The following is a 72089-nucleotide window of genomic DNA, read 5'->3' as shown; positions in this document are numbered from 1 at the left end:
TGGCAACCTCAGATATGCAGATGATACCGCTCTAATGGCAGAAAGCAAAGAGGAACTAAAGAGTCCTCTTGATGAGGATCAAAGAGGAGAGTGAAAAAGCTGGCTTAAAACTCAACATTCAAAAAATGAAGATCATGGCATCCAGTTCCATCACTTCATGGCAAATAGATGGGAAAAAATGGAAATAGTGAGAGACTATTTTCTTGGGCTCCAAAATCACTGCAGACTGTGAATGTAGCCATGAAATTAAAAGACACTTGCTCCTTGGATAAAAAGCTATAACCAACATAGACAGAATTAAAAAGCAGAGATATCACTTTGTTGATAAAGGTCCATCTAGTCAAAGCTATGGTTTTTCCAGTAGTCATGTATCAATGTGAGAGTTGGACCATAAAGAAGGCTGAGTGCTGAAAAACTGATGCTTTTGAACTGTGGTGTTGGAGAAGACTCTTGGGAGTCCCTTGGACAGCAAGGAGATCAAACCAGTTAATCCTAAATCAACCCTGAATCTTCATTGGAAGGACTGATGCTGAAGCTAAAGCTCCAATACTTTGGCCACCTGATTTGAAGAACTGACTCTTTGGAAGAAAACCCTGATGCTGGGAAAGATTGAGGGCAGGAGGAGAGAGAGGTGACAGAGGATGAGATGGTTGGACAACATTATCGACTCAATAGACATGAGTTTGAGTCAACTCCAGGAGATGGTTAAAGACAGGGAAGCCTGACGTGCTGCAGTTCATGGGGTTGCAAAGAGTCTGACATGACTTAGTGACTGAACAACAATAAGATGCAAAAATTCCAACGCAGCAGTTAGACAAAACTAAGGACCAGTGAGTGCCCAAGTCAGGTGTAGAATTCATCTTCCAGACTCCAGATATGGAATACTTTCTTAGATAGTCTACACCTTCTTGGCCTCGACTCTGACAAACCAGAGGTATCTTCTGAAGTCTCCCAGGTGGGTAATTAACCTCATGCAAAGAGTTGACTCATTGGAAAAGACTCTGATGCTGGGAGAGATTGGGGGCAGGAGGAGAAGGGGACGACAGAGGATGAGATGGCTGGATGGCATCACTGACTCGATGGATGTGAGTCTGAGTGAACTCCTGGAGCTGGTGATGGACAGGGAGGCCTGGCGTGCTGCGATTCATGGGGTCCCAAAAAGTCGGACATGACTGAGCAACTGAACTGAACTGAACTGAACAGGTAGCATAGTAGCATCTTTTACAAATGATCCTCTTCTTTCTCCTCCTCTTTCTTCTTTTTTCATTTTCTCTTCTTCCTTCTCTTCCTTTTCCTTTGATTCAAAAATCTTATTATTATTTTCTTTTTAGAGAAAGATAAACACCAGTGAAAGTTTTTTAAATGTTGATGAGCAAATAAAAGAATTTAATATCTGGCAAGGACATTTTGAACCAGATGTAATATAGTGAAGGGATATCTCCATGAACCTTGATATTATAGTGGCCTGCAGTAAATGGAGCAGAGATAGTGGAATTGCCTTGGAAGCACATTGAGAAAATGGTCAGAGGATTTAGGGATGTGGCACAAGACTATAAGGTCAGCTCTCTGTGTCCTCTGGAAGAATCCAGAGAATGGATGGTTGATGGTTTTGTCGCTCAGTTGTGTCTGACTCTTGAGACCCCATGGACTGTAGCCCGCCAGGCTCCTCTGTCCATGGGATTTCCCAGGCAAGAACACTGGAATGGGTTGCCATTTTCTTCTCCAAGGAATCTTCCCAACACAGGGCTCAAACTTGGGTCTCCTGCATTGCAGGCAGATTCTTTTCTGACTGAGCTACAAGAGATACCCTATCCAGAGAATACTCCCTTCACTAAAGTAAGAAGGAATGAGCTAGTGAGGAGTATATAGCATCAGTGAGGATCTCAGTGGTGGTTATCTTCCAAAGGTGAAGGTTAATGGGAAGACATACCAGCCATGCAACTGGGCTCCCTGATGACAATGGGGATGATAGTATTTTGGAATAGCAGAAGCCACATGTCAGCAGAGGAAAGGTGGATTTGTTTATCACAAGCAGCAAAGCTGCTAGGGGCTTTGACCCTAAAGGATCTGTGCTGATAGCTTAATAGACCATCTTCCCACAGGCTAGACATTAGTATATGGGCAGCCAACAAGTGTATCACTTGACTTATGTAACAGAAAGAAAAAAAGACAAAGATCAAGAGCAGGTGAACAAAAGGCTTATGGAAGCCTTCCCAATAGAAACTCATGAATCTTTTCCCATTTTTTTAGATCTGAGTCATTGTTCAGAATTCACTGATGGAAGGAGAGGCTAATGACCTTTGAGAAAACTCCCTGCAAATCACTTCGAGTGTGTATAATAAACATTTCCCCACTCTTCCTCTAAAGAGACCTACAGCTACTTATCAGAATAGCATTGGGGGAAAGGAAAAACATAAGCTCTTTTGAGGGCCACTTGACTTAAAGCCTGAGTTGAGAACCCAAAGGCCGCAATGGCAACCATATTAGAGTTTTGTTGTTGTTGTTTTTTCACTAAGTCACCTCCGCCTCTTTTTTTGCGACCCCATGGACTGTAGCCTGCCAGGCTCCTCTGTCCATGGGATTTCCCAGGCAAGAATACTGGAGTGGGTTGCCATTTCCTTCTCCAGGGATCTTCTTGACCCAGGGACCAAACTTGCATCTCTTACATTGCAGGAAGGTTCTTTACCACACTGACCACCTGGGAAACCCATGTTGGAGTTTGTTGTGGTTGTTCAGTTGCTCAGTCACGCCCGACTATTTGTGGCCCCATAAACTGCAGCACTCCAGGTTTCTCTGTCCTTTACCATTTCCCAGAGCTTGCTCAGACTCATGTTCATTGAGTCAGTGATGCCATCCAACCATCTCATTCTACGTCCTCCCATTCTCTTCCTGCCTTCAGTCTTTCCCAGCATCAGGGTCTTTTCTAATAAGTTGGCTCTTTGCATCAGGTGGCCAAAGTCTTGGAGCTTCAGCTTCACCATCAGTCCTTCCAATGAATATTCAGGACTGATTTCCCTTAGGATTGACTGGTTTGATCTTGCAGTCCAAGGGACTCTCAAGAATCTTCTCCAACACCACAGTTCAAAAGCATCAGTTATTTGGTTCTCAGCCTTCTTTATGGCCCAACTCTCACATCCATACATGCCTACTGGAAAAATCGTAGCTTTGACTAGACAGACCTTTGTTGGCAAAGTAATGTCTCTGCTTTTTGATATGCTGTCTATGTTGGACATAGCTTTTTTTCTGAGGAGCAAGTGTCTTTTAATTTCATGGCTTCATGATCAGTAGTCACATGGCTTCAGTCACAGTCTGCAGTGATTTTGGAGCCCAAGAAAATAAAGTCTCTTACTGTTTCCACTTTTTCCCCATCTATTTGCCATGAAGTGATGGAACTGGCTGTTGTGATCTTAGTTTTTTGAATATTGAGTTTTAAGCCAGGTTTTTCACTCTCCTCTTTCACTTTCATCAAGAGGCTCTTTTGTTCCTCTTTTCTTTCTTCCATAAAGTAGGTATCGCCTGTATATCTGAGGTTGTTGATATTTCTCCTGGCAATCTTGATTTCAGCTTGTGCTTCATCTAGCCTGGCATGTCCCATGATGTGCTCTGCATAAAAGTTAAATAAGCAGGCTGACAATATACAGCCTTGACATACTCTAATTTGGAACCAGTCCGTTGTTCCATGTCCGGTTCTAACTGTTGCTTCTTGACCTGTATACAGGTTTCTTAGGAGGCAGGTAAGGTGGTTTGATATTCCCATCTCTTGAAGAATTTTCCACAGTTTGTTGTGATCCACACAGTCAAAGGATTTAGCATAGTCAATGAAGCAGAAGTCGATGTTTTTCTGGAATTCTCTTGCTTTTTCTATTATCCAAAGGATGTTGGCAATTTGACCTCTGGTTTCTCTGCCTTTCCTATTAGAGTTAGAGCATACAAAGTTGCTTTTTGTTCATTTTCCTAGTTTCTGAATGTAAGTTTAATGTAAAATAAATTTATATTATAGTGTATATTTCTGAACATGGCCCAAGTGGAGGCTTTTAAAAGTGCTTTCCATGATGGGAGGTGGGGAAGGAGAGGGTGAGACAAACAGAGAGAGAGCACGGAAGCATATACACCACCGTATGTAAAACAGCCAAACGAAAGTTGCTCTATGACTTGGGGAACTCAAACTGGTGCTCTGTAACAACCTAGAGAGGGTGAGAAAGAGTGGGAGATGAGAGGGAGATTCACAAAGGAGGGGACATATATACACCTATGGCTTATTCATGTTGATGTATGGCAGAAATGAAATCAGTATTGTAAAGCAATTATCCTTCAATTAAAAATAAATTTTAAAAAAGTATCCTCCAACTCCTTGGCCAAGATGCTAAATTTTAAACAATACCAAATCTTTGGTGGCATTATCGAAATTAGTGCTGCTATCAAAGATGTAAAGATTCAAGGTTGATTTTCCCCATCAGATTCCCATTCAGTTCATTGATATGGCCCCTGAAAAGTCCAGACTAGTCGTGGATGGTGACAATGGGAGCCCCAGTTGTAGCTGCTGTGCTAGAAATGCTATCTTTCCTAGAACAAATCAATGTAGCCTCCAGCATTTATGACGTGGCATTTGATCTTTTCAATTCACATCAGGAAAAAGGATTAGAAGCAGTTTGTATTCACATGGGAAGGACAGAAAAATATATATTCGTTGTCTTGCCTCAAGGCTATGTTAATTTTCTCACTTTTCTGTCACAATATCGGCTAAAAGGACCTTGATTTTCTTGACGTTTCAAAAGCGTCATGCTCATCCACCGCGCTGGTGGCATCATTCTCATCAAACCCAATTAACAGGAGGGGCAAGTACTCTAGGTGCCTTAGTAAGAGAAAAGCATGTCAGGAGATGGGAGGTAAGCCCTGCAAAGACACACTGGTGAAGCTTTTAGAGGTGTTGTTCCTTGAATCTCCCACCACTGAGAAAGACGTACAGTGCTCAGTGGGCCTCTTTGGAATTTTGAGGAAATGTCTACCACACTTGGAAATAATGTTCTACCCCATCTATTGAGGGGCTCAGAAGGTTGCCAGTTTTGAGTGGGTCCTAGATCAGAAGAGGGTTCAAGTTTGAGCTACAGTGTAACCTTCCCTACTGTGTGGGTCATGTAACCTGATAATTACAATGTGGTTGGAGGGATTCATGGTAGAGTCTGGGCAGCCCTATTAGAAGAATTATGGAGGAAGGCGTCATCTTCTATAGCAGAAACTACTCGGTGCTTGAAAACCAGCTCTTGGAATGTTACTGGGCCCTAGGAGAGATAGAGAACCTGACCGTGGACCATCAAGGGACCCTATGGTCAGAGCTGCCCATCATGAGCTAGATATTATAAGAACTGAGTCATAAAGAAGGGTAGCTGCATCAGCAATCCATTGTATGGTGGAAATGGTACATCTGAGCCAGATTTGAACAGGTCAAGTGTGCACCAGTAAGTACAGAGGTGCATTATCCTCCCATGTCGTCTGTCTTTGCTGAGCCAACACCTTCCCCTTGGCTTATATCTGCCACCTTGTGAAGAGATCCTATGACAAACTCATGGAGATGGAAAAATTCTGAGTTGTTTCCCAGATGGATCAGCTGAATATGTTGGTGGTCCTAAAGGGCAGGGTTGAGAGAAAATCTTTCACTAGGTAGAGCTTCAAACTGTCTAGTTTGGTTGTCAACTTTTTATGAACAGTGATGTGGTCTGAGGTGAGCATATACAAGGCTATTGGGTAGTAATGAATTACTTGGATAATTGACTGAGGGTCCGAAAGAAGCAAGGTTGAATGATTAGAGATGAGAAGTCTGGGAACGTTTTCAGAATTTTGTGTCTCACATGAATGCTCACCAAAGAGCATCTGTTGTATAAAAGGCATTAAACAACTAGGGGACAAAAGACCCCTAAAGCGACTGGTACTTCCTTGTAATGTTTTTGGCATGATGAGCTCATAGCTCTGGTCAGTGTGGTGTGGAGGCAGTTGCTACCAGCAGGCAGGTTGAATTGCTGTAAACCCAGGGGGTAGCAGAGAGAGGCTTCTACCTAGATGGCCACTCTCAGGATCCCATGCTCACTCTACCTAGAGCACACTAGTGTATTTATAGCAGGTTTCCCATTGGTGCTTCTCATTTGTGTGCTAGTTCCCAAATTTTTGCCCTAGTTCAGTTCCGTTCAGTCACTCAGTCGTGTCCGACTCTTTGTGACCCCATGAACCGCAGCACGCCAGGCCTCCCTGTCCATCACCAACTCCCAGTGTCCACCCAAACCCATGTCCATTGTGTCGGTGATGCCATCCAACCATCTCATCCTCTGTCGTCCCCTTCTCCTCCTGCCCTCAATCTTTCCCAGCATCAGGGTCTTTTCAAATGAATCAGCTCTCTGCATCAGGTGGCCAAAGTATTGGAGTTTCAGCTTCAACATCAGTCCCTCCAATGAACACCCAGGACTGATCTCCAAGGTCTCTGTAAATGAAAGAAACTTTAATTTATTTTTTGGAAAAAAAAACTTCCAGATATTGAATGTTTTTGACATCCAACCTCTGTCCTCAGCCATCCCACACATGTACAAAGGGGCCATGTACAGAGTAGCATGTAGCAGGGATGCATAGGTCTAACCACATAGACTACCTCTCACCAAGGTTGATCTAGCTAATGCGGCTGCTAAGTGTAATGACCTGTCAGCAGAAGAAACCAGCACCTTCAGAACCCTCAGTATAATACTGGTCCTTGCAGTGAATGACTCGCCACTTGTTGATAATTTCGCCTGCAAGGGGCAGCAAATTGTCCTTAATGAGAATGACAAATACTCTGGATATGAGTTTGTCGTCCTTGCCTGTAGTTCCTATTCCAGTATCACTGTCCAAAGGCTTACAGAGTACTTGATTTACTGACATGGGATTCCATACAACCTCATCTCAGACCAGGGACCCACTGTGTAGCAAAAGAGGTATGACAATGGATACTTGACATTGGGATTCATTGGCCCTATTGTATATCATATCACCTGGAAGATTCTGGCTGATAGAATGTTGTAATAGCCCCTTAAAAACTCAGCAACGTGGCAGCTTGAAAAATAGCACCCTGCAAGGTTAAGATTCTGTTTTCCAGGATGCAGTATATATATTACATTAATGGCCATTAAGTGATGTGTTGCAAAAGCTAGAAGACATGGGCTTGGGAACCAAGGGGTAAGAGTGGGATTGGGCTCTGTCACTGCCTCTTTCAGGGACCAACTTGAGGAAACTTGTGCTTCCTGTCTAGAATCTAAAGGCTCTATGGGACTAGAGGTCTTCTGATCCAAAAGAGGAAACAGGAAGGATTCCAGTGAACCTAAAACAAAGATTTGCAGCTAGTCATTTTGGGTTCCTCATGCTAGTATACCAGCATACAAAGAAAGGAGCTAGGTTGCTGCTACCTAATGAGGGCAACAGGAAATAAGTCTAGAATTTTTCTATTTCTTGTGAATTTCCCCCATACTCTACTTTACTTTTGTTCCTTGAGATTATCTCCTGCACCCAAGCCCATGTCTCAGGGTCTGTTTTAGGGGAAATAAAATAAGACAGTAGGGTTTTATTTAATTTTTCAATGTGATTTTATTTCAAATTCAACAGAGTGAGTTTGTTGAATAATAAACTTCAATAATAAACTTTGTTGAATAATAAACTTCAATTGCATATCGGTTATATATTAATAGATATTTCCAAAGGGCTTTAAGGTCTTTGAAAATAATTTCTTTCAAAATTTTTTTTATTGGAGTAAGACAGTAGGATTTTAAATTTTGTCCTAAGTGCAATGAAATCCCCTGAAGCATTTCATGCAAATGTAGTGCACGATCAGATTTGATTTTAAAGAGGTGACTCTGGTGGTTGATGGAGAACAGATTGGAAGAGCCAGAGTGGACTAGGTCATCTAGTTTGGAGACAATTCCACAAGTCCAAACAAGAGATGGTGGGTGGTCTGGATTCATATGATAGTGGTGGTAGAGATGGAGAGAGGAGTAAATGGATATTTAGGGAACAGAATCAGTAAGACAAGAGTTCCATTGATCAATTTCAGATCAATTTGTTCGGCACTTACCCTCAGTGCATGCATGCATGTTTTTCGGTGCATTCCTTGTTCTCTCTGAGGCTGGATAGTGGCTCTAGGACAAGCCCAGCTTGGATATCTTTCTAACAGCTATCTTCTGGAAGGAAAGGATATAACTGTGAATCAAAGACCTTATCATTGAATAGTGAGGCGATGTGATGCTCAAGAACTCTGTGACCTTTCTAGTTTAGCCTAACACAAAGACTGCTCTCTTCAGCAAAGCCAAGACTCTGAGCTCCAATTCTGTTCCAGTCACTCAAAAGGTCATTCCTGCAAAACTCTTGAGTCCCAAGACTGTGGTGTGTATTTGATTATCACTGCAGTATGCAGGAGTCAGAACTGATTTATGGAATGTGGTGGCAGCCCTTAAGATTCCCAGAAATACTTGGTAGGGGAGATAACAAGGAAGTAGAGTGGAAGATAACTCTTTAAAGACTGAATTTCTTGCCATCAGTCAGCTGGGAGGCTTCAAGTGATCAAAATAGTGGGACCATATATGGATTCAGGGGCAGTCACTGTGTGCCTGGCCAGGTGAGCAGCAGAGAATCTGATGATTACCAGGTTTCTGGCTTGATGAGATACTGAATTTAGATTTAGATATGCTGAGCAACACCAAAGGAGTAATGTTCAGCAGTCTGTTGAATATATTTGTATGTCTAGTGTCTAAAATAATACCTGACGTGTTAGGAATTTGATAAATATTTGTTCAAACACATTAGCTAAATTCTTCTCCCCAAACTTCCCTAACAATACCCAACCTCAGTGATAGGGCAGTTGTTGCTTTCTGTTTGGGATAATTTAGTCTAGGTGAGGGACTAGTTAGCTAAAGTCCCAGACCTCTCACTAAAGGAGCATGGCTTTGGACAGTCTCCTCAAAACACTTGACTCACTGACATTTTATTTGGATATTCAGGTCTGTGAAGACCTAGGGATGAGAAATAAAGACTCACAGGTATCTGGATCCAGCTTTCCTGAATGAGGTGGGGATTATGGGATGAGGGTGGGGTAGGGTAGGCAACTTTTCCCTTCTGGTTCAGGATCTACTCTAATTCTGATGGTAGAAGTTATAAGTACAGGCTTGGGAGTTGGATAACTTGAGTTCAAGTCTTCAGTCCATCATTCCAAGGTTTGTGACCTTGAGCAAGTTATTTAACCTCCAAACCTTGTTTTCCATACTTGTAACATGGAGATGGGGCTTCTCAGGTGGTTCAGTGGTAAAGAATCTGCCTGCAATGTAGGAGACACAGGTTCGATCCCTGGGCCAAGAAGAGCCTGTGGAGAAGGAAATGGTAACCCATTCCAGTGTGCTTGCCTGGGAAATCCCATGGACAGAGGAGTCTGGCGGGTTAAGGTCCATGGAGTCACAAAAGGGTCAGACATGACTTAGCAACTAAAGAACAACAAACATGGAGATATTAATGTCATCTTCCTTATGGGGTTGCTGTGAAAATTAAATGAGATAAAACCTATATACCACATACACATACCTGTATGTGGTATACAGAAAGCATTCGATTATTAATAATAATTTAACATTAGGATGTCCCTGCTTGTCCAGTGGTTAAGACTCTGGACTCCCAATGCAGAGGGCCTGGGTTTGCTCCCTGGTCGGGCAACTAGGTCCTGCATGCAGCGACTAAGGTCCAGTGTAGCCAAATAAATTAAAAAAAAAAAAAGAAAACAAGTCCCAGAATAAAAAAAAATTCAGTGATTTATAAAAAATAATTTAACACCAATAATACTACTGATCATCTTATCTGTCTAACAGTATCATGCATTCCTTGTACTCTTTACTGTGTAAGTAAGATGTCATCATTACCATCCCCATGTTATGCGTGGGGAAGGGAAATTTGGAGAGGCCAAATGACTTTGTCCAGTCAAGAGTATGGTGAAGCTGAGTCAGCTCATCAAGTCTTCTGACCTCAGAATCCAGGACTCATATTATGGAAAGCCCAGGTAGAGCTGAATGAGCCCATCCAGTCCAATCCAGCAGCAATGCCAAAAGGTGAGTCTCAAGTTCTAGGAGACAGACCTACTGGACAACTCAGCCAGGGATGCATATATGTGTGTGCATGTGTGTGTGCTGGAGGGTGAGGGGAAAATGGTGAGACAGCTCCCCTACATGTCCAGGTCTCTAGGAATCCCCAATTCATAGAAGGCATGTTTCTACTCTGGTCATTCAACACCCTTCTGAGACCCCCACCTTCCTCTGTCTTTTGGAAAGCCCTATTCGATAAAGCTGAATTCAAATAGAAGAAAAATACTGCCTTTTCCCCATTGATCTTTCTATTCGGCTGTTCAGCGCAGGGCCTGGGAGAAATCCAAGATCAGCATGGTCAGATTGCTATTCCAACTGTGGTACTCTAGGACTCTGAACAATTCCTGTTCTCCTTTTGGCCTCCGTTTCCCTGTCAGCACCGGATGGGACACGCCATGATTCAATGTTGCACCCACACCTCCTATTTCTGGGGGGAGGAGAAAAGGATGGGGCAGTGGCATTAATCTCCTTCCTGGGATGGCTCCTCTGAGCTCTATATTTCTTGCCTGTAGTGACCAGGGAATTTTCCCCTATTGATTGCTTTCTGTAATCGAGCTTAACAAATAGAACTTCCCTCAAATGATTCTTCCAACTAAACTGATAGAAAGCTAACCTTGTTATATTTATTGACAGAACATTGAAATAAATATTATAGGTCTAGAGGGAATGTTTCAGCCCATTGATTTTTTTAAGGAAATAATAAATGGAGCCTATTCCCTTTGGCATATTATGCTGGGAATAATCTGAAAAAATGCTTAGCTTGTTCAACACAGAGCTTAGAAACCCTCCTTTCACTCCCTACGGAGCCAGGGCCCTTTGCATAAATCTGCTCTGGCCCAGACAATCAATTTTCAATTTTAATTATTTTCAAAACTCGTTTATTATTTGCTCGTTCTGTGAGTTGGAAGCTTTACTTTCTTGGTGAGTTTATAGCCGTGAGTGGTCAGACTTCTGATCTGGGTCTGCAGGCATGAAATTTCTTAGTTCTGAAGGGCTTCTATGGTGGCTCAGTGGTAAGAACTTGCTTGCTAGTGCAGAAGACCCATGGGTCAGGAAGTTCCTTTGGAGAAGGAAACGGCAACCCACTCCAGTATTCTTGCCTGGGAAATCCCATGGACAGAGAAGCCTGGCAGGCTACAGTCCATGGGGTTGCAAAATAGTCAGACATGACGTAGAGACTAAACAGCAACAATCCACTGGAGAGGAAAGCTCACCATCCCTTTTCCCAGGGTCCCTTGTTTGAGAATAGGGGTCTGTGAATGGGGCCCACTGCCTATTTTTGTAAATAAAGTTTTATTGAAAGATAGTCACGCTCACTAGTTCGCATGTTGTCTGGAGCTGTTTTCTATCACAGTGGTAGAGTTAAGTAGTTTCAACAGAGATTAGATTGCCCACAGAATCTAGATTATTTGTTTATTTATTTGACTACATCGGGTCTTCATTGTGGCATGCAGGATCATTTTTTTTAAAGTTGCACACATGTGGGCTCTTGCTTCCCTGGTGGCTCAGTGGTAAAGAATCTACCTGCCAATGCAGGAGACACAGGTTTGATCCCTGGGTTGAGAAGATCCTCTGAAGAAGGAAATGGCAACCTACTCTAGTATTCTTGCCTGAGAAATCCCATGGAGAGAGGAGCCTAATGGGCTACAGTCCATGGGATCACAAAAGGGTGACTTAGTGGCTAAACAGCAACGACGTTGTGGGCTCTTAATTGTGGCATGTGGGATCTAGTGACTTGATCAGGGCCCTCTGCATTGGGAGCACAAAGTCTTAGACACTGGACTGCCAGGGAAGTCCCTCTAGATCATTTAATATCTGGTTTTTTACCAGAAAAGGTGGCCCATCCCTGTTCTAGATTCCCCTCTTTCCTGCTGTTCTGGATGGGCCCAGCATGCTTCGTCCACTCACTTGGGGATCTGTCCTGGACCAGTGGCTAACATAGTGATGACATTAGCCAAAGCAATATAGTGCTTTCCAGGTCCCCAACACTCTCCTAAGGACATTTTATGTATTATTCTTCATTTCATCTTCACAACAACCCTGGGACATAGGACAATTATTAACCCTGCTTTAAAAATTGAGGAAACAAGACACAGGAAAGTTTAGTAATTCACCCAAGGTCAAATAGGTAGAAAATAGCAGAGCTGGAATTTAAATCCAGGCACACTGGCTTCAGACAGAGTGTCAGAGGTGGTGGGTTCTCAGGGAAGGCCTATGTTAATGTCCTTAAAGTACAGATGGGGAAACTGAGCCCTGAAGAGAGGACACACAGTCAGTAATAGAGCTAAAGGTAAAATCCAGATAATGGTTCCCGTGTCTTTTTGTAGTTATTATTGCTCAGTTTCTGTTCATCAAAGTCAGGCAGGGGAATTCAAAGGCCATTAAAGAAGACATCACCCTTCTCCCCTCTAAGACTTTGAGAAGTATATTATCCATGACATGAGTTTCTGTGGTGGTCCAGTGGTTAAGAATCCACCTTGCAATGTAAGGGACACAAGTTCAATACCTGGTCTGGGAAGATTACACAAGATGCAGAGCAACTAAGCCCACACGTCCCAACGACTGAGCCTGCACCCTAGAGCCCGAGAGCCGTAGCTACTGAAACCTGCATGTCCCAGAGCCTGTGCTCGGCAACAAGAGAAGCTACCACAATAAGACTGCACACTGAAGCTGGAGAGTAGCCCCTGCTCGCTGCCACTAGAGAAGGCCGTGGGCAGCAACGAAGACTTGCTACTGCTGCTGCTAAGACTCTGTATGACCCCATAGATGGCAGCCCACCAGGCTCCCCCGTCCCTGGGATTCTCCAGGCAAGAACACTGGAGTGGGTTGCCATTTTCTTCTCCAATGCGTGAAAGTGAAAAGTGAAAGGGAAGTCGCTCGGTAGTGTCCGACTCTTAGCGACCCCACGGACTGCAGCCTTCCAGGCTCCTCCGCTCATGGGATTTTCCAGGTAAGAGTACTGGAGTGGGGTGCCATTGCCTTCTCCAAATGAAGACTTAGCACAACCAATAAATAAATAAATCATATAAATAAGGTTATGTTATCCATGACATCACTCCTTCCTGCTTTCTCACAGTCATCTGCTCTTTTTCCTCTCCCATGCTGGGGGAGGAACTTGGTACTGGGCTCAAGGGCTTCTTTTTTTGGGCAGTTTCTACTCATTAATATTACAAATATCTTCGGGTACCTAGAACACACTGCATTCAGCGATTTTGCAGGGCCATTAGCAGCTCTTTGGGAAAGAACTCAAACCATGTTATAGACTCACATATAATCACAGGTTTGGGCTACATATAGGTCAGTCATCTCCAGTGAAAAATCGTTCCTTTACCCTTTGTCCTTCCCTGGCTATTACCACATCTTCGACTTTCTACTCAAAGCCAGATTGATTGGAGAAATTTCTACTCCATCATTTTCTCATGAACGTCTTTCTCATTCACTCCTCAACTCACTCCAATCTGGTGTGCATCAAGAACACCACTGAAACTGCTCTAAGGAAGCCTCTGAAAGTGAAAGTGAAAGTCACTCAGTCGTGTCCAACTCTTTGTAATCCCATGGACTATCTGGAGTGGGTAGTCTTTCCCTTCTCCAGGGGATCTTCCCAACCCAGGGATTGAACCCAGGTCTCCCACATTGCAGGCAGATTCTTTACCAACTGAGCTATGAGGGAAGCCCAAGGAGGCCTCTCAGTTCAGTTCAGTCGCTCAGTCGTGTCCGACTCTTTGCGACCCCATGAATCGCAGCACGCCAGGCCTCCCTGTCCACCACCAACTCCCGGAGTTCACTCAGACTCACGTCCATCGAGTCGGTGATGCCATCCAGCCATCTCATCCTCTGTCGTCCCCTTCTCCTCCTGCCCCCAATCCCTCCCAGCATCAGAGTCTTTTCCAATGAGTCAACTCTTCACATGAGGTGGCCAAAGTACTGGAGTTTCAGCTTTAGCATCATTCCTTCCAAAGAACACCGAGGGCTGATCTCCTTTAGAATGGACTGGTTGGATCTCCTTGCAGTCCAAAGGACTCTCAAGAGTCTTCTCCAACACCACAGTTCAAAAGCATCAATTCTTCAGCACTCGGCTTTCTTCACAGTCCAACTCTCACATCCATACATGACCACTGGGAAAACCATAGCCTTGACTAGACGGACCTTTGTTGGCAAAGTAATGTCTCTGCTTTTCAATATGCTATGTAGGTTGGTCATAACTTTCCTTCCAAGGAGTAAGCATCTTTTAATTTCATGGCTGCAGTCACCATCTGCAGTGACCCCTAAATTGCAAGGGCAATACCTTCCAGTCTGTATCTTCAGGATCCCTCTTGCCTTTGAAACTGTTGGCTGCTCTCTTCTCCTTGAAGTATTTCTCCCTAATAATACTCTCCTGATTCTTCTCCTATCTCTCCAGACAATCCTCAGGGTCCTTTTCTGCTTCTGCTTTGTCTGTCCTGTTACATTTTGAATGACCCAGGGCTGCATCCTAGGTCCTCTTCTTATTGGACCCAGGGCAGATCACAGCTCTAACTACCTACCACTTACCTGCCACCCATTTCCCCAAATCTCAACCAGCTGCCAAAATCTCGTTTTAATTCTCCAAAATTTATGTACACCTGGACATCATCTGGAAGTCCTGCAGGTACCTTGATATCAACTTCTCATTGTTGAACTCATTATGGTCTTCTCTAAACATGCTCCTTCCCATAAATTACTGATATTGATGAATTATTTTACCACCCACCAGGCTGTTAGAGCCAGAGGCTTCTGCTGTCTCTTCTCTTATTTAAAATTGGCCCTGTTGATTCTGGTTCTTAAATACCTCTCACATTTTTTCTCTCCATTTCACTCTCGATGCAACCGCCTTAGTTTATGTCCCTATCATCTCTCACCTGGATAATTAACTAGTTAATTAATTCAACAACAATTTATTGCATATTACTATGTGCTGCTCACTGGGGGAAATAGTATCAAACAAGGCAGGCATTTAGTTCTCCTGGACAAAGATTCTTAGTAGGAGGAGACCCTAAATATATAGACAGGAAAGCACACAATAAAAAAGATAATTTCAAATATTAGATCTGTAAGGAAAATGAAATTGGATGATGTACAGGAAAGTGACCACAGGTGAATTCCTTTAGATGGGGGCGGGGGGGGTGGGGGTCAAGAAGGGCTTCCTGAGCGGGTGACTTTTGGGCTGAGATCTGTGAGTGTTCCAAGCAGAGGGACACTGGGCTAGGGATAAGCCTGGCTGGGTTCAAGGAACAAAAACGTGTAATGAATTTAGGGAAGACCAATAGAAAATGCTTCCCTAGTAGCTCAGACGGTAAAACTTCTGCCTGCAATGCAGGAGACCTGGGTTCAATGCCTGGGTCAGGAAGATGCCCTGGAGAAGGAAATGGCAACCCACTCCAGGATTCTTGCCTGGAGAATTCCACAGACAGAGGAGCCTGGCGGGCTATGGTCTATGGAGTCGCATAGAATCGGACACGACTGAGTGGCTAACACACACACACAATAGAAAATGCATCTCAAGAGGTAGGTGAAGGCCACAGCAAACTGGGCCTTGCAGGGCATGGCAGAGAATTTATTCTAAGGGTTATGAGAAGCCTTGGGAAGGGTTTTAAGCAAATGGGATCTGATTTACAGTCTAGATAGCTCACTGCGGCTGCTGGGTTGAGAATGAGTGGTGTGAGGTGCAGTGTGGAGACTAGTGGGTGGTTAGGAGACCGTTGCAATAGTGTGTCTGGGGTGAACATGGTAGAAATGGATAGGAAGAGATGTGGTCAGTATTTGACTTGGAGCAGAGACAACAGGGCTTGCTGATGGATTGGGTATAGGGGGCGGTGAGAGAAAGAGGAAGCAAGCCTGTCTCTTTAAGACCCTCCAACAAATATCATGTATTAACACATATATTGATGTGTGGAATCTAGAAAAATGGTATAGATGAATTTATTTGCAAATCAAAAATAGAGACACAGATGTAGAGAACAAACATATGGACACCAAGAGGGGAAATGGGGGTGGGATAGATTGGGATGGCATATATACACTACTATGCATAAAATGGGCTTCCTTGGTGTCTCAGTGGTAAAGAATTCTCCAGGCAGTGCAGGAGATGTGGGCTCGATCCCTGGGTCAGGAAGATCTGGAGAAGGAAATGGCAACCCACTCCAGTATTTTTGCCTCGGAAATCCCATGGATAGAGGAACCTGGTGGGCTACAGTCCATGGAGTCACAGAATTAGACACAACTTAGCGACTAAAACAACACCAATGTATAAAATAGATAACTAATATGGACCTACCATATTGGAGAAGGCAATGGCAACCCACTCCAGTGTTCTTGCCTGGAAAATCCCACGGACGGAGAAGCCTGGTGGGCTGCCATCTATGGGGTCACACAGAGTCGGACACTACTGACGCGACTTAGCAGCAGTAGCAGCAGCATGGACCTACTGTATGGCACAGGGAACTCGACTCAGTATTCTGTAACAGCTGATAGGGGAAAAGAATCTAAGAAAAGCGTCGTTATGTGTAAAGTGTACTGATTCACTTTGATGTGCATCTGAAACTAACACAACATTGTAAATCAACTATGCTCCAATGAACTCCCCCCAAAGAAACAATAACAACAACAAAAAACCCTCACTGCCTGCCACCCTGTGCCTCTGTCAGAGAAAAAAAGAGGCCATGGACAAGAATTCCATCTCCTTCCAATCTCCCTGCTCTGACAAGGCTGGCTCAGAAAGGGGCAGGGGATCAAACTTGTCTTGTATGGAGGTAGCCTGACCTGGAGTTGAATCTTGATACTGAGCTGAGCAGGAGGTTGAACCCAGCCAGGTGTAGTCTCCCACCTCCAACTGTGCTTTGTCCAGAGAGCAGTCAGGCCAGAGAGCCATTGGCCCTCATCTCTGTTGCCCCAACTTAGCCAGGCAGGTGGTGGGAAATGCTCCTTACACAGCCTTGAAGACTGAGGAGGCCTGTGGTACCCAGGGGGCTGTGGTTTACATCCCAATGTGGCCAAATGGGAGGCTGGCCTGAAATGGCTCCTTTTTGAACTTTGGAGACCCTGGGTATCAGAATTGCCCTCTTGGGCCTGTCGGAGAAGGCAATGGCACCCCACTCCAGTACCCTTGCCTGGAAAATCCCATGGGCAGAGAAGCCTGGTAGGCTGCAGTCCATGGGTCGCTAAGAGTAGGACACGACTGAGCAACTTCACTTTCACTTTTCACTTTCACGCATTGGAGAAGGAAATGGCAACCCACTCCAGTGTTCTTGTCTGGAGAATCCCAGGGACGGGGGAGCCTTGTGGGCTGCCATCTATGGGGTCGCACAGAGTCGGACACGACTGAAGTGACTTAGCAGCAGCAGCAGCAGCCTGTGGGAAGGGTGGACTCTGGAGACTAAAGAAGGAAAGAGGAGCTTGGTTTTAGTTTCACAGAAGCAGATGAGTCCTCCAAGGAGAAAGTTGGGGATAGAAAGGGGGAGGATAGTTTTCTAGAATCTTCTAAAGATGACTTTTTCTGACTATGACTGACTATGATACCCTAGAAACTCTGATTCGAATAGGAGGACATCCACTTTCGGTAAACCTCTCATCCAGCCATTTTTCCACCTCTAATAACCAGTCTCTTGAACAGAGACTGAGAGTATTGATGTCTTCAGGGACCAGGCCCATACTAAGAGAAGTGGGCTTTGTGGGGACTCTGACGAGTCTGTGTTCTATACAAAGGGTGAGAGTAAGGGGCGGACAGGTGGGGAAGCCACTGCTTGCCACCAACAGAGTGTTGAAGTGTAGGAAGAGGAAACTTGTGTTGCTGCATCCTCTGAGTATTCAAGAAAAGTCAAATTCTGAAATTTTATGTGTCATTTGAATTTTCAATGTTGGTAACTAATCAGTTTGTGAGCCAAACAAGGCTGCAGGAGGCACTTGGCCATCAGGCAGTCAGTTTGTGATGACTGGTACAGAATCACAGAGGGACCAGAGGCACAACTTGGGCTTAACAATAGCCAGGTGCTAATGTCTGATGCAAGTGAAAAGCACTAGCAAACACCTACAGTTCAATATTCATGTGTCCCCAGCTGGTCAGGACTCTCTCACTATTTACATCACAAAAGATGGAAATGCTTGTGACTTTGGATTCAAACTAAATACGAACAACACTCAGGGTCTCTGTTAACATCTCTGTTAACCATCCACTGATGACTGAACGCAAAATATGTTGGTCTTAGTTTCACAGATATACATGTTTATTGTCCATTTATTAATTCATTCAACAAGCTCCGATGATTATGGTGTGAGACACAACCTAGGCTTTGTGTCATGTTAAAAATTGCCTTTTGTATCAGGAAGGATAGAATAAGTGCTGTAAGAGTTATGAGAAAAGGGCTCTGGAAGAACTCAGAAATAGTGACTACCCTTTAGGGCAGCTGGTGAAGTCTTCAACTGAGGAGGTGACATTTGACCTGAGCCTTGAAGGATGAGTGAGTGGAGTGGGGATGAAGTAGATTTCAGTTAGCATTTTTATATGTGAGCATTAGAATTAATTCAGAAGCTGAAGCTCCAATACTTTGGCCACCTGTTGCAAAGAGCTGATTCATTGGAAAAGATCCTGATACTGGGAAAGATTGAAGGCAGGAGGAGAAGGGGGTGACAGAGGATGAGATGGTTGGATGGCATCACCGATTTGATGGATATGAATTTGAGCAAGCTCCAGGAGATAGTGAAGGACAAGGAGGCCTGGTGTGCTGCAGTCCATGGGGTCACAAAGAGTCTGACATGACTGAGTGACTCAATAACAACAACTAATTAATAGGAGGTTGGGGGACCAGGCCTGGAAAAGGCAGGAACTGAGGAGGCTCTGGAAGCCTGGGATTTAGGAAGCAGGAAGCTGAGAAACTGGTCCTCAGCAAGAGCAGATGGGAGGGGTGTGGTTGGAGGTGCCATGGCTGTTTCTGCCGCTGTTGAAATTAACCTCCAATGGCTCTGTGATCCTTGTGATACTTGCTCAAGATTTGGCATCCTGGGAGTCAGTGACTGGCTGACTTTAGGTCACCTTTTCCTCCCAGCCCTCCAAACAGATGAGGAGGTGGGGAATTAGTTCCTGCCATGACTCTGTTCAACATTGACTATTTTTAACTTATCCTCACTGGGAGAGAGCACCCCCAAATTCTCCAGACTGAGCAGTTCTGAGATGGGGCAGTACAAGGCCTCCAGAGCACTCCCAGTTCGGCCAGGCAGGGAGATATGTGGCCGAGACTGATGGGGGAGGCCTTCTGGCCTCTGTCCCCTGGGGCCGGTCGCCGCCTGCTTCTGCTCCATGTTGCAAGCAGGAGTTCAGTGACTTCCTGTGTTCTACCAGAACTGTGCTCCCATCTCAGCCTTCGTTCCTCATAACTGGAAAAATAAAGGCTTATTTCCTCAAGATAAGCACCTTTTAGTCCTACTTACAAAATGAATGAACAAAACTGAAAAGTAATTGAATTAGCATTGAAAACAATCTAAATATATAGCAATAAGGGATTGAGTAAATAAATTTTAATACATACAATAGAATGTAATCTGTCCAGATTGCAAAACAGCCTGGCTATTTCCAAGCCTATTAAAAATTTACACGCACGCACACACGCACACAGAGAAATGACTGGCAGGGTAGGTGCCAAAATGCCAGCAGTGATTATCTCTGGGGAGTAGGATGCTGGGTGGATTTTAGTTTCTTCTTTTTGCTTATCTTGCCTTTTCTATTGTTTCTTTAATAAACACAAAATACTTTTAAATCAGAAGAAAAGTTTTTTTTTTTTTTAAGAAAAATATATTTGGTGAATACAATTGTCATGATTGTGAGTAAGCTACACTTTCACCACCATTCATGAGAATCAGCTGAGTGTATCCCAAGTGATATGTAACAAGATCTGAATGAAGTCAAGAATGTGGCTGAGAGAGAGGCTGAACGACATTGCTGTTGTCCCCACGTTGCCTTTCCCTTACTTCTATCAGGGGCAGCCATCTGCCTGATAGTATCTTTTAGGGGGTGGGGAAATGGGGTCATGGCTCCATCAATCCAAGGCCCATGTCTCTGCCTTGCTCAGTGATTTTGCCCATGAGATTTAGGATACTTTTACCATAATATTTATTCAGTTTTATGGCTTTAAATATAACACTAACTCCTAATAATCAATATTGATTTAACTATAATATCTTATTTATAGACACAGCCCTCTGGTTTGCATATGGACTCAAACTGTCATGCAACAGAAATAAGCCACTCACTCCCCTGGCCCTGGGCCAGCAACGAAGGGAATGTCAGCCTCTGATGAATGACTCTGAGGCCGGGGCAGAAGGTGGGGTTTTTCTGATGCCCACTTCTCCCCAGTCCTTCCAAAATGGCTGCTAAGGATGCTAAGGCAATTGTCAGTCCTAAGGAGTGGAGCATTCCAACTGACGTCACTGGAGGGCAGTTAACAACCTGCTCCGGATGGAAAAAGAACCCTGAGGGAAAGAGAAATAGCCGGAAGTACAAAGAATAAGGTAGGGACTTCCTTGTGGTCTGGTGGTTAAGAATCCACCTTACAGTGCACGGGGTGCAGGTTCAATTTCTTGTTGGGGAACTAAGTTCCCGCGTGCCATGAAGTAACTAAGCTGGCCCATGTGGCACAACTAGAGAGACTGAGTTGCTGCTGACAGTCACTAAGTTGTGTCTGACTCTTTGTGATCCCACGGATGCATCACAACATAAGATCCCGAGTGATGCAGTGAAAATCCTGCTTGCCACAACCAAGACCCAATGCAGCCAAATAAATACATATAATTTTAAAAAAGTAGGTACGTGCCTCTCCCCACTCCCTCACCCCACCGCCCTATCCCAGGAGACCCTGACAGGATCACGTGGATTTCTGGAGAAGATATTACGGTGGCTATAGTCAGTGCTGAAGAGGTGTCCAGGCAGCACAGCTAGCACCTGCCACTTGTGGAGACACAACGCTGGCCTGGCAACCGTGGCCCAGCGTGACTGAGGTCTGTGTGCAAGGACAGAAGCAGCGAGAATTTACAGCCTGTGGAAAAGAAGACTCAGACTGGTGAAGTGTTTCTAAGAGGTGAAGGAGGTCATCTCTCGTTTATAAAGCAGCGGTGCCTGCCAGCAACTGGATCAAAATGTCCATTACTCAGAACACTCCCTTCTCCCTCTTGAAGTTCCTGGGTATCTCCACTGATATTTGATGTGTATGATGGAGATTAATTATTTATCCCCTTCAGCCTCCAAACACACACACACACACACACACACACACACACACAAGCATTCATTCACTCTTTCTTCTGAAGAAGCTCTAGGCTTCACAAGTGGAGTCTATGGCCCAGGCCTGTCCAATCAAAGCATCTCTTGCCCTTGATTGCAAATTGATTCAGGACTTTTGGAGGAGTTACCAGAAGGGTCTGGTTCTCTTTCACTGCACTTGAATCCAAGAAGATGCAGTGGCTGGAGCTGTTGCAGCCACCTTGCCATCATGTGGAACTTGTGGAACTTTTGGCAGCCATTATTTTCTCCATTCAATTCAGTTCAGTCACTCAGTCTTGTCTGACTCTTTGCAACCCCATGAACCGCAGCACGCCAGGCCTCCCTGCCCATCACCAGCTCCCGGAGTTCACCCAAACTCATGTCCATTGAGCCATCCAACCATCTCATCCTCTGTTGTCCCCTTCTCCTCCTGCCCTCAATCTTTCCCAGCATCAGGGTCTTTTCAAATGAGTCAGCTCTTTGCATGAGGTGGTCAAAGTATTGGAGTTTCAGCTTCAACATCAGTGCTACCAATGAACACCCAGGACTGATCTCCTTCAGAATGGACTGGTTGGATCTCCTTGCAGTCCAAGGGACTCTCAAGAGTCTTCTCCAACACCACAGTTCAAAAGGATCAATTCTTTGGCACTCAGCTTTCTTTATAGTCCAACTCTGACATCCATACATGACTACTGGAAAAACCATAGCCTTGACTAGATGGACCTTTGTTGACAAAGTAATGTCTCTGCTTTTTAATATGCTATCTAGTTTGGTCATAACTTTCCTTCCAAGGAATAAGTGTCTTTTAATTTCATGACTGCAATCATCATCTGCAGTGATTTTGGAGCCCCCAAAATAAAGTCAGCCACTGTTTCCACTGTTTCCCCATCTATTCGCCATGAAGTGATGGGACCAGATGCCATGATCTTTGTTTTCTGGATGTTGAACTTAAAGCCAACTTTTTCACTCTCCTCTTTCACTTTCATCAAGAGGCTCTTTAGTTCTCCTTCACTTTTCTGCCATAAGGGTGGTGTCATCTGCATATCTGAGGTTATTGATATTTCTCCCGGCAATCTTGATTCCAGCTTGTGCTTCATCCAGCCCTGTGTTTCTCATGATGTACTCTGCATATAAGTTAAATTAGCAGGGTGACAATATGCAGCCTTGGCCTACTCCTTTTCCTATTTGGAACCAGTCTGTTGTTCCATGTCCAGTTCTAACTGTTGCTTTTTGACCTGCATACAGGTTTCTCAAGAGGCAGGTCAGGTGGTCTGTTATTCCCATCTCTTGAAGAATTTTCCACAGTTTATTGTGATCCACACAGTCAAAGGCTTTGGCATAGTCAATAAAGCAGAAATAGATGTTTTCTGAAACTTTCTTGCTTTTTTGATGATCCAGCGGATGTTGGCAATTTGATCTCTGGTTCCTCTGCCTTTTCTAAAACCAGCTTGAACATCTGGAAGTTCATGGTTCATGTATGGCCGAAGCCTGGCTTGGAGAATTTTGAGCATGACTTTACTAGTGTGTGAGATGAGTGCAGTTGTGCGGTAGTTTGAGCATTCTTTGGCATCGCCTTTCTTTGGGATTGGAATGAAAACTGACCTTTTCCAGTCCTGTGGCCACTGCTGAGTTTTCCAGATTTGCTGGCATATTGAGTGCAGCACTTTCACAGCATCATCTTCCAGGATTTGAAATAACTCAACTGGAATTCCATCACCTCCACTAGCTTTGTTCGTAGTGATGCTTTCTAAGGCCCACTTGACTTCACATTCCAGGATGTCTGGCTCTAGGTCAGTGATAACACCATCATGATTATCTGGATTATGAAGATTTTTTTGTACAGTTCTTCTGTGTATTCTTGCCACCTCTTCTTAATATCTTCTGCTTCTGTTAGGTCCATACCATTTCTGTCCTTTATGGAGCCCATCTTTGCATGAAATGTTCCCTTGGTATCTCTAATTTTCTTGAAGAGATCTCTAGTCTTTCCCATTCTATTGTTTTCCTCTATTTCTTTGCATTGATCACTGAGAAAGGCTTTCTTATCTCTCCTTGCTATTCTTTGGAACTCTGCATTCAGATGCTTATATCTTTCCTTTTCTCCTTTGCTTTTTGCTTCTCTTCTTTTCACCATATTTTCTCCATACCACCTACCTTTCTTAGGGAATTCTTTCCCATACCCCATATAGTATTAGACAGTATGTGATCTTCATTTTTGATCATAAATGATTTTATAGGGGTGAACACTTAACTCAATGTGACTTATCAGGTTTTTTCTCATAGGAATTTGGAACTGAGACTAAGGGATTGAATTAGTAAGACAGTATTACGGGCACCAGCACTGAAAAGTCATGTAGAATTGAGGCCAAAGGTGAGTGCTCCAGCTTGTTCACTTGCTTCTGTGACACACTCCATTCACACACAAGTAGGAATTGCAGGGAAGCACAAAGAAGTAGATATAATGATTATTTTGATAATATTTTGGTTACCAATTGCTATGTAACAGATCAGCCAAAAACTTCACGGCATAGACCAGTTTATTATTACCTGTGGGTTGATTGGACTTGGCTAGGTGGTTCTTACTGGGGTCTCTCATATTGTTCTAATCAGAGTGTGGTTGAGGATGGTGTCATCTCAAAGCTCAGCTGGGCTAGCTGTCCAAGATGGTGTACACACTGGTGACCAATTGATGCTGACTGTAGGCTAGGAGCTCTACTGGGGCTATTGCCTGGAGTACCTACAGGCGTCTCCTCTACGTGGCTGGAGCTTCTTACTGCATGGTGGCTGGGTTCCAAGTGGGCTGTCCTAACAGCAAGTGCCTGAAGAAAATGGAAGCAAACTTTGCCAATATATTTAAAGGCCAGTCTTCAAACTGGCACAGTATCATTTCAACCCTATTTTATTGCTTCAAGCAGTCACAGGCCAGCCTAGATTCAAGGGTTGGTAGGAATGGACTCTATCTCTAGATGGGGAAATATCAGTGGTGAGGGGAGGGAAAGACTTCATGGTGGCTCTCTTGGAGACAAGCTAGCACAAATATTAATGATTTAAAAAAAATTTTTTTTAACTTTTTATTATGAAGTTTTAAAACATTCAAGAGAAGAGAAAACAACACAAGGAACTCCTATGTAACCATGATCTTGCTGCTGCTGCTAAGTCGCTTCAGTCGTGTTCGACTCTGTGCGACCCCATTGACAGCAGCCCACCAGGCTCCGCTGTCCCTGGGATTCTCCAGGCAAGAACACTGGAGTGCGTTGCCATTTCCTTCTCCAATGCATGAAAGTGGAAAGTGAAAGGGAAGTCGCTCAGTCGTGTCCGACTCTTAGCGACCTCATGGGCTGCAGCCTTCCAGGCTCCTCTGTCCATGGGATTGTCCAGGCAAGAGTACTGGAGTGGGGTGCCATTGGCTTCTCCAAACCATGATCTTACCTTTGACAATCATCAGCATTCTACATTTCTTGTTTCTTATCTGCCTCCCCACTTTTTGGTGGGTGGAGAAGCATTGAAATATTTAAAATCAGATAACAGTATCATTTTATCCAAATAATGATTTTTAATGGTAACAATTGCTAACAATTGTGCAAGGCACTGTCCTAAGTGTTTTACATGCATTATATCCTTAAGTCCTATGACAATCCTATTGCTATTCACAGTTTACAGATGGGGACTTTGAGGTGTGGAGCAGATGAAATAAATTATGATGGGTGTTTTATTGTTAAGAATTATTACATCATTTGTAGAGATGTGGATAAACCTAGAGTCTGTCTTATAAAGTGAAGTAAGTTAGAAAGAGAAAAACAAATATCAGATATTAATGTATGTATATATATATATATATATACACACATATATACACACATATGGAATCTATAAAATGGTACTGATGAACCTATATGCAGGGCAGGAATAGAGGCACAAATGTAGAGAGCAGACTTACAGACATGGCTAAGAGTGCAGAGAGAGGGTGAGATGAATTGAGAGAGTAGCATGCTGCTGCTGCTGCTAAGTCGCTTCAGTCGTGTCCAACTCTGTGCGACCCCATAGATGGCAGCCCACCAGGCTCCCCCGTCCCTGGGGTTCTCCAGGCAAGAACACTGGAGTGGGTTGCCATTTCCTTCTCTAATGCATGAAAGGGAAGAGTGAAGGTGAAGTCGCTGAGTCGTGTCTGACTCCTAGAGACCCCATGGACTGCAGCCTACCAGGCTCCTCCGCCCATGGGATTTTCCAGGTAAAAGTACTGGAGTGGGGTGCCATTGCCTTCTCTGAGAGTAGCATAGCCATGTGTAAAATAGCTAGCTAGTGAGAAGCTGTGTATAACACACAGACCTCAGCTCAGTGCTCTGTGATGACCCAGAGGGGTGGGATGGGGGATGGGAGGGAGGTTCTAGAGGGAGGGGATATACGTATACATAGCTGATTCCTGTTGTACAGCAGAAACTAACACAACATTGTAAAGCAATTATCCTCGAAACAAAAAATAATAAAAAAAAAAAGAACACCCAACTAAAGAAAGTTTAAACAACATGCCCATTTATCATCTCACTTAACAGGGACATAAGGAAAGGAGGCAAAAGAGGGAGGGTATAGCTGGTGACTCAAAAATCTCGTTTCTTCCCAGCTCTAACTCTGCTACCCTCAGAATGTAGGTAATGGCTCCTTTTGTCTTGGTAAGATGGCTGCACAGCTCATCCACACCTGCTCACAGATGATTGGACCAGGGCTAAACACCTGACCAATCTGGACCAATCACATGACAACAACCTACATGGTTACATCTAAGGCAGGCAGGAAGGGAGAAGCTTTGCCTTGTGTTTTTTCTTTCATTGACCCCCCTGCAGGCTTCCTTCTGTGTCATTGAGCAGAACTGGGGTTAATCAGTTCCTGCAAAGGGAATCACTGGCAAAGGGAAATAGGATTATCAAGACTCGTTTGGACTGATCATGGTGCATCTCTTGGGCTGGACTCAGTACTGCCTGATTTCTGAACAAACTCTGACTGTTGGTGCCTAAGAAGGTGGTGGAGTCACTGTTGTATAGACAACCAATAGTTTCTGCCACATGTGTCTTTAAGAGGCAAGGAGCTTGGCCTGCGTCCCTGAGGTTACATTTCCACTCCTGACCCTTGTGGGCTGGATGCACTGTTTTCTGTCTGGCCTATGAGACTGTCTGTCATATCTTGACAACCAGTTCCCCTTTACTTAAGCTAATGAGTGAGTTTCTAATCTTGGCAACCAAATATATTATGCCTAGGACAATCACTGAGACACTTTGAGGTATATTTGTTTTACAGCTTTCTAGAACAGAGTTTTCTAGAATGTTTCACAATTAACTAGAATGCTTGTGCCTGCTGGGCATTGGACTTGCAGTCAGGACACCTGAGACCGAATCATTGCTCTGGCACAGAGTTGGTGTTACCTGGCATGCTTGCTACCGTTACTTCTTCCTGAAGCCATGTTTGTCATTGCCTATTAACTATGCATTCCTTTCCACTGAACCCAGATATGGCGCCAGAAGTGTTCTCAACAAAATACTCAAAGACAGCCAACTAGCAAGAGTTGGTATATGAGATGAGAGCCATTGCCATTTCTGCTTTAAGTAGCTCTCAAAGTCGGAAGAACTCTTTCCTTCTCTAGGGCTGGTTTTCCCCCTGTGTGATGAGGGGGTTGGATTGGGGGATTTCTAGGGAGTCTTCCATCTCTGAGCTTCTTCTCATCCTACTATCCAGTTCTGTTTTCAGGCTTGATGTAGCCCATGATCTCTGGTCATACCACAGAGAGCCCAGCAAGTCAAATGATACGAGTCTGGGGTTAGATAATAGGTGTAGATCAGTCATGTTCCAGTAAGTAGGGATGCTTCGTCTATTTTCAGGATTCCAGAGAAGCTCTAATCTCCATGTGGAGACTCTGAAGCTCCCATCCCTATAGTGTCACTAGCGGGCGTGGGGTGGGGCGGTCCAGGTAGGCAGCTGAACTCTGTTGCTTCAGGAAGATTTTTTGGGCAATATAGAGCTGGTGGTCAAGAAAAGGACCTGGGTTCAAGCTGTGGGACCTTAGGATGGTTATCCTTTGAGCCTCAGTTTCCTTATCTGTAAATGGTAATAGCGTTATCACTACTATAGTAGAAATTAAATAAATCATGCTTGTAAAGAAATCTGTAGAACAGGTGGTTCACAGGAAGTATTACACAGATTGTAGCTATTATGGTTATGCAGTTGGAGGGGCACTTTTTCGTGCTGATAGGGGGAGTGCCATCCCATCTCACATAGAATCCAAGAAGGTCTCTTTACCAGGATAGGCAGAAGGGAGGATGGACAGTCTCCATGGTTGGGGCAGCCCATGACCTGCTATTCTGGCTAGACACTGAGAGGATCCCACTGTGTCTTGTTTTTAGGTGACAGTGGCCCAGGGTCTCCCTTGAAGGATACTGGGGTCAGTGGGAGAACTGGAAATATTGCTCTGTGAGGCAGGCTTGAGGCAGCTCAGCCTGGAGAAGATCCATGCAGGGGATTCTTTTTTTTTTTTTAGACCATTGAAAAGTTATCATGGGTAGAGAGAGCTGATACTTGGCTGTAACTGGAGAGGATGGAGGGGATCAGAGCAAGTTCTTTGCCCCCGTGCAGATTCTGATGCTCACAGCCATCCAAAGCTTGAGGGGCAGGGCTCTGCCCTCTGTTTGCTTCTCACTCTATGCCAGGAGCTCTCAACTCTGGCTGAACACCAGTATCACTCAGCATCTTTCTAAAAATACCACTTCCTGAATCCCACCCTGGAAAACACTGCACAGTCAGTAGGTCCTGGGGGAAGAGGACAGAATTCCCATACACTTCCCGCCAATCTCCCCTTTGCTTTGAGTTACAGGAATCGGTTTTCTCTTTTAACACTGAATGACCCACACATGGGAAGGGCCTGAACCTTTTCTTCTAGGTGTGGGAGTCTCCATCGCTTCTGGGCAGTGCTGCCTTGTTAGTTGAGGGTTAGCACACATGACTCTGAGGCTCTGCCAGTGCTGGCGGGGCACAACTGTGAGGAAGAAGGCCCTGGTCCTCTGTGTGGAATGTTTGCTGGGTGGCTCCAACTCTCAGGACATAGGGGACCTTCATGCTCTGCCCCCAGGGGGCACCAAGAATCTCATGGGGTGCCCTGGTGCCTGTGGCCACCCCATGGGCCGGGTGACTGGGCCCAGCCCTGGGGAACAAATGGCTTGCGAAGACCCTAGACTCTCACGATGGCACTTCCCATACCCAGGAGTTTTCTGGAGGCACTGACAGTTGTTCATGGGGGCTGGGGGGGCAGGTAGAGGGAGAGGGAAATACATTTTTAAAGATAACCTGGAGGCAAATATAATATTTATACTTATTTATCCTCAGAGCTCACTCGCAAGGCCCCAGACATGTCTAATGAGCAAGAATTGCAAAATGGCCACGAATCCTGCTTGTTTGCCTTTGCACAGTCTCTGAGCAGTCAGAGGGACCCAGATTTTTCAACAGTGTGACTGCTGCAGGCGAAACGGCTGTAAGGAACACCAGGGCAGGCAGCAAGTGCCCAACTCCCAGAGGCGCTGAGCCACAAAACTGCCGATCCAGGAAAATGAGGTGCTTCCCTCTACGTCCGCCTCAGCAGAACACGGAGCATCCACACCTCTGCATGTGACCTCACGTGACACACAGACTCACATGTATGCACGCACCTATGTACACACACGCACACACCACATACACGGTGAGGCTCGCGGGGTCTTTCTCACAGGCCTGCAGACCCATCCCCATTCCAATTCTTACACCCTCTCCAAAGCAGGTGCTTTGGGACAGGATGCTCCCCGGCTAAGGTTCTGTCCTGGATAAGAACGCTGAGCTGCCCAGCTCACCCTGGACAGGGACAATCATCACCAATATCTGAAGGAGCTCGCTAAGTCAACAGCAGGATTAGAGAAAGACATATATCATCTCATATCATTTATATGTGTAATCTAAAAAAAATGATACAAATTAACTTATTTACCAAACAGAAATAGACTCACAGACATAGAAAACAAATTTATTCATAGGGAAAAGAGGGCCAAGGATAAATTAGGAGTTTGGGATTAGTAGATACACAGTACTATATATAAAATAGCTAAATAGCAAGGACCTAATGTATAGCACAGGAAATCATATTCAATGTCTTGTAATAACCTATAAAGGAAAAGAATCTCCCTGGTGGCTCAGATGGTAAAGAATCTGCCTGTAATGCAGGAGACCTGGGTTCAGTCCCTGGGCCTAGAAAATCCCCTGGAGTAGGAAATGGCAACCCACCCCAGTATTCTTGCCTGGGAAATCCCATGGACAGAGAAACCTGACAGGATGCAGTCCATGGGGTCACAAAGAGTTGGACACGACTGAGAGACTAACACTGTATGTGTAACTGAATCACTTTGCTATATGCCTAAAACTAACACAATATTTTAAACCAATGTTAGGCTACCCACACCAGTGTTCTTGGGCTTCACTGGTGGCTCAGACACTAAAGAATTCGCCTGCAGTGTAGGAGACCTGTTTACAATCCCTGGGTTGGAAAGATTCCCCTGGAGAAGGGAACAGCTACCCACTCCAGTATTCTGGCCTGGAGAATTCCACGGACTATACACAAAGAGTCGCACATGACCAAATTTCACTTTCACTCTCATTTTCATACTTCAATTAAAAACTACGTCAACAACAAGGTTAACTGAGACCAGCACAATCTGCTCTGGAATGAGAATGATATACAGGTTACTCCATGGCTAACTCAAGAATCTATGCTTAGTGTGTGTGTATATATATATATATAAACGTATGTGCACACATATATGATGGCAACAAATAGAGAAATATGTGGGGCAGCCCTTAGCTAATGAGAGTCTGTGTGCCCTGGTCTCTGACTCTCCAGGCTGGATCAGGTTTGCTGCTATAAGCTCTCACATTCATGGTTGGTGCTTCTTGAGGCATTTACTCCCTTTATTTGCAATGCTAGTTTTTCCAGTCTGTGTTGCCCTGAGTTCCCCTGTGTCTCTGCTCACCGCTCTATTCTAAGTGCCCCACTCATAGAAAGTGCTCAGTAAACAGGCGGCTGAATGATGGGTGAGCCTTTTCTCCTGTTTCATCTCTTCTCTGTGTGTGTGGCTTGACAATCAAGTCTTACATCTCGGCACTGGGAGGGTCACTTCTTTTACTGCCAACAGCAGAAAATTTCCAGGCCTGATCTGAAAAGTTCAAATTTCAAATATAGCACCGATGTCAACTGTATTTCTGATGTGGTGACTTTCTTTCTCTATGCTGCCGGTGGCCTATGTAACAGAGAGCACCTCTCTGCTAACTTCTTTTCTTATGGTTGGACCATGGCTGGCTTGATGGGGCTGTGGCACAGGGGGTGTGGTTTGGAGAGTCATAGATGGTTTAGGTTTTCATACGACAATGTCACTTCCAGATATTTTCTGGCCTTAAAAATATCTTTATGAAAAGAACTGTGTGTTCTTAAGGCTGTAGTCTGGAATCTTCATGTACAGAAGCCATTGTGTTGGGTCAAGACCAACCGTTTTTTGCTACAAGTCAAAGAGCGGGGTCAGGAGGACCAGTCTCGTGACCTATCAGAGCTAGAACAGTAGTAAGTACTGACCTACTCATTATACTAATTTCTCTGAAGATACTCGTTCTGGCTTCTAGGTGGCTGGAAGCCTGTCCCCTTGTCTCCAAAGAAAAAGAAAGAACAGCAGTTACCTGGATGCCACTGACATGGTTTTATTTGCACAAACCAGGAGTGTCCTTGATAAAGAGCTGGTTTTGCTGGCTAATTGGTGTTTGAAAGAGGAGTTTCTGGCTAGTGGCTCTGAAACCCACGTCACCCCCCTTTTGTTCAGATTTCATTTTACTCCACATTTATTTGAACTTGTAAAATGGACCCTATCAGTTTATTTGCAATATTAACTGTTTATATTAATTAAAAAAATTTTAAAGTATAGTTGATTTATAATATCATGTTAGTTTCAGGTATATAGCACAACTGTTATATAATATGTACACATATTATTTTCAGAATCTTTTCCCTTATAGATTATTACACAATATTGAGTATAGTTCCTTGTGCTATACAGTTGCTTATTGGTAACCAACAGGTCCTTGTTGGTAACCAATTTTATATATAGTAGTGTGTATATGTTAATCCCAAGCTCCTAATTTATCCTTCCCCTGACCCTTGTTTTCCCTTTGGTAATGGTAAATTCATTTTCTATGTCTGTGAGTCTCTTTCAGTTTTGGAAATAAGTTCATTTGTATCTGTTTTTTTCCAGAGTGCACATATAAACAATATCATATAATATTTGTCTTTCTCTGTCTGGCCTATTTCACTTAGTATGATCATCTCTAGGCCCACCCATGTTGCTACAAATGGCATCATTTCATTCTTTTTTACGGCTGAATAGTATTCTGTTCACGTCTTTCTCCACCACCTGTCAATGGGCATTTAGGTTGCTTCCATGTCTTGGCTATTGTAAATAGTGCTGGAATGAACATAGGGCCACATTTCTCTCATCAGGACACTTCAAATTCATAACCTGTGTATCAGGACACCCTGTTTCTTCACACAACAAGATGAATTTCTAGGTATCACCAGTGTCATGGATGGATGGGAAAAGCTTTGACTCAGATGTTCATATAGTATCCCTCACTTCCCCTTTCAATGTATATGAGATGCATAAAGAAAACAATAACAAAAACATACAGAAAAGTTGACCCTCCAAAGACCTCCCTAAGTCTTGGGTCCCTTCTGCTTGGAAGGTTCTTTTGGTTCTGGGCAACTGTAGCGGATGCTGTGGTGCGGTACCCAGATCCTTCTTCAGGATGGAGGCGCTCCTTCCCTTAGTTTCTCGAGTGGTGATGCTCCCTGTTGAGCTCCTTGCTGGGAGCTGCCCTTGGCTGCAGACACCTGCCTCACTCAAGGTGATACCTCCTTCCCAGGGGAGCCCACCTCCAATGACCAGCTTGTGAGTGTGAAAGGCCTCAGTTCAAGCCTTCTCTGCAGTCCCACTCAAGCCCTAGGGCTTCCCAGCGGGTGGGTTGAGGCCTTTGCTGAGGCTGCATCACCGTTCAAATGCTTCTGCTCAGTTCTGAGGCCCTCACTCCCTGGCAGGTGTTGAACTCCCACACACTCCCTACGCACAAATCCCCACCTCAGAGTCTGTTTCCTGGGAAATCCAACCTACGTTAACCACCTCGACCTTTTTTTTAGCTTTTGCTGCTCAGAATATTTTGGTGAACATTTGAGACTATGAAGGCTGTACAGATGAAGTTTGCCATGGCTTTGGCTGGGGCTGGGTAGCTGGGATTCAGGGGTCAAGTGTGGTCAGATTTCAGGTGCCCTCTGCCTGGACATTGCTGGGTTTAAAATCCAACCCACAACTTCCATGGAGCTCAGAGCTCTGGATGGCAGGCGGGGTACTGTAAGTCTTGGCAAGTGGCTTGATGACTCCCACGCAGGTCTGTCTTTGGGGTCTCTGCCTGTGCTCAGAGGAGGGATGTGTCACACCCACGGCCGTCAGGTTGAAGCTGGAGGAGCCTCAATACTTTCTCTCTTTTCCTCCCTGTGGAGCCCTTGGGAGAGAGGAGTGAGACTCAGGAGCTCAGGTGAAATACTGACTCTGGGAGTCACGCCCGTCCTGAGCCTGTTTGTGCTCACATCTCTTTTGGAATCACAACTGTGTGTGTGTTGGGAGCTGACCCCCCCGCAGGCTGCATGTGCAAGCTCCTCTGGTTTGGGCCAGTAAGAGGGACTGGTGGGAGCCTGGCTGGTGGAGAATTTGGGCATCTGTCCTCTGCCCTTTCTGCCTTGGTGGCTTCTCTGGCAGAGGCCGCCTGCCCTCCGTGGCTCCAACTCCTCTGCGTTCTGTGGTCCAGTTCTGCCAGAACCTAGCCCCGGGGCTCCAGTGACACCACTTCTTCCTCTCCTTTTCTCTCCAGTCTAGAGGTGACAGTGGCTTCCTGCCAGCCTCTGGGCACCTCCCTGCCACCTAGTTGGCTTTCAGTTTCTCTATCCTCTATGTAATCAATTCTCTGCATTAAATTCCTTCTATTATACATTCTTTTTCTTGGTGGTGTTGTTTCTGTTATTATTATTTTATTATTTTTAAATGTTTTTTTTTATTGTGGTAAAAGTCTCATAATAGAAAACATATTCCTTTTACCACATTTAACTGTGCATTTCAGTGGCACTAACTACATTCACATTGTTGACAACTCTCCCTATCATCTGTTGCCTGAAAATTTCACCTTCCGAAACAGAAATTCTGTCATTAAATACTAACCCCCCACCACCCTCACCACCCCAGTTCCTGGCATCTACCGATGTACTTTCTGACTGTATGAATTTCTCTTCTGTCATTCAGAGTGAAGTAAATCAGAAAAAGAAAAACAAATATTGTAGATTAACTCTGCTGCCGCTGTGTTGTGCTCAGTCGTGTCCAACTCTTTTGTGACCCCGTGGACTGTAACCTGCCAGGCTCCTCTGTCCGGGGGCTTTCTCAGGCAAGAATACTGGAAGGGGTTGCCATTTCCTCCTCCAGGGGATCTTCTTGACCCAGGGATGGGACCTGCGTATCCTGCATTGGTAAGCAGATTCTTTACCACTGAGCCACCTGGCATGCCTCTATTAAGGCATACATGTGGAATCTAGAAAAACAGTACAGATAAACCTATTTGCAAAGCAGAAATAGAGACACAGATGTAGAGACCAAACGTATGGACACTTGGGAGGGGAAGGAAGGTGGATGAATTGGGAGATTGGGATTGACATATATACACTACTATGTATAAAATATATAACTAATAAGAGCATACTGTGTAGCACAAGGAGAAAAAAAAGAAAATGCAATCTGTTTGTAGGACATGTATTAAGTTAACCTTAAAAATGTATTCCAATATACATTAACTGCAGATAAATATGGTTTGATTCCATTATACACTCTTAAGGTGGTTTTGTTTTCCTGGTTAGACTGACTCATACAATCATTTCTGTTGTTCCCGTTGAGTTGGAGTCTGATTTAAGAAGGGGAGGATTTGTTGAGAAGAGCTGGTCTCATGAGTGAATAATTCCTCAGAACTGCCGGGGAGCACCTCAGACCACCCACCCCTTCTCCTTCATCCCCAGGTCAGGATCTCGTCTCAGAAGGGTTTTTTCCTTCATGTCTGCTCTTTCCAGGAACTGGGGGGTGACTTCATGTCTGCATCTTATTGAATTTCAGTTTGGCCCATGTATTGGGAAGAATTTAAATGAGGGAGACGGAACAAGAGCTAGATTTCCCCCAGAGGCTAGAATGATAGCTCCTTAGCAGAATTTCCTAAAGGTGTTCTAGTACTAATATTAGGAGGGGAGCTTTAGTAAGTGTTATGTTAGAAAAAGGGTTTTCAGGGCAAATGGTTTTGAGAGGCTTTGGGTTACACAGGACTGTGAGGCTTCTTTAGGACTTTACAGAGCCTTCAAGGTTCGAGGGTCCTTTGTGAGTCTCCAAGAGAGGAATGTCGTCTGGAGTTGCTGAGCTCATTTAACCCCAGAAACTCCCTTGCATGGAAACACATCCAATCAGACCCACTCTGGAAAACCTTTCTGATGGTGCACAATTGAGTTTTTGATGGTCCATTTGTCCACAGGCTGGGTTGGAGCTAGCACTGTTTTGGGAGGAGGAATACTGTCCTATGTGGGGGACAGGAGTGACCATCCATTTGGGTGCCAGTCCTGCTTTACCTGGTTCATGAGCTAGACATCATTTTTCATTTCTGTGGTATTTCATCCGTACACAGACACAGGAGAAAGATGGTCCGCATCCTCCAGTTATAACGGGTGCCTAAGCAGGACTCCCAGTAGGACTGACTGGGGCAATGCATGGGCGGTGCCTAGCACAGTGATTGACGCTTGGGAAGCATTCCGTGAATTCTAGGCTGCCGTGAGCTCTCAGGTGTATTGGGTCCTGTCTCTTTATGTGTCCTCACTCAGGTCAACGAGGGAGCTAGAACACACCCCCAGACTCCGTGGGTCCCACAACGCCTTCCCATGGGTTTTGAGGTCTGGCTATTGCCTCAGGGGTCCAGGCTGCATGGGAGCCTCCAGAAGCCTCTTGGATGACAATTTCTGCACTCCCTCCCTGAGCTTATCCAGGCCCCATTTGCCCTCTCTCTGGGGAGTCTGAGTTGCTCTCCAGTCCTATATTCTGGAGGGTCCCTTCCTCATCTATCCCCAGGGTGTTAGCTCTGTTTGCTTGGCCCAACCCATGTAGTTGGAAATCCCTGGAAACATTCCCCCAAATCCCACAAACATCCCCTGGCCCAGGCAGCTGGTCCCCTATCACCCAGCAGAAGTAAGAAGGTGGGGAGAAGTGGCTACAGGAGCATCTGGAAATGGGAACCAACAGCAGCTCTCCCACCACGGACCAAAACCTCAGAATGATGAAAACAAAAGCGTGTTTGTCCCAAGGGGCTAGTGACCACCTCCTGACCAGGGAGCAGTGAACTTTGCAGAACGTTCCTGGCTCCAGCCTCCCCAGGGGACAGGGCCCTCTTTGATGCCTGGGGAACTGACTTTTCCAAGTAGGGGGTGGGGGGATGTGGGGCTACAGTTGGGCCCCTGACTCCCTTCCTTCCTGACCTCCCCGGCTTAAGCCAGAGCCGGAAGGGCCGCTTCCAACAGTGACTCAGCCCTTGTCCTGTGATGGCCTGGCCACGCAGGGCCAGGCAGGACCTTTGCAGCTGGCTAAGTTTGCTTCTGAATCTCTGGACCCACTGTCTGTTTTTTTTGCCCCTACTTCCAACATTTGGTTTTAGAAGTTTTCAAACTTAGAGACAAGTTAAAAGACTAGTCCAATTATTACCCATAAATCTTCCATCTAGATCCAGCATTTGTTAACATTTTGCCATAATTCTGTCTCTCTTTTTTGTGTAGTATTTGAAGATAAGTTGCATGCATCATGACATCTCACCACTAAACACTTCTCAGCCTTCTCCTGAGAATAAAGACCTTCTTCTTCATATCCACTGTGCTGTTATCACACGTGAGAAGATCACAGTAATTCCACCACATCGATCAATTTCTAGTTCATATTCATATTTCCAGTTATTCTAAAATGCTTTTTTTAAGCTGTTAAAATTTTTTTGAACTAGAGTCCAATCAAGGTATGTATTTTGCTTTTGGTCTTTAAAATAATTTACAGTAGTCCTCTTATTTTCTTAAAAATTATTATTGTTACATTAGCTTTTTGAAAAGTGAATGCCAGTTTTCTTTACTTTCTTTCATTCTAGAATATCTAGAATATTATAGATGCTAAACTAATTTTTTTTAGCTCAAGGTGATTTAAAATTTTATTTACATATTTTTTTATTAAAGTATAGCCAATGTTCAATGTTGTGCCAACCTCTGCTGTACAGCAAAGTGACTCTGTTATACACATATAGGCTGTCTTTTTTTGTATTCTTTTCCATTATGGTTTATCATTCTAGATGCTACATTTGTCTGATTGTCTCCTCCTGGTGTTGTTCAACGTGCTCTTCCTTCCACTGGGTATCCTGTGAACTGCAAGTTAGTCCTAGGTGCTTGATTAGTTTCAAATTAGATTCACAAGAATATGTCCCAGGTATACTTCATATTGTAAAACATCAAAAATGCATCCTGGTTTCTTTGAATTTTTCTTGAAGTTTACTTTTAAAGAATGGAATAAGATTTAGTGGTTGTGTATTATATGCCAAGTACTTTGCAGAGCTATCTTACCTGAAGTCACAAAACAATTTTGAGGAGAGGAGATGGATATCCCTGTTTTATGCCAGAGGTGGCAGGGCAAAGAAAGAAATGAACATTTGCTAAGTGACTATTGAGGGCCAGGCACGGAGCTGAGTATTTCCGTTTATGCTCTGTTGCCCACTTCATGCAGAGGGCAGTTCTGGAAAGTTTAGTCCATTGTCTAAGGTCACAAAAATCAATTAAATAACAGACCTAGGTTTTCACTTAGATTTTGTTCCCCAGAAAGACCTGGGTTCTTTGTGCTCAACCCCTCTCTCTGAATACCTCATCTTTAGGATTCTGTTCATTCAGTGGATGGATTGATCTGCTGCCCAGATTTAGCTGTGATGATCAGGGCCAGTGAGCCCAAGTCCCTAGAAGGCTTTGAGCAGTAACTCTGAGGGGCTGGTTCCTGGGATGGGCCTTTGAGGAAGATGTATATGGTCCATGGTCATCTCTTTCAGTTTCCCTGTGACATCACCAGGGCCAGGGTAGGTGCCAAGTGGGTGAGTGGGCACATCTGCCTCTCCAAGATTGCAAGCACAGATGGAACCAAGTGGGCAGGGAAGCCCGAGGAGGCCTCCTAATCATGGGAATCCAAAGTACCAGGTCACAAACCCAGAGTCTAAGTGGAAGGTCTTGGAAGAAACTGAGTTCCAGAGAGGTGCAAGGCTTGCCTCAGGCCCCATGGCCAGCTGGAGGCACAGCTGGGAGTGGAGCACAGGGGAGAGGCTGGACTCCTTGTCCAGTGCTCTTTGCCATCTCCACTTTCTTGCCTCTATTATTTGTGTAATTCCTTCTTGGGGTGGAGAAGGAGCAGAGTAAGAGAGTAAGTGGAGGGATGAGGGGGTGAATGATGGCAGCAGGGGGATACACAGAGACAGTGTGGGGCCCCCAAGTAACCAAGAGTGTTGGGTATGTGTGTGCATGTATGTGTGTTGGGAGTGGCCCCAAAAACATATTTCCATGATGTCATTGTGTCTCCCAAGGGTACCCTGGGACAGCTGTCTATCCATCACTATTGTCTTGATTAGATCTTCATCTTTTTACCTGGGACTCTGACACCTGCCTCCTTAAGGGTCCCCAGCAGCAATTTCACCACTTTTAACCTATCCCCTGCATCATGGTCAGAGTTATCTTTTTAAACAACTTCCACTCAGGTCATCCTTGTTTATAAACTGTTGTATCAGTTAGCTGTTGCTGCCTAACAAACTATCCCCAAACATAGTGGCTTAAGACAACCATGGTTTTACTTAGCTTGTTGTTTTTCCGTCGCTCAGTCATGTCTGACTCTTTGCAACCTCATGGACTGCAGCATGCTAGGCTTCCCTGTCCTTTACTATCTCCCAGAGTTTGCCTAAACTCATATCCACTGAGTCGATGATGCCATCCAACCATCTCATCCTCTGTCGCCCCCTTCTCCTCCTTCCTTCAATCTTTCCCAGAATCAGAGTCTTTTCCAATGAGTCAACTCTTCACATCAAGTGGCCAAAGTATTTGAGCTTCAGCTTTAGCATTAATCCTTTCAATGAATATTCAGGGTTGATTTCCTTTAGGATTGACTGGTTGGATTTTCTTGCAGTCCAAGGGACTCTCAAGAGTCTTCTCCAGCACCACAGTTTGAAAACATCAATTCTTTGATCCTCAGCCTTCTTTATTGTCCAATTCTCACATCCATACATGATTACTGGAAAACCCATAGCTTTGACTGTATGGATCTTTGTCAACAAAGTGATGTCTCTGCTTTTTAATATGCTGTCTAGCTTAGGTTTCTCTTGTTCAGTTGGGTGGTGGTTCTGGTCTGGGCCAGACTGGCTGATCTGAGCTCTCTCATGTGTCTGCTCCCAGGTTGGCTGGTGGCTGCACAATCCAAGATGGTCTCACTAACATGTTGGCAGGCTGTCAGTTGGTTTGGGCTGGGCTCAGCTGGCATACCCTGTTTCTTCTCCATGTGGCCTCTCAGACTTGTCTCCACGGTGGACTCTGGGTTCTAAGAACAGCAGGAGGGTAAGTCCCAATATTCGAGCACTTTATAAACTTCTTGCTTCTGCTTTACACACCTGCTTGCCTCACCCTTTCTAGATTCCCACTCACCAAAGCTAGTCACTTGACTATGCCCAGATGCAATGGGGAGATTGGGGTATAGAAAAAGACTTCACCTCTTTATGGAAAAGGCCAAAGTGTCATCTTTTTTCAGACTACCACAACCTTGCTTGATTCCCAGTGTCTTCAGGATAAAACTCAAAATCTTTAGCTCGCACCCTACGCCCTCCATGATCTGTTCTCAGATTGCCTTCCCATGATGTACCCCATGCAAATCTCATGTTGCAGGTATTCCAGAGTCTTACTGTTTTTAGAGCATCTTTCCTCCGCTCAGCCTTTGCCCACGCTGTTCCCTCTCTCTGCGTCTTTTCCATTACGCACCCCCAAGCACCCCTGCCTCATGCCCAATCATTCTTCATGGTCCAACTCCAAAGTTGCCTTTTCTAGAAGCTTTTTCCGCTTCATCTCTGTCTGAATTCTTCGTCTCTTGCAGATCTCAGAAGCCTTGCTGGCATCTCTGTGGCAGCATGTCCTTCCTGTTGTCTGGAGTTTAAGCTGTGCTCATGGTTGGTAGAGTGGGGGTCCTGGGGCCAGGCTGTCCAAGTTGGAATCCAGCTTCTTCACTTACTGTGTGACTCGTGCATGACACTTTACTTTTCTAAGTTTCAGTTTCCTCATTTATAAGACGGGAAATAATAGTGGCCCTGACTTCAGAAGGCTGTTTTACGGATCCACTGAGGCTCACGTGAAATGCTTGGCAGGGTGGGCACATGAAAATTTTGTGAACAGAGACTCTGTTGGTTAAATCTCTCCCCTACACCCAGCACATGACTTGACACAGAGCAGGTTGAGGAGATCTTAGCAATCATATTCGTGAATTGATATCTCCTCCAAATAATAAAGGTTCCTGCAGATGTAGCAGACATAAAGCTTGCCTGCATTTGGGCTTTTCTGTGGCACTCTTTAGTGTGGGACAAGGTTTAGCTGGGCCCACAGCCAGCCCTGAAGTGGATGCTAATAATATCATTATATGCTGAATAATTAACTGTCATTTAAATATTCATATGTTGTTGGGGGCAAGGCCTTTTATCAGCATCTGGGGATGTGTCAGCAGAGGAAGGAGATGGATGTCAGCAAGGCTGACTTTGCCTGTGAAGGGCGACCCAGGGTCCAGAGAGAGTTGTTGGAGTGGCCACTAGACAGTCAGCTAATATATAACTGCAATATCCCCATGTGATAAACTGCAATTTCATAAACGCTTGATGCATATGAGCAAGGCTAAAACAATATTGGAAGCATTAATTTCATTTGACTAATGCTTATCTATATTTTATTCTGTTCCGTCTTTAAAGAAGTCCCTCTTCCTTTCCTGCTAAGGGAGTGGGGCCAGAGACTAGCAGATGGGCTAGAGTAGAGGGGGCAGAGGTTCTTACCTGTTCTGAACCTGAAGCTGCAGGTACAGCCATGGGGCATGTGTGGTGGTTGTCTCTGAGCCCTGCCTGGGTTGGGGGAATGGTTCTGCTTCTGGCTGTTTGGAAGATGAGCTCAGGCTCTCTACTGGGGTCAGGGGAGAGGGTGTGGGCCTCTAGGTCTTGGCCAGGTGGGCTGAAGCTGCTGTAGATTCCCCATGTGTTTCTTCTAGGGATGGTCCTTGAGGGTTCCCTGTAGGGAGAGGTTTGGGAAGGCAGGAACCATGACAAGGGAATTATCCCACTGTGGGTAAGGGAGAAGAAAGAGGAGAAAGGGGAGAAAAGAAGTTGAAGAAGATCAAAAGGTTTGAGGAAGATTAAGAGGGAAAGGAAGAAGAGGAAAGATAAGAAATAGATGAGGGACCCTGAAGGGCCTGGTGATAGGATGAGCTGGCGACCCTGGAAGGAAGGAGACAGCCTGGAGTGGTGATTAAGAGCAGGGGTTCTGCAATCAGACAGTCCTGGGCTTGAATGCTGGCTGTGCCTCTAATTATATACATGACTTTGGGGAAGGTACTCACTATTTACACATCGTAGCCTCCTGTTTGTAAAAACGGGAAAAATACTAATACTGAACTGGTATATCAGTTGTCTATTTCTGCATAAGTTCTAGCGAATTCCCACAAATGTAGTGTCTTTAAGCAACACATGTTTCTCAGTTTCTGTGGGTAGGGGTTTTGGCATGGCTTAGTTGTAATGTCTTCTGAGGGTCTCATAGGCTACAATCAATGTGTGAGTGAAATGTGCTCTCATCTGGAGGCTTGACTGGGGAAGAGTCTGCTTCCAAGCTCACATTGCTGGCCAGAATTCACTTCCTTGCTGTTTTAGGACTGGAGGCCTTTACTCCTTGCTGGTTGTCTGCTGGAGGTGGCTGTCAGCTCTTGGATGTGGCCCCAGCTCCTTGTCACATGGTCACCTACTTCATCAAGCCTGCAGGGAGATGCTCTGTCTCCAGCCTACAAAAGTAGTCTTGTACAGGTTTTCCTCAACTTATGGTGGGGTTATATCCTGATAAACCCATCATAAGTTAAAAATTCCTTACGGTGAAAATGCATTTAATATACCTAACCTACTGAACATCATAGCTTAGCCTAGTCTACCTTAAACATGCTCAGAACATTTCTATTAACCTACAGTTGGGCATCCGGTCCCATCACTTCATGGCAAATAAATGGGGAAATAATGGAAACGGTGACAGACTATTTTTTTGGGCTTCAAAATCACTGCAGATGGTGACTGTGGCCATGAAATTAAAAGATGCTTGCTCCTTGGAAGAGAAGCTATGACCAACCTAGACAGCATATTAAAAAGCAGAAACATTATTTTACCAACAAAGATCCATCTGGTCAAAGCTATGGTTTTTCCAGTAGTCATGTATGGATGTGAGAGTTGGACTATAAAGAAAGCTGAGCACTGAACAATTGATGCTTTTGAACTGTGGTGTTGGAGAAGACTCTTGAGAGTCCCTTGGACTGCAAGGAAATCCAACCAGTCAATCCTAAAGGAAATCACTCCTGAATATTCATTGGAAGGATTGATGCTAAAGCTAAAGCTGAAGCTGACTGACAGTTGGGCAAAGGGCTTTCCTGGTGGTGTTAGTGGTGAAGAACCCTCCTGCCAAAGCAGAAGACATAAGAGATACAGGTTTGATGCCTGGGCCAGGAAGATCCCCTGGAGGAGAGCATGCCAACCAACTCCAGTATTCTTGCGTGGAGAATCCCATGGACAGAGGAACCTGACAGGCTACAGTCCATAGGATCTCAAAGAATTGGACATGACTGACGTGAATTAGCATGCATGCACAGTTGGGCAAAAGCATCTAACATAAAGCCTATTTTACAGCAAAGTATTCAGTTCAGTTCAGTCACTCAGTCGTGTCCGACTCTTTGTGACCCCATGAATTGCAGCATGCCAGGCCTCCCTGTCCATCACCAACTCCCGGAGTTCACTCAGACTCATGTCCATAGAGTTGGTGATGCCATCCAGCCATCTCATCCTCTGTCATCCCCTTCTCCTCCTGCCCCCAATCCCTCCCAGCATCAGGGTCTTTTCCAATGAGTCAACTCTTCACATCAGGTGGCCAAAGTATTGGAGTTTCAGCTTTAGCATCAGTCCTTCCAATGAACACCCGGGACTGTCTTGTAATTTACTGAACACTGTACTGAAAATGAAAAAGAGAAAGTCAGGGTATAGATGTAAGTGTGTTAATTGTTTACCCTTCTGAGTGTGTGGCTGACCAGAAGCTGCAGCTCACTGTCACTGGCCAGCATCAAGAGAGAGAAATGTAGCACATATTGTCACCCTGGGGAAAGATCAGAATTCAAAATTTGAAGTAAAATTTCTACTGAATTTGTATTTCTTTCATGTCTTTGTAAAGTCAAATAATCATGAGTCCAATCATCATGAGATGGGAACTGTCTGTATAATGTGATGTAACCACAGGAGCGACACTGCAGCATCTTTGCCGAATTCTGTCAGTTAGAAGCAAGTCACAGCTGCTCACACATATGGGAAGGGCAGTCCCTAGGAGGTGGGGATCACCTTGGAGTCTGTCCACCGTACCTGACAATGACCACTCAGTGCCAGACACTAAGTGCTCTTACTCTTTTGATTTTCTGAACAATCCTGTGATGTGCTATGATTATTATTATAATTATGATGAAGAAATGGCAGCACAAGAGGTTAAGTTGCAGCTATATATTTAGCAGTGGGTACAGTTGGCATGTGAATCATGTACTTGGGGATTCAGGCCCCAGACTCTTAGCTGCTGTGAGATGCAGTCTTGCAGGCCTGCTTGTGAAGATGCTGAGTACAAGTCCTGGTACAAGGCCTAATAAATTCTACCTCAAAATAACTCGTTGCTGGGTCGGCTTCCTTTGGCAGCCTCTGTTTACACTCTGTACCCACATGGAGGTCAGTTCCACAAACACTTCATATTCCCAGGGTAACTCAACCCAAGTTCCAGAGCACAGGACACAAAATGGAGATGGAGAGAGGTCATCTCTTCATGTGTCATCTTCACCTGAAACACTCCTAGCCCAAAGCTATTGATCTCTTGGGCTTCGGCTTAAAAGTTACTAATTTCCTCTTGCTGCTGTACCAAGTTACCACAAATTTAGTAGCTTAAACAACACAGATTTATTATTTTACACTCCTGGGGGTCAGAAGTCTGAGATGGGTCTCACTGTTCCATAATCAAGGTGTTGGAAAGGCTGTATTTCCTTCTGGTGGACCTAGGGAGAACCTTTTTTTATGTTTACTTTTTCCAGTTTCTAGAGGCCACCTGCATTCCTTGGCTTGTGGTCCCTCCATCTTCAAAGTCAGTCCAGTCTTTCTCATATTCCATCACTGTGACATTGACTCTTCTTCTGCCTTTTGATTCCACTTTTAAGGATCCTTGTGAATATACCAGGCTCTCCCAGATAATATATAATAATATCCCTACTTTAAAGTCAGGTGATTTACAAAATTATTTCCATCTGCAAACAAAGTTCCCAATTTACCGTATAACACATTCACAGTTTCGGGGTAACAACATTGTTATGGACTGAACATTTGTGTCACCACCCCCTCCAATTTGTGTGTTGGCTTCCACTTCCCTGTGCCTCTGTGTGATGGTATTCAGAGTACATTCAGAGGTAGGGCCTTTAAAAAATGTATTTATTTATTTAGTTTTGGCTGTACTGTGGCTTTGTTGCTGTGTGCAAGCAAGCTTTCTCTGGTTGTGCTGAGAAAGGCTACTCTAGTTGCAGTGCACGGGCTTCTCATTGTGGTAGCTTCTCTTGTTGCAGAGCATGGGCACCTGGGTGAGTGGGCTCAGTAGTTGTGGCGCAGGGGCTCAGATGCCCCATACCAGGGGTCGAATCCATGTCCCCTGCTTTGGCAAGTGGATTCTTAACCATTGGGCCAACAGGAAAGTTGAAGTTGGAGCCTTTGAGAGGTAGTTACTATTAGATAGTAACTACCTCTCAAAGTCGTGTCTGACCCTCCTCTGTCCATGGGATTCTCCAGGCAAGAATACTGGAGTGGTTTGCCATTTCCTTCTCCAGGGGATCTTCCCGACCCAGGGATCGAACCCGGGTCTCCCGCATTGGAAGCAGACGCTTTAATTTCTGAGCCACCAGGGAAGCCCCTTACTATTTGATAAGGCCAGGAAGGTGGAACCCTCATGAATGGGATTAGCACCGTTATAGAAAAGACCCTAGGGAGCTCCCTCAGCCCTTCTGCCAAGTGAAGACACAGTGACATCACAGCGGTCTACAAAGCAGGAAGTGGGTTCTCATCAGACCATGGCTCTGCCAGATGTTGATCTTAGACTTCCAGCCTCCAGAACTGAAAAATATATTTTTGTTGTATAAGCCACTCAGTTTATGATCATTTGTTATAGCCGTCCTCCTCTGCCCACTACACTTCCCTGGGGATCTGGGTTTGGGTGCTGTGTCTGGTGCTCCTGTGACATCCTTTACTTCTCCATCATTTCCCATAGCCTTCTTCCAAGAGTCTCAAATGCACCTTAGGGGCCAGGAAATAATGTAAAGGAATTCTCTGAGTGTAAGATAATTAGGTGTGATGGAAAAGTAAAACCGGTTTCTAGTTGAAGAAAAATATTTTTTAAGTCTACTGAATTTGTTACAAGGCTGCTTCTGTTTTATGTTCTCAGAGCAGAGTTTGAACCCACACCCCCTGCACTGGAAGGTAAAGTCTCAACCACTGAACCACCAGGGAAGTCCCCAGTTGAGAAACTTTAAAACACTGTGCTGACCACATAAAACCTTCAGCCTGCAGACTGCCAGTGTGCTCTTTGGGGTCCTGTTTGACAATGAGCACCCCATGATCAGACCTGGGTTGCAGGGAGGCTAGCACTGCAGCAAAAGGAGAGGGATGGCCCTGGGCAGCTCCATCAGGAAAGGCTCTCCTTCCTCTGTGCTGAAGCAACCTGTACTGGCTGGTGTATGGCACCCACCCTGGGCTCTTCTAGCCAGGTGAGGGCACAGGATGCAACTCGCACGCTGTCCATGGTCCTGTCCCCAGGGCTTCATAGAGTGCATGACCCATAGTACAAATGTGGACTAGATATTTGTTAAATCCGTAATTGAATGAAATTCACTGCCTTCTCACTTATTCTGTACCTCAGTCAGGGATATGTGACCTCGTTCCAAAGAGCTCAGCTTCTCTTGACAGGCACCAGCCGTGGCCAGAGGCACCGCGCGTGTGTCTGTGCGCGCATGCATCAATCACATGCGTCCGTGACTTGGAACCTAAGGTCTTTTCACCTTTGTGGGAAATCACCATGGCCTGTGACCAAAAGGCCGGGGCCAGGGGCTGGCACACAGAGGGGGCTCCAGCCTGCCCTTGCTGCTGTCCCAGCTGCTCCCTTCTTGCTCTCTCCCCCCATCCCCTCACGTTCGAGATTCCCCGGAGGTCGGGCCTGGTGTAATTACAGGGTATCTGCTGCCTCCCTATAAATCTAATAGACTTTTTGGCCTTGTCAGATTAAAACTTACCTATCAACCCGCCGCAGTCCTCTACATCTCCCTAAATCTGTACTTGGGAGAGAATTTATGGCCAGGAATTGCATTTTGCAAAATGATTAAAGTTGCCAAACAGCCATAAAAAGTTGCAGGAGGAGATATGGTTTTTTTGAAAGTCTGCTTAATTTATAAGGGGTGGAAGGTTTATTGTCATTTAGAGTCCACAGCGAGGCAGCGATGGAGCGTTCCGCGGCAGCTGTGCACAGCTGCTCTCGCTTTATGCCTTTTACATGTTTTTAAATTGCCCTGTTTGAATCTGGCCTTCTGCAGCAGCAGAAACGCCCCGGTGGCCCTGTTTGCAGGAGAGAGGCTGGCCCCCCTGCCCTCTGATGCTTAGCTCCACTCATCCCCACTCCCCATCACCCCATCCTGGCTCACTTTCCAGAAGCATTGCTAGCTGATCTTGCTTGATCCCCTCCCACAGTCCTCCACTGCCCGCCTCACCCCAAACATTAACAAATACTCACGTGTGTAAAGGCTTTTAAGTTTATAGGCGAATTCACGTGTAGTATCTTAGTACTTATCACTCCAGGTTAAATGATTAAACGAGATAAAGCACATAATGCTTTAAACACACTGCTGCTACCTAGAGAGCTAATAAATAGAATTAGGGCTTCCATTTACTGACCACTTACCACTTGCCAGGACCTCTGCTCCGAGTTTCACATGCATTAATTCATATAATCTCTCCTGCCACCTCATGAGGTAGCTGTGAGTTGTGTCTATGTTTAGGAAGCTTAAAGAACTGAGCCAAGGTCATGCAGTGAGTGCTGAATGAATCTTCACTATTATCTTTAATTCTGTTCAGGCAGAACACTAACCTATTTTTGCTCCCAGCTTGGCACAGAGTAGGTACTCAATAAATACGGCAGAATGTAAGCATACATGTGCCAGAGTGTCCTTATTGCCAGTCTGATGCTGCTGGCCATGAACACAAAGATCAGAGTTTGTTCATAGTATGTCTGACCTTAGCACCAAGCCCAGTGCTAGGCACATGTAGGTGCTCTTCACATATTTGAAAAATGATGGAATAAATCTAATCCTTACCACAACCCCATCAGGAAGGTAATCGGAGTTCCATCTTGCAGAGGAAGATTGGAAACTGAGAAGGAGTTTGAAACCTACTCAGATCATACTGATGGTGGCAGAGCCAGAGTTTCAGATTCCAAGTCTGGCAGTTTTTGTTTTGTTTTGTTTTTTTAACCACAGCCCAGCTGCCCACCTACTAGGCATCTGGGGTAGATTCAGAAAATTTTCTTCCTCATTATCATATCTAGTATTTATTAAAAACCTATGACTCACCAGCTACAGATACCATGCCAAATAATCCTCCCAACACGCTAGTAAAATGTAGCTTGTTTCTCCAGTTTTATAAATGTGGAAACTGAGGCTCAAAGAGATTGATCAGCAGTTGGCTGAGCTGAAACTTCAGCCCCGGTGTGTGTGTTTGTGTGTGTGTGTGTGTGTGTGATTTCAGAGGTGGATGATGACGACATAGGATGATCATGGCTCTACTGAGGGAAGATCTTCAAATCCAGTCTGGTAGGGGGCATGGGAGGCTTCCTAGAGGAGGGGACTTCTAAGATGACATTTGGACAATGAGTGGGGATTTGCCAGGTAGCCCATGGAGAGTTGCATTTCAGGCAGAGGGACAGCAGGGAGGCAGGAAAGGGCAAGGCTGGAGGGAGGGCATGAAGTTTTAGATGGGCCTGAATTTCTTCCAGCCACAGACACAGTTCAGTCCATTATTCCCCTTCCCTGGTTTGCAGAGATGTTCATGGTGCAGAAGGGGCTGGTGGGCTGTGTGCGAGATGCTCACCAAGATCACCATCAGCTTCACTTACATTCCCTCCTCTCTGTCTCAGGGTCAAGCCCACTTCCCTCCTTTGAGAATCTGGGAAGTGGAGATCTGCCTACTGGCTTGTGATGGGTACTAGGGTCCCACTTGGATCTGGTCCAGTTTCTCTCAAACTTACCTCTGTCACTGCATCCACCTTCTACAATTTCTTCCCTTCCTTCCCACAGCTTGAGCAGGGAGGTGAAGGAATCTCCTCTTCTGCTTTCCTTGCCTGTCAAATGTTCCCAGATTTGGAGCCCAAAGACTTCTCCAGGCTTTTCACTCATTCATTTAACATATAACTTTGAGTACCTAGTGTGGTTTGGGTACTGTTCTAGGGACTAAGAACATAGCAGCAAACACAGAAGAACAGGCCATTATCTTCCTGGAAGGTACCATGATCCAGTGGATAAACAATGGATAAATAGAGGTGACATGTGCCTTGATGGGCTCCCCAGGTGGTGCTAGTGGTAAAGAACCCGCCTGCCAGTGCAGGAGACATAAAAGACATGGGTTTGATCCCTGAGTTGGGAAGATCCCCTGGAGGAGGGCACAACAACCCACTCCAGTATTCTTGCCTGGAGAATCCCATGGACTGAGGAGCCTGGCAGGCTACAGTCCATAGGGTCACAGAGTTGGACTTGACTGACGTGACTTAGCACACACGTATGCATGCATGTGCCTTGATATGCACATGAAAGCAAGTTGATATGACTGGAAGTGAGTGAGGGCATGGGGTGTATGTGTGTGTGTGTACCGCTTTGTTAGCATATAGGGACTTTTGAACCAAGACGTGAATGAGAAGAAGCCAGCTGAAGGAAGATCTGAAGGAAGAATACCGCACAGCAAGGGAAGAGGAAGTGGCAAGGCCCAGCGTAGGAATACCCAACTCAAGGAACAGAAGTGAGGCTGGAGCTTAGAGAGTGAGGATGGAGTGGTGGATGACCTGCAGAGAGGCGGGCAAGGATCGGATCATGCAAAGGCTGTAGGCCATGGCTAGACTTCAGAGTTTTATCCGAAGTGCAATGGGACGCTCTTAGAGGGTTGGGTCAAGGGACAACATGATTCTATTTCCATCTGCTGAGGTTCACTCTCCCTTCAGTGTTAAGAACAGAAAGTAGATGCTCAAGACAGCCTGAAATCCAGCCCCCACCAAACTCTTCTCCAGATACACTGTACACTGTTGGGCCTCTAGGTCTTTGCACCTGCCAATCCGTCAGCCAAGGACGCCTTTCTCTTTACTTCTACAGCGTTCTGATTCACTCTTTGGGATTAAGCTCCCATACTCCCTCCCTAGGATTCCATCTCCCTTCCTTCCAGGCACGGTGAGTTCAGGTTCTCATTGCCTTCCCCCACTTCCTGCCATGAGCAAGCACCCTGAAGTCTGCTTCTGGGTCCCTCCCCTGTCTGGACAAGGAGATCCTCAAGTGCCAGGACTATGGCTTTTAGCTCTGAGAGCCGGGGACCTGCACCCAGCCAGCCCAGGATGGGTGCCTGACAGATGCTTCCTGAGTGACAGGAACTCCTCAAGCATCCCCATCATTGACAAAAGCACTGGATGGGCAAGCACCCTCTGTTTAAACAGATAATAAGAGATAAGTATGCCGCTGCTGCTGCTGCTAAGCCGCTTCAGTCGTGTCCGACTCTGCGACCCCAGAGACGTCAGCCCAGCAGGCTCCCCCGTCCCTGGGATTCTCCAGGCAAGAACACTGGAGTGGGCAAAGGTAAGTATGGCAACATATTCTTTACTATAACATTCGTGTTAAGTCTATACTTACTAGAATTTTTGACATCTGGAGGTTAAGTCTCTAAGTATTTACTAAAAGCAGCAATAGTCTGTGATCATCAACATGTGAACAGCTCTTTCTCTCAAGGACTGTTCTTTTATTACCTTGAGACCATGAATGTTTGTTAAAGAAGAATACATTTTAAAAAATACTTCTTGTAAATACTTGTGATTGAAAGAAGACATTTGTTAGAATACCACCAGTAAATACTTGCTTGTAAACCCGTGTTTGTCACACAACACGATATAAGCTGCCTGATTTGGTTCTAATTAACCTATGTATGTAGAAGAACTGTGTGTTTTCTTGTTAAGCTAAGAATGTATTAAAGGCTGTTTCCTTTGAACACCCTCCACCAAACTCAGCCGCATCTTCCTGCACCACGTGGAGAGTGCAGGCTGGGCTGATCCTATGGGTTCCACAGCAGGGGGCATCTAGCTCCCTTCCCCCTCCCACCTGGGTACTGAGCGGCCTGCACACTCACAATCTCCAGGAAGTGCCCAGAGGGTGGTCCCGTGGGCATGGTGCATTGGGTAATGGGCACAAGACTTGGAAGCTTCTGAGTAAATGCTAAAAACCATGTCCCACATCTGCATATTTGGTAACCCTGATGCCCAGCTTTTTGAGATGTGGGGAACCAGTTGGATAACTGAAACATGCAGTTGTCACTCAACTAATGGGTAAAGATTCTAAGCCCTGGACAAGTTATTCAGCTGCTTGAGCCTGTTTTCTCATCTGTGAAATGGGGACTGTAGTATACGTAGGGCAGCTTGCCAAAGCCCCGTGGCCCTGTTGGATTGCCGGCTGCCTTCATCCTGCCTTGGCTCTGTTTCTTGTTTCACTCCTCCAGGTAGACGGCGTCCTGGCAGCTGGTTCCATGTGATGGGGTCCCAGATGGTGACCTGTCTTAGAGGATGATGTTAGATTTTACCACTCTTGTAATAGTCACTAGGCACCTACTATGTGCAAGTACTGTGCTGGGCACTGAGAATAGATACAGCAGAAAAAGACACACAAATCCTCACCCTCATGGAGCCTGCATTCTAGAGGGAAAAACATGGACGCTTCTGAGCAGCTGCGGTTTGTGAGGTGGTGGAAGTCCACTTTTAGACTGATAGGCTTTAGATGCCATTCCTGAAAGTTGCTACCCATTTTTAAGTCTGATCCTGCAATACCCACCTTCTGAGTCTGTGGGAGAGTTAATGCAGATAATGTCTGGTGTAGCACTAGGTGCATTCTGGATGCTCTGTAGGTTGGAGACACCTTTCTTTCTCCAGACACAGATCTATCTGTGGGCCCCTTCCTGGTCTCCCTCTTTGCACTGATTTTTAGGCAAAACAAGATATGAGGGATGCTTTTTGTGTTCAAGGATGAAGATGAGCCATTAAAAAAAAAAAGCTTTTTTGGAGTGGTTTTAGGTTCAGAGCAAAATTAAGAGGAAGGTACACAGATTTCCCACACACCTCACTCCCACACAAGCATGGCCTCTCCCACTGTCAACATACTCCCGCTCCTAGAGTGATACCTTTTTATTTAACAACTGATGAACTTGCGCAGACACATCATAGTCACTGAAGGTCCATAATTCTCATTAGGTTTCACTCTTGCTGTTTACATTCTATAAAGTGAAAGTGAAGTTGCTCAGTCGTGTCCAACTCTTTGCAACGCTATGGACCGTAGCCTGCCAGGCTCCTCTGTCCATGGGATTTTCCAGGCAAGAATATTGGAGTGGGTTGCCATTTCCTTCTCCAGGGGATCTTCCTGACCCGGAGATTGAACTCAGGTCTCCTGCATTGCAGGCGGAATCTTTACCATCTGAGCCACTGGGGTTTGGACAAATGTATGACGACCGATGGTCTTCCCCTGTGGTGCTAATGGTAATGAACCCGCCTGTCAGTGCAGGAGATATGAGACTCAGGTTTGATTCCTGGCTCAGGAAGATCCCCTGGAGGAGGGCATGGCAATATTAGCGTGGGCTCTAATATTCTTGCCTGGAGATTCCCATGGACAGAGGAGGAGCCTGGTGAGCTACGGTCCACAGGGTTGCAAAGAACTGGACATGACTGCAGCAACTTAGTATGCATAAATTCCTGATGACCTATATTCATCATTATAGGATCATACAGAGCATTGTCCTGCCTTAAAACTCCCCTGTAGGTGAGCTACTTCTTTAGCTTCAGGGAGGTGCTGTAGGAAGAGGATGGGAACTACATGGAGCCCTTGGAGTCAGGGGACAGCAAACCTATATACCTCCGTACTGGCTGCCAACCATGAAGTGGAGGGAGGCGGGGCCAGTTTGGAGTCTCCTTAAACACTTGCGCCAGGAGGAAGATACGTAAAGACCAGAGTGAGGGAACACAACCAGACAGAGCAAGAAATAGCAAAATCATTGATACACATTTCACAAAGTCCCACCAAAGAGCCATGGCATCTCGTGTAGTCCAGCCAAGCGGTTGTCCTGGAACCCACGAGACCCTAGCTGGAAGCCCCCAGCCAGCCAAGTGGAGGATGGCATTGTTGTCCATCGTAAAAATCAATGGTTCCTTTGCTAAGTGGTCAATATTTATTTGGCTTTAGCATTGTTTAATTCAATGCATCAATTAAAGATAGTGTAATGTCTGCTCTGGTCTGCAGCCCCGGCTTCTGTGTGTCGTTACCTCATCTGTTTGAGATCACTCACGTCCTTACGTCTCTGGTCCTTTGTCCTCTTGCATAACTCAAGGACAGGAGTAATTGACGTGAAACTTTTAAAAATTAATTTCGCTGCATATGCCACCGAGGGGGAGCGCGCGTCCTCCCAGCCATTTATAACGTCACGGTGATTGGTCCTGACAAAACAATACCTTAAAAACTCACCAAAGTAAATTATGGCCCCAGCAAATGGCTGCTCCGCGGCAGGGCCGGAGGCTTGGAGGGGAGCCAGGCAAAAACAAAGTAATGTGCTTTTGATATTAATAACAGAGATGATATTGATCTGCAAGCTAGTGTCACTTTTCCACTCTGGCGAGGAGATTGCTCCCGGCATTTAGTCCACTGAAAGCCACTTTCCATGCAGGCCATTTAATTTTGTGAGTCTTTAATTATGTGAAATGGAGTCTAGTTAAAGGGCCAGGTCCCAGTTTTGCCAGGCGGAGACGTGGGCTGTGATTCAGGAAGCTGTCAGAAATGAATATAACTCAATTCTTAGATCTGCAAATGCAGTTGTCTTTCTAAATGTTTATTTCATCCCTGCACTTCTCTGGCCTGGTGCCACCGTGCATCAGGACAGACACAGCCTCTGATTACAGGACCACATTTTTCAAAGGACCTGAAGTTAATGGGCCTGTTTTCTGCATAATAAAAGTCATAACTCACAGGGGCCGCCAACGCCTCTCTCCTGAAAGAGGGCCTTTACGGACTGCGCTGAAGGACTGCACAGCTCTGCCCAGCAAGCCCCGAGTCCTGTACCTGGCCTGATTTTGAACGTTTGGTCTCTGGGTGGAGCTGCGATGGACCGCAAGTCAGACTACAGGCAGGTGTGTGAGTCAGATTATGTATCAGATCGTGTATAGGTTCGTGAGACATGTTGAGCAGAAATCCACGTATCAGATCAGAGAAGGCCATGACGGCTGCTTTAGGATTTAGGAACTATGTCACCGCAGCTCTATGCCTTGTGTTTATATGTTACCCTTCCTCTGGTTAAGCTGGGTCAAGTCTTTCTGTATTTCTTTTACATACACATAGTTCTCTCTTTGTATGGCCATCTGCTCCTCTAAAGCCACCCTTTCATACATGCATATACATTCAGGCAAGCTTGCACACACACACACACTCTCTCTCTCTCAGAGCTTCAGAATCTCTCCTGGATTCTGCTTTACAATCGAGAGGAATCAGTGGAGAAGAGCGGTCTCATATCCAGAACTCGGCTCCCCAACAGCCCCACCTTTCCAGAACATAGTCAAGGATCAGGAGCTCAGAGAAGCAGAACCACAAAGACAAAACACCACGCTTGACTCACAGGAAGATGCATCATGGCCTTGCTCACAGCTCCTTTCTCTTACGTTACAAGTAGTTTTGAAGATCCTTATGCTTATTTGTCCAGCCTACATGGGATTTAGAAGTAGGAGGAGGAGGGAGAGAGAGAGGCTTCTAGAAGCAAAAGCACCCAGAGCAATAGAAAATCACAGATGAAAGCAAGGGAAGAGAGAAAAACCTGAAAAGCAGACAAAAAAGAACTCAACCCAGTGAGCCAGTGAGATATTTAAAAGTTAATTCTGTAGCATAAATGAGGGGAAGAGGTGGATGCTCATATATATTTAGGAAATGCTGGGTTAAATAAAAACAGACAGGTTCCTTGGTTGTAGGAGATTCCAGTGCCCTTAATATGCTAATATGCATTGTGCATCCCTAGAGGCGATGGGGATAGAATCCAATTTTTCCCAAACTTATTTACCCCTGAATATCTTTTTCTCCCCTAACCCCCATCTCAGAGAATTCTGAGAGGTTAGTATTCAACACACCGGGATGTACTGACACACCAAGATTGATTGTCCAGGTGACCAGAGTGGATGCCATCTGGGTCTTTTTTGGTGCTTAGTAGCCATTGATTCTCCTTGCAGAACCAGCTATTTGGAAATCCCTCTGTCCCCCGTTTTTCAGTACATGTGGTTTTGTTGGAGTCTATTCCTGAAGCCCAGAGATGGGCCCGTAACCCATTCTAAGCCACTCATGACGTTGCATCTTCCTGGCCACCACGATTGGTTTGAGGACAGGCACATGGCCTGATCAGAACTATTGAGACACTATGGGACTTTGCAGGGAATTCTGGACAAGAGACAACTGGACTCAAAGGCAGAGCATGTGAGCCTTAGAACTGTGACAGCCCTTTTTATACCACCACCACCTGGAGCCCAGAAAGCATTCAACACAGAAGAGATCAGGGCCAAGAGGTGGATAAAAACAGCTTGTCTTTTGAAAAAACCAGGGACTTCCCTCATGGCTCAGCTGGTAAAGAATCTGCCTGCAATGTGGGAGACCTGGGTTCGATCCCTGGGTTGGGAAGATCCCCTGGAGAAGGGAAAGGCTACCCACTCCAGTATTCTGGCCTGGAGAATCCCATGGACTATACAGTCCATGGGGTCCCAAAGAGTCGGACATGACTGAGCAACTTTCACTCTCACTTTTTGAAAAGATCAATCTAGGTGCTGTGCAGAAGGTAGGTTAGAAGAGGAGTTCAGCCTGGAGACCCGTGAGTAAGCAGACATCGGAGAGAGATGAGCGTTGCTTGAGTTAGACTGGAGGTGGTAGAGGTGATTAAGGCTATTGAAGAGGTAATATTGACTGGAGAGTGATTGCTGGGGATGAAGAAGAGATGGTTCCCAGACTTCTGGCTTGTAAACTGGATGAGTTGCAGGAAAGGGAACTCCTTCCAGGGTCAAAGAGTGGGCTCTTGTCTAACACTTAATTATCACGTGCTGACAAAGCAAGAGACTTTATTGGGAAGAGGTGCCCAGGTGGAGAGCAGCAGGGTAAGGGAACCCAGGAGAACTGCTCTGCCACTTGGCTTGCAGGCTTGGGTTTTATGGGGATGGGATTAGTTTCCGGATTGGCTCTGGCTCCGAGTCCTTCCTGGTGGCACACACATCTCTCAGACAAAATTGATTCCAGCAAGAAGGGTTCCAGGAGAACATATGGACTGGTGTCTCCTGTTTCCTTTTGACCTTTCCCTAATTCTTCTGGTTGGTGGTAGCTTATTAGTTCCGCATTTCTTACCAGGACCTCCTATTGTAAGATAACTCATGCAAGTGGTTATCTTCGGGTCTGGCCAGAGTAGGTGATTTTGGTCAGTGATTTACCTAACAGATGGATGATTGTGATCTCTGAAAGAGGATCAATTTCTTTAGGTGGAATAGGGTGAGAGGAAGATCACAGGCTCATTTTGGTTATATTGGATCTCATGGGTGGTTGAGAAATCTGAGTGGAAATGCTGAGTAGGAAACTGCATGTAAGGTCAGAGGGCAGTCTTAGGTTGGAGATATATAACGGGGAGACACTGGCTCATGGAGGGTAATAAGTGACCCAGAGCAATGTCACCCAAACCTATGTCTGGGATAGGGGGATAAAATGTCAATGGAAACTGGAAAGGCATCCTCAGAGAGGTCAAAGGAAAAGAATGTTTGAGGAAGGAAGGAATGGTCAATTTGCTAAGATGTCAAGTAAAAAGATGGGAAGTTGCCCTATGGATTTAGAGAGGAGACCCTTAGTGTCTTTAGCCAGAGCTGTTTGGGTGGAGTAAAGTGAAGAGAGGATGAGAGGATGAGATGGTTGGATGGCATCACTGACTCAATGGGCATGAGTTTGAGTAAACTCAGGGACTTGGTGATGGACAGGGAGGCCTGATGTGCTGCAGTCCATGGGGTTCCAAAGAGTCGGACATGACTGAGTGGTTGAACTGAACTGAAGGCAAAGAGATCAGATTAGTGGGTGGAGGAGTGAATGGAGTTGAGGAAATAATCAGCATAGCAAGAACAATAATAAACAAAGATTCAGTTCAGTTCAGTTCAGTTGCTCAGTCGTGTCTGACTCTTTGCGACCCCATGAACCGCAGCATGCCAGGCCTCCCTGTCCATCACCAACTCCTGGAGTTCGCTCAAACTCATGTCCATCAAGTCGGTGATGCCACCCAGCCATCTCATCTTCTGTCATCCCCTTTTCCTCCTGCCCCCAATCCCTCCCAGCATCAGAGTCTTTTCCAATGAGTCAGCTCTTCGCATGAGGTGGCCAAAGTACTAGAGTTTTAGCTTTAGCATCAGTCTTCCAAAGAACACCCAGGACTGATCTCCTTTAAAATGGACTGGTTGGATCTCCTTGCAGTCCAAGGGACTCTCAAGAGTCTTCTCCAACACCACAGTTCAAAAGCATCAATTCTTCAGCGCTCAGCTTTCTTCACAGTCCAACTCTCACATCCATACATGACCACTGGAAAAACCATAGCCTTGACTAGACGGACCTTTGTTGAAAAAGTAATTCTGCTTTTGAATATGCTATGTAGGTTGGACATAACCTTCCTTCCAAGGAGTAAGCATCTTTTAATTTCAAGGCTGCAATCACCATCTGCAGTGATTTTGGAGCCCAAAAAATAAAGTCTGACACTGTTTCCACTGTTTCCCCATCTATTTCCCATGAAGTGATGGGACCAGATGCCATGATCTTTGTTTTCTGAATGTTGAGCTTTAAGCCAACTTTCTCACTCTCCTCTTTCACTTTCATCAAGAGGCTTCTGAGTTCCTCTTCACTTTCTGCCATAAGGGTGGTGTCATCTGCATATCTGAGGTTATTGATATTTCTCCCAGCAATCTTGATTCCAGCTTGTGCTTCTTCCAGTCCAGCGTTTCTCATGACGTACTCTGCATATAAGTTAAATAACCAGGGTGACAATATACAGCCTTGATATACTCCTTTTCCTATTTGGAACCAGTCTGTTGGTCCATGTCCAGTTCTAACTGTTGCTTCCTGACCTGCATATAGGTTTCTCAAGAGGCAGGTCAAGTGGTCTGGTATTCCCATCTCTTGAAGAATTTTCCACAGTTTATTGTGATCCACACAGTCAAAGGCTTTGGCATAGTCAGTAAAGCAGAAATAGATGTTTTTCTGGAACTCTCTTGCTTTTTCGATGATCCAGCAGATGTTGGCAATTTGATCTTTGGTTCCTCTGCCTTTTCTAAAACCAGCTTGAACATCTGGAAGTTCATGGTTCACGTATTACTGAATCCTGGCTTGGAGAATTTTGAGCATTACTTTACTAGTGTGTGAGATGAGTGCAATTGTGCAGTAGTTTGAGCATTCTTTGGCATTGCCTTTCTTTGGGATTGGAATGAAAACTGACCTTTTCCAGTCCTGTGGCCACTGCTGAGTTTTCCAGATTTGCTGGCATATTGAGTGCAGCACTTTCACAGCATCATCTTTCAGGATTTGAAATAGCTCAACTGGAATTCCATCATCTCTACTAGCTTTGTTCGTAGTGATGCTTTCTAAGACCCACTTGACTTCACATTCCAGGATGTCTGGCTCTACATGAGTGATCACACCATCATGATTATCTTGGTTGTGAAGATCTTTTTTGTACAGTTCTTCTGTGTATTCTTGCCACCTCTTCTTAATATCTTCTGCTTCTGTTAGGTCCATACCATTTCTCTCCTTTATCGAGCCCATCTTTGCATGAAATGTTCCCTTGGTATCTCTAATTTTCTTGACGAGATCCCTAGTCTTTCCCATTATCTTGTTTTCCTCTATTTCTTTGCATTGATCACTGAGGAAGGCTTTCTTCTCTCTTCTCGCTATTCTTTGGAACTCTGCATTCAGATGCTTATATCTTTCCTTTTCTCCTTTGCTTTTCACTTCTCTTCTTTTCACAGCTATTTGTAAGGCCTCCCCAGACAGCCATTTTGCATTTTTGCATTTCTTTTCCATGGGGATGGTCTTGATCCCTGTCTCCTGTACTATGTCATGAACTTCAGTCCATAGTTCATCAGGCACTCTATCTATCAGATCTAGTCCCTTAAATCTATTTCTCACTTCCACTGTATAATCATAAGGGATTTGATTTAGGTCATACCTGAATGGTCTAGTGGTTTTCCCTACTTTCTTCAATTTAAGTCTGAATTTGGCAATAAGGAGTTCATGATCTGAGACACAGTCAGCTCCCAGTCTTATTTTTGCTGACTGTATAGAGCTTCTCCATCTTTGGCTGCAAAGAATATAATCAATCTGATTTCGGTATGGGATATAAACACCTACCAAGGGCAGGCTCTTTCTAAGTGCTCTACATTTAATCCTCACAACAACTCTTTGAGGTGTGCAGTTATTTCCATTTTATAGAAGAGAAAACTGAGGCTCAGAGAGGTTAGGTAGTTTTCCTGAGGTCACACAGCTGGCAAGGAGCGGAGTGAAGTTGCTCAATCATGTCCAACTCTTTGCGACCCCTTGGACTGTATCCTGCCAGTCTCCTCTGTCCACGGGATTTTCCAGGCAAGAATACTGGAGCAGGTTGCCATTTCCTTCTCTAGGGGATCTTCCTGACCCAGGGATTGAACCTGGGTCTCCCACACTGCATGCAGACTCTTTACCATCTGGGCCATCAGGGAAGCCCTGGCTTGGAGTGGAACCAGAATTCAAACCCAAGTCTGGCTCTAGTGCCCATATTCCTAACCACTAACTTACACTGAGGAAATACATGAAGACAACTCTTTCAAGCAGTTTGGCTTTGAAGGCAGGGAGCGATATAGATATAGACCTGTAACTAGAGGGAGACATGTAGCCAAGAATTAATGCTTTTGAACTATGGTGCTGGAGAAGACTCTTGAGAGTTCCTGGGACAGCAAGGGGATAAAACCAGTCAATCCTAAAGGAAATCAACCCTGAATATTAATTGGAAGCACTGAATATTAATTGGAAGCACTAAAGCTCCAATACTTTGGCCCACTGATGCAAAGAGCTGACTCATTGGAAAAGGCCCTGATGCTGGGAAAGACTGAGGGCAGGAGGAGAAGGGGGCAACAGAAGATAAGATGGTTGGATGGCATCACCAACTCCACAAACATGAGTTTGAGCAAACTCTGGGAGATAGTGAAGGACAGGGAAGACTGGCGTGCTACAGTCCAAGGGCTCACAAAGAGTTGGACACCACCAAGCGACCGAACAACAATGTAGCCAATGAAGGGTTTATCCAATGGAGAGATTTAAACTTTAAATGTCATAAGAAACATTCTTTTCATTCTCTTAAGAGGAAGTAACTGGGGACTTCCCTGTGGTCCAGTGTTTAAGAATCTGTCTTCCAAAGCAATATGTAGCTTTGATCCCTGGTCTGGGAACTAAGATCCCACATGAGTGTGTGTGTGTAGTCACTAAGTTGTGTCCAACTCTTTTGCGATCCCATGGACTGTAGCCCACCAGGCTCCTCTGTCCATGGGATTTTCCAGAAAGAATACTGGAGTGGGCCATTTCCTTCTCCAGGGGATCTTTTCAACCCAAGGATTGAACTCACAACTCCTGTCTTGCAGCAGATTCTTTACTGTGAAGCCATCAGGGAAGATATTAAGATCCCACATGGCTTGGGGCAACTAACCCACATGCTACACCCAGAAAAACCAGCATATTACAACTAGAGAAAGCCTGCAAGAAGACCCAGTACAGCCAAAAGAGGGGGAAAAAAAAGAGGAAGTATATGCATGCAGAAGAGGGAGGAGGAATAACAAAGAGGGACTCCTGAGAATGTGAGAGAGGAGGGGCTCCAAAACATAGGAGGATGTAGGAGGAAAGACCCCTCCTCTAGCATCTGAGAGGGGGGAGAATGGGTACCATGTAGGTAGGTTTGTAGGTGAAGTTTGTTTTTGATGACTTCCATTCCCTCAGTGAAAGGAGAGATGAGGTCATCTGATGGGAGTGGGAAAGAGGAAAGTAACTCAGAGCTTTGAGGAGACTGGGAAAAGTCTGAATAGTCATGGACAGCAGAAGAGGAAGTTGATGGAGAAAGGCTGACGAGGCATGGAAAGTGGGTGATGGTGAATTTGTAGGTTTGTGTGTGGCACAGAGAGAGCAGAGGGTTGGGTTCATCTGAGACTGGGGTTTTGATGAACAGGTACAGAAAAGGTAATGGGGGGGAGAGTTTCAGGGTATTGGCAAGAGTGTCCGTAAAATGATGAAATGTATGGAATCTGTGGGCTTCCCTGGTGGCTCAGTGGTAAAGAATCCACCTGCCAATGCAGGAGATGCAGGTACGATCCTTTGGTTAGGAAGATGCTCTGGCGAAGAAACGACTACCTACTCCAGTATTCTTGCCTGGGAAATCCCATGGACAGGGGAGCCTGGCAGGTCACAGTTCATGGGGTCGCAAAAGAGTCGGGCACAACCTAGTGACTAAACAACGACAATAACAACATGGAACCCAGGCTAGATAAAGGAGGAAGTGATGAAAGAGAGGGCTGACAGATGGGGAGAGAGTTAAAGAGGCTGATGGACTCGAGGTCTTGGTGAAGTTAAAGAAGGACCTTGGTGAAACTGGCAAAGAAGGAGAAGAGATTATAATCAGAGGATGGGTGCTTGAATCAGTGATGCTGGAGGGGGAACAGTTTGGGGTAACAACTCTATGAAGGAGCAGCCGTTATTCCCCACTATACCATCATCCCCATTTTACAGATGAGAAAAATGAGGCACAGAGAGGTGAAGCTCTTGTCTTGGCTGTGCTGGGTCTTTGTTGCTGTGAGGGCTTTCTCCAATTGCTGCAAGTGGGGGCTACTCTCCAGTTGGAGACCACGGGCTTCTCTTATTGTGGAGCATGGTCTCTAGGTGCGCGGGCATCAGTGGTTGTACCACTTGGGCTCAGTAGTTGTGGTGCATGGGCTTAGTTGCTCCATGCCATGTGGGATCTTCCTGGACCAGGGATCGAACAGGTGTCCCCTGCATTGGCAGGAGGGGTTCTCAACCACTGGGCAAATAATTTAATAATACACTAGCAAATACGTCAGAGAAGGCAAATGGTGGGCTGCCATCTATGGGGCTGCACAGTGTCGGACATGACTAAAGCGACTTAGCAGCAGCAGCAGCAGCAAATACTTACATGGTATTTACTATGTGCTGGGAATTGTTCTAAGTGTTGTACACAAATTCATCACTGACTCCTCACAACAATTCTGGAAGTTGGACACCGGTATCACCCCAATTTTACAGATGTGGAAATTGACCACCATGAAGGTGGGACACTGCTAATGAGTGGCAGAGCTGAAATCTGAACCCCAGTGGTCTGGCATCAGATCAAGGCTGTTGACCATAACACATGCTTACACTCTGTTTCTAAACCTTGTTGCCAGGGACGGAAAGCCAAATCCAACAGCTTCAGCTAAAAGGGATTTATTGGCTCAGTGACCTGGTGGTTCAGTGTGGGGTCTGGTCAGATTCCAGGAATTCTGAGTGATGTCAATAGGATGGCGATTCATTCATTCTCTCGCCCCCTCTGTTCAGCTTCCACCTGTGAGTCAGCTGTGCCTACTTTCTGGGCCAAGCAGACCAAGTCTCAGAATTGGCCACCCCGTCAAACCCATGTGTCATGGAGAAGGGCCATTTCAGGGTAGGAAGGGGATGCTGGGACTAGAAGAAGAGGTGCTGAGCAGACAAATAGGACAGGTATCACTACAAGCTCTTTCCTATGCCAGGGGCTTTATACTTTTTAATTTATTTATCTCTCAATACAACCTGTAAAGTCTTCCTCGATGGCCCATCTGTAAAGAATCTGCCTGCAATGCAGGAGTCCCAGGAGACGCTGGTTTGATTCCTGTGCTGGGAAGATCCCTTGGAGGAGGAAATGGCAACCCAATCCAGTATTCTTACCTGGAAAATCCCATGGACAGAGGAGCCTGGTGTGCTGCAGTCCATAGGGTCACAAAGAGTCAGACATGACTGAGCAACTGAGCATGTACAACCTGTGAGCTGGGGATTACTGTGCTCATTTATAAATAGGAAACTGAGGCACAGAGTGATTTATCTAAGTTCATGCAACTTGAAAATTTGCCCAATATTGAAACCCCACGCTGCCCGGAGCTTCTCATGCAGATGCTCTGAGAGAGCACACTGACCATGGCTCATCTTGGGTTCCCAAGGTCCTCTGGGCAGCTCTGTGGCCAGAGGACAGGAGCTAAAGAGCACCTAGTGGGAGAAAGGCCAAGCCTCTCCAGGGTCAGCTTCTGGGCTGTAGGGAATCACTGCTTAGATGGTGCCCGACCCTGCGTGGCCCCCTGGGCTGTGAGCCGGGAGTGGGCACCTCCTCTGGGCCGCTGGCAGGGAGCGAGCAGTGCCTGAGGCAGGAGGCAGGCAGGCATGGTGCGGTCCCTGCCCATCTGGGGAGCGCTTGGTGGCTGGCAGGAACTGAGCAGTGGACGGCTTTTGGACTCGGCAGCGCGAGCCCAGCTCGGAGGCTGCGAGGCAGAGCCGTGAATGCCAACAGTCTGGAGGCAGGCTCCGGAGGGAGACAGGCTCGGGCCCATTCGTTGAGCTCGGTTCCCACAACAGCTCAGCAGACAGATGGACCTGGGGATCCTCACTGCCTGGCCAGGAGGGTGTACACGCGCATGGGAAGGCAGGCACCCCAGGGAGAGGGAAAGGCTGGAGGCTCCTGGACACGGCCAGGGAGGTGAGCCAAGGGGTGGATGCTGTGGCCTGGGCTGGACTGTTAGATAAACCAGATGGGTGTGCGGCACTTTGTGGTCAGACTGACCCCTGGATCTTGGCTCTGTACAGACCTGCCCCTGACTCCAAGCTTTTCCTGGGTTCTGTTCAGACTGAACAGAACCCCAGACTGAGTACCAACTCTGGCCAGTCCTACCCTGCTGGCCCTGGTTTTAGGCTGAGCAGACTGAACCCTGATCACAGCCTCCACTGAGCCCCAGGTATCCCAGCCAAACACAGTTGCTTGTGTCCTTTTCAGGAAGAACCCAGTGCTGACTGCCCAGAATACTCCCCAGCAAAGATGGGGTCCAGTCGGAACCGACAGCCTCTGAAAGGGACCACAGAGTAAAGGCAGAAGGACCACAATGGGGGAGGCTGGAGGTGGGAAGACCTGACCAGGGAGAAAGCAGGAGTTGCTGGGATGGAGACCAGATGACAGTCCTTCCAGGGTTGGTCCAAAACTCAGACCCGAGGACAGAGCCCGAGAGCGTGGGCTTACAAGGTCTGGGGGCAGGGGTGCAGAATCACAGTTGGCCTTGGGAGAGAGCCAGAGAGGCAGGCTTTCCTGAGTGGTTGATGCTGGAGCCATTCTGACCAGACAGGTAGAGCTGGGCCTGGAGAAGAGCTCTCTCTGCAGGACCAGGGATGAGAGTCTCAGAAATGAGCAGTGCCTGAGGCAGGCAGGCAAAGGCTGAGCGAGGAGGGAAGGGCAGCATATTTTGGATTGAGCCAGGAATGATGGGTTAGGGGCGGACAGTGATGATCACGTTGCCTAATGTTGGGGAGCTCTCCCTATTCTCAGTACTTAATACTTAGTACCCAGTACTTAGTACTTGGAGTGCAACCTCATCTAGTCCTCACTACGGCTCAGTGAAGTGTTAGGGCAGAAGCCCTTGGCTCCTGGTCCCCCATCTCCTCCCCATCCTTGACTCTCCTGAGAGGTCTGTCTGGTGGAGAGTGTGTCACCCCAGAACTGAGTGCGTGTTGGGGTGGGTAGTTGTGAGGGTCCCTGGGAGCAGCCAACTAGGGACTGGAGTTGGTGGAAAAACAGCCCAGCTTTCCCTCCTTTAGGGCAGACAGCTCTGAGCTGGGTTCTGTGCTCTGTCCTGGATCAGGGGCTGGCAAATCTTTTCTGCAAAGGGCCAGATAGTTTTAGGGCACGTGATCTCTGTTTCAACTATTCAGTTCTGTCATTGAGACAGAAAAGCAGTCACAGATGACACATAAATGAATGGACCTGGTGGTGTGGATGCCACTAAAACTTTATTTATAAAATCAGGGGACTTCCCTGGTGGTCCCAGTGGTGAAGAATTCACCTTGCAATGCAGGGGACTCAGGTTTGATCCCTGGTCAAGGAACTAAGACTCCATATGTCCAGGGGCAACTCAGCCTGCATGCCACAAACTAAAGAGTCCATGTGCCACCAACTAGAGAGAAGCCCGTATGCAGCAATGAAATGTACTGCATGCTGCGACTAAGACCGGATGCAGCCAAATAAATAAATAAAAATCAGGAGGCCGGAGGTTTGTAGTTTGTAGACAAACAGGTGTGTAGACATCTCTGACCCTTGAGATGTCACCAGCAGGTCTGAGCCCTGGTGGCCCACAGTGGTCACCAGCTCGTTGGACTCACCCTTCGTTGGCCTCCAGCCCTTTCCTGACTCAGTTCTCTACTGCCTATTGGAGAATCTGGATCTCATCCCAAAGGAGCGACTGGTCGTCTCTTGGATTCTTCTCCGGGCCTCCTTCTGAGGCCTCCCATCTCAGACAGGTCACCTATTTTATAGATGAAGAGCCGGAGGCATCTGGAGGCCAAGTAGTGTGTCCATGGCCCCACAAGGTGAGGCTGAGCTGCCTTTGTGGACTGCTGTAGTCTTTCCTAGAGTTGCCAGACTCTGCTGTTACCTCGGAGAGAATGTGTCTGCTTGCATGGGTCAAATGACCTCCAGACAGGTCCCAGGCATTGGCAGGACAGGTAGCTTGTTTATTCACTACCTGGGGAGTGGGGGCATCCAGCCAGAGGAGGGACAGCCCTGACTGCTCCCAGGCCCAGCAGTCTCGACAGGTAGTTGCAGGTGAATCCAGAGCAGAATGGGGTCAGTGTGAGCCTTGCCCCACCCTGGCTTGCATCCTCCCTGGAGGGTATGAATGATCACTCCTACTCTTCAGATGGGTAAGCTCAGAGAGGGGAAGGGACTTGCTTCTGGCCACACAGCTCAGGTGCGACAGAACTGAATCTTGTTCCCAGGGCTCTGTGAGTAGCTGGGGGATGCAGAGGAGTCCACAGAAGGCTTCATGGCCTCGTGGGCTGTCTAGCTCATTCTCTTAACTGCTTCTAAATTTGCTGCCTCATTGGATCATGGCTTCTTGAACAAAGGAGCCCTTGCATGTGTGTGTGCTAATTCCCTTCAGTTGTGTCCAACTCTTTGCAACCCTTGGACTATAGCCTACCAGGCTCCTCTGCTCATGGGATTCTCCAGGCAAGAATACTGGAGTGGGTTGCCATGCCCTCCTCCAGGGGATCCTCCCAAACCAGAGACTGACCTTGCATTTCTTACGTCTCCTGCATTGGCAGGTGGGTTCTTGACCATTATGTCACCTGGGAAGCACCAAGGACCCTTACGGACCAGCTAGTCTAACTCCTATATTATAGACGGGAAAATTAAGACCTAGAGAGGAGAGGGAACTTCTCAGGAGATTGGCTGGTGCGTCAGATCAGAGAGGAGCAGGAGCCTCAGGTTCTTAGGAAACGTGGGTCGGCGAGTCCCTGCCAAAGCCAGGCAGCACCTCTGCCACCCTGACTCCCAGAGGCCAGTGCTGGAGTGGACAATGGGCTCCGAGTCAGTCCGTCCCTCTACTCTCTGCCAAAGCTCAGTTCTTGGGGCCCTGGCACCGTCTGAAAACTCCTCTGCCAGTCTGCTCTCGGCAGAGCACAGATTATCGCTCTTGTGCTAATTATTTTTATGATTAAAAGATGATAAATTATTAAACAAAGTCTGAAAAATGTGCCAAGATCTGCTCTGAGGCTGGGCCTGAGAAGTTACCCCCTTGGCGTCCACGTTAATTAATAAATGAGGCTCTCCATGGAGAGGAGCCACAGCTGGCACATCTGGCAACCAGGCAGGGGCTGGCGGAGGGCAGATGCTGGGCAGGCAGGGAGGAAGGGAACTCCCTGGGAGCACTCAGCCTGGGCTTTGGTAATGGAGAGCTCTCCCTCTCTGCTCCCAGCCTAGGGCTCAGCAGAGGGCCCTGTGGCACCAGCCCGACATCTGGTCCTTGGAAGAGGCATAGGAATTCAAGCTGAGAAGCCACTGTTAATTCCTCAACCCTGTTTCCTTCTCCAAAAGCAGACTTGGGAGAACCCCAAGTGTCCAAGCAAGACAGGAGACCAGCATTCAAATCCCTGCCAGTTATTTCCTCCTTGGGTAATTTTGAGTAGGTTGCTCAGTGAGACTCTAAGCCTCAGTTTCCACATCTGTAAAATGGATGGAAATGATCTCTCCTTTGCAACATGAGGGCATTGAGAGCATTAAATAAAATAATGTTTAGAAAGAGAACCCATTTCTCAGGAATGAAAAAGAAATGTTAGTTGAGCTTAGCTGAAGTTTGGGTTTATTGCTGCTGTGTAATGATCAGCCATGAAATCTTGGTCAGTTTAAGCTTTATGAGTCTCAGTTTCCTTATCTCTAAAATGAGAATGAGAATTCCTAATTGTCAGGATTAAGGGAGAAATTATATATGATGTGTCTAACAGTGAATGTTCAATTAATGGTAGCTATCTGATTATAATTATTTATTGCACTCCAATGCAGTGACATTTCAACAAATAAATTTTCCTCCTACCCCCACAGGCTGCTTCTTCACTTTGCTGGTTCTCCTTCCTCCGCTGCCTCTACTCTTAGCAGGGTCTGTGTTTTTCTTTACACTCTCTCCCATATGACCTCATCCATCTGATGACTCATATTTATAAGTCTAGCTTGGGCTTCTCACTTAGAAATCTAGACTCCAGGGTCCATGTGCCCATTCCAGCCCTCCCCTGAGACATCTTATAGACACCCTAAATCTAGTATGTCTAATGACACAACCCAAACAGAATTTCTGATCTTTTTCCCACAAACCTGCCCCACCCACCACTGTCTCCACCTCGGTCAATGGCAACTCTATCCTTCCGGTCAGTGATGATGCCTGGACTTGTCCTTGATTCTGCTCTTTTACATCAAGTGTTCAAACATTTGATCAGCTCCACCTTCCACCTCTGTTAGAACCCAAACATCTGGCTCTCTCACCAACCCCCACCCCCCAACCCACCCTATCCTAGGACCAGGCATCATTTTGTCTTACCTGAATTTTTATAATCTCTTAATGGGTGTTCAGGTTCTGGTACTTGCCCCCTCTGCTCTATGCTCCCCCTGACGCCCCCTAAAATAAAGTCAGATCCCATCACTCCTCTGCTTGGAATCCTCCGGTAGTGCCCCTCCCGTATAGCAGGAGGAAAGGCCTTGACCGAGGTCACCAGGCTCTACAGGATCAGAACCTCCCCTTTGCAAAGCCCTTCCTCCATCTGTGGCAGCCACACGCACCTGGTTGTTCCTTGAACTCCTGCACCCTCCCATATCAGGGTCTCTGTCCTGGCTGTTCCCTCTTCTCCCAGATATACATGGCTCACTCCCTCACTCCCCTCAGACCTTTGTTTAGGGAGGCTAACCTTGACCATCCTGCTTAGACATACACTCCCAGTATTCCTTTTTGCTTTGGCCCTCCTCTATCGTGCTTACCATCTTCTTGCACACTAGAATTTCTTGTCCCTTGTGTAATTGTCTTCTCTTCCCTCAAGAGCACAGACTATTACCTGTTAGTGCCCAGCTGCCTTCTCATAGCACCCAGCCTGGGACCCCGTGTGCTGGAGGTGATGACTGTGGGAGCGCTTTGTCATAGCCCTGCCTCCTGGGACCTTGGACCTGCAAATCTGCTGGGTGGGCAGGACACACCAGCATTTCAGTTATAAGATGAGCTCAGTAATGAGGAAGGGAAGGCTTTATGGAGGAGGGGAGACTAAACCACATGCTGGAAAGAAGGAAATTCAGGTAGAGGAGGCAGCTGTGTGAAGACTTGGCAGCTCAGGGAAGTGAGCTTGGAGAATGGCAGGTTATCAATGGCAACCTGAGAAGAGGGTTTGGGGGAGATGAACCCCAAGGGGGGAGATGCCCAAGGCCAGGGTGCTGGTGGTGGGGTGGGGAGGGAGGTCTCCTGTACCCTCTGCATTAGCAGATGGGGCACATGCCCACTCTCACGACTTCCTAGAGGGGAGAAAGTGGCCTGCTTTCCAGAAACAATATTAGCAAAATAATGGCAGTATTTCAATGCGTCTGAGACGCACAACTATTTTCCATACTACTAAGGAACACTGCCAGTTAACACATCTCATGGCATTTATTCTAAGACCTACGTGAAAGCATGTGAATCTTAAATCTCTATAGACGATCACAGGTTAGCAATGGGCCTCTCCTGTATACTGGGCACCACACAAACCACTTCAGATACATTGTCTCATTGGATTCTCACAGCAATCTGTGAGTGCCTATGAGATAAGTACGTTACCTCCCCATTTTACGGGTGTGAGACCTGGTGCCCGGAGACAGGAAGTAATTCTCCATCCAGCTGGTAGTGGAGGAGCCCAGGCTGCAACCCAGGCAGCCTCTCTTAAGCATTGTCTTCCAATAGGAAATGGAGTGTGAAAAGCGGAAGCTGTGTGAGAGAACAGGAAATCAGCCTTGGAAAATGGGAAGCAACGGTCCTGTAAATTCAGCAGGGAGACCTTCCTTCCACTGCCGCATTCCAGTAGTCTGAACCTGCCTGCCCCCAACCTTCTCAAGTGTGCTCTGCTGGCCACGGGTCTTCTCAACCCCAGGTAGGTCTTCCCACGGTGAGGCGTACCTACCCTTCTCTCTCAGTTCTTGGGAAGCCATGAACTTTGAGGCCACACACTTCTTGTGACTAAGCAAGCATCTTGCGAACTTTCTGGCTTTTCCAAAGGGACGTGACTCATCATCTCCTCCTGCCGTTGCCCTCACAGCCTTTACTTCCAACACTCTGGAATGGTTGAAACCAATGGGTTAACTTGCTTTCCCTATTAAATATTTACATAAACACGCCCGGGAAGGTGTGTGTAAGTTATCAATAATGCAAGGCCAGCCTAGGCTCGGTGAGAGCTAAGAGACCCAAATTGTATCATCATAATCCATTATTCACATATAATGCGTCTATTCTCCTCCATTAGCACAGGCAGGAAATGCCCCTGAGTGCCGGGCAGGGCTTTGGAAAGCGCAATAAATGGCGGGGAGACACATGGCAGGAGGGCGGCAGCTGTAGTTAAACAAGTGTAAATTAGCGCCTAGCCTCGCTCCCCGCCTGCATCCAGAGCAGCGGGCACAAGGCCTGGCAGGGAGGGGGTTACAGGATTGGGGGAACTCACCATCAGGGGGGAACTTGCCATCAGTCTAGTTGTCCGCCCAAGGAGGACCATCCCAGCAGCCACGTGGGATACCACGCCTTACTGAGTTCCGCTTGTGTTCTCGCAAGATGGGGCTGGAATCTCAGCTGTGCCGCTGAGTGGACACAGAGGGTTGTATGCAAGCTGCTCCACGCTGAGCTTGGTACTCCATCTGTAAAATGCAATCACGAGTTACCAACTCAGGGTGGTGGTGTGGAGGAAATGAAATGAGGCAGGAGAAATGCCCTTAGAAAGGAAGACCACTGCTCATCACCGCTCCTCATCCCTGTCAGGCTGTTCCAGAGCGAGGCATAGAATGTGGGATGCACGCAGGACAAAGGCAAGGCTGGAGGAAGATGCAGGGGCCTCAAGTGCTCGCCTGTTTAACTTTGTGTCACTGCAGGAAACTGCCTCTGGGGGCCCCACTTGTGGGATCAGTTTCCTGGGCTCCGAGGGCTCAGACCACCCCACCCCCTCCAGTGTGTCTTCAGCCCCTAGGCCAGCCTCATCCTTTTCTCCATCACTGCCCTGTTCCCCTGGGGAACCAGTTCCCACAGAGTGCTGTGCATCCACATAGATGAGCCCAGATCAAATCCACCTGTGGGTGTCCTGTGAGCCAGAAGGCAGCGTTTCGAGGCACGAAGGACATCTCGCTGGGAGTGACATCTGAGTCCTAAGTTCTTTGGCTGCTGATCTGTGGCGTGGGGAGTCCGGCAGCCTCCAGGCCTCAGTCTCTCTCCCTGGAGAAAAAGGGGAGTAATCACACGAGTTGGTGAATATTATCACTCAGTGAGGGGCTGTTGTTTGTTGTCATTCAGTTGGTAAGTCGTGTCTGATTCTTTGCGCCCCCACGGTCTGCATCATGCTAGGCTTCCCTGTCCTTCACTATCTCCCAGAGTTTGCTCAAATTCATGTCCATTGAGTTGCTGATGCTATCTAACCAACGCATTCTCTTCGGCCCTCTTCTCCTTGTATCTGCTGCCTGTGTTTGAGGACCTTCCCTGGTTCTAGGACCCCGAGGAACAGAAGTGTCATGAGATTCTAGAATCAACTATTCTGCTTCAGTGAAAGTTGCTCAGTTGTGTCCAACTCTTTGTGATCCCCTGGATTGTAGCCCTCCAGGCTCCTCTGTCCATGGAATTCTCCAGGCAAGAATACTGGAGTGGGTAGCCGTTCCCTTCTCCAGGGGATTGTCCCAACACAGGGATTGAACCCAGGTCTCATGCATTGCAGGCAGATTCTTTACTGTCTGAACTACCAGGGAAGCCCAATTCTGGTCTAGGGCATCACCAAGTTTTAGCTCCATGGCTAAAGGTAGTTTTTTTTTTTTTCCTAGCACCGGGGCTATACACAGCATACAGACAGATATCCTGGGTCTTGGAGTCAGCTGTCCAGAGGAGTCACATTCAGCTTCAAGTTGTCCCACTGCGCCCCTCCCCTATATGGTAAGGAACCAGAAGCTCAACCCTTAAGGTCCTGACAATGATTGCTGGTCAGTGGAGGCCACAAAATATTACTACAACACTCATTTGGAAAGGCAAGGTGCTTTTATATATGTTACTCATTAAATAGTTCCTCAATGAAGTCTGTTCAACTATATTAACACCAAAGGGCACCAGCATTAAATTGCAATTGAGTGAATCTGGCAGGAATGCTTAGAATCCTCTTCCCTGCCTCATTTGGGCCAGGGGCCTAATGATTATCTAAGTGGCTAAACGGTTTAACGATTTGATGTCCTGACATCTTCACACACAGACTTCCCTTCTGGTCCTTCCTTCAGCCCAGCTCATTAGTTCTCAAGCTTGAGTATGTTTGTGTAAAAATCACAGCACTGGGCTATATAAAAAGAAAACTATGTCCACCATTTAGGGGATGTCAGGAGCAATTTGGACTCTGCAGCTTTTACCTTTGCATCTTTTTACATAAGATGCAAATTCACTGGGTTAGCTGTGTGGCTTCGGTCAAGTTACTAACCCTCTCTGAGCCTGTTTTTGTATCTGTATGTGAAGATATTCATAGCTACCTTACAGAGTTTATGAGATCTGTATATAATATATATCCGAGAAGCAATAGGTGGGTTTGAATCCTACTTTTAGTGCTAGCCATATGACTTTGGGCAGGTTACTTCTGCACCTCAGTGTCCTCATCATTAAGTGGAGGATATTAATAGGGTCTGCATTTTACTTGGACTGGACTCTGCATTCTGCTGTAAAGCAGAGCTGTGCTCTGGGTCAGAGCTGCCCTGATTGTGGGTGCCGCGCCAGGACGTGTGGCTGGGGTCTGTGTCCCTGGCAGGGGCAGGGTTTCTACCCTTTGGGGGAATTCCAGTGCAGTCTCTACTAGTGGATCAGGAGTCAGTAAGTGGTCAAAGAAAAAACTCAAAGAGGATGCAACCCAGATAGTTAGAGAACCCAAGTGGCTCTAGTAGAACCTTACCTACTGAAATCTCTAAACATTCTTTAGTCCTAGGAGCTTTATCTGTGGCATACACTGAGGCTGGCCAATGAACATCTATTCATTCATTCAACACTGTGTTTCTAGGCACTGGTGAGAACACACTGGACAACAGTTCCCATCCTCAAGGAG

The sequence above is a fragment of the Bos javanicus genome, chromosome 3 (assembly GCF_032452875.1).
Source record: "Bos javanicus breed banteng chromosome 3, ARS-OSU_banteng_1.0, whole genome shotgun sequence".
Classification (NCBI taxonomy): domain Eukaryota; kingdom Metazoa; phylum Chordata; class Mammalia; order Artiodactyla; family Bovidae; genus Bos; species Bos javanicus.
This window is presented reverse-complemented; position numbering follows the sequence as displayed.